We start from the raw sequence: 72,089 nt of genomic DNA on the forward strand, positions 1-72,089 counted from the left end.
GATGTCATTCTTGCTACTCTAGGGAGAACTGGTTCTCGACCATCCAGGATGTTGTTAATAGCTCAGCCATTTACTGAAGACCTACCCCCTGATTCGAAGAGGAGTAGAATGGAGGTCTGACCAGCTTTGAGCTTCTTCAATAAGGATAAAGTTGGAACCTTGTAGCCACATGATGATGCCATGGTGGTTACTTTCAAGATAGGAGGGTATGGTGTGAAGAGGGTGCTGGTAGATGAGGGGATTGGTGCAGAGATCATGTATCCTAACCTATTTAAGAGACTAAAGCTGAAGCCCAAGCATCTAACCTGCTAAGACTACCCTCTGATAGGGTTTGATGGGAAGATTGTCTTCCCGATGGGCCAAATTAGATTGCCTGTTCAGGTAGGGTCAGAAGTTGTGGAAGTGAATTTCATCGTAATAGATGACTACTCCTCTTATACTGCTATTGTGGCAAGACCTTGGCTTTACGTCATGGGAGCCGTGTCTTCCACCCTTCGCTTAAAGGTGAAGTACTTGTCCAGAGACCGGGTCAAGGAGCTAGTTAGGAGCCATCTATGGCTAGGTAGTGCTTGATCGCTGTAATTAGACATTACGCTAGAAGTGAACCCTCGATGTCTGTCGAGTAGGATTTATAGCAATCAAGGGTGTCGATGTTGTCTACAGGGGCAGTAGCAAAAGAGGCTAAGTGCGAGCAATTGGAAAAATTTGTTATTGCCGACGATGAGGAGAAGTTCTTTCAAGTCAGAGCTCGGCTATCTCCCTGAGAGAGGCAACAGCTGATGGATTTTCTTAGAAAAAATATTGATGTATTGGCATGGAGCGCCTATGACGCCCCTAGGGTAGATCCAAATTTCATTTGCCACCATTTAAACGTAAATCCATCTGCCATCCCCAAGAAGCAACCACCTCGGCGCTTATCTAGGGAACATTTCAATGCCGTCAAGGGGGAAGTACTCAAGCTCAAGTGGGCTGGGGCCATAAAGGAGGTTTTCTACCCCGAGTGGCTGGCCAACATAGTGGTGGTGAAGAAGAAAATTAGGAAGTGGTGAGTGTGTGTGGACTTTACAAATTTAAATAAAGCTTGCCTAAAAGACCCTTTCCCCTTGCCTCGAATAGATCAATTGGTGGACACAACTGTAGGCCATCCTCAAATGAGCTTTTTGGACACTTTTTAGGGTTAGCATCAGATACTGTTAGCTTTGGACGATCAGAAAAGACTGCTTTTCTTACACCCACTAGGAATTACCACTACAAACTAATGCTCTTCGAATTAAAAAATGCAGGGTCTACTTACTAGAGAATGATGACCAGGATATTTGAGCCTTAGTGGGGCAAAAATATTGAGATGTACATAGATGATATGGTGGTAAAGAGTAAAATAGAGTTCAAGCATATAGATGACCTTGGAAATATTTTCGAGATATTGAGGAAACACAAACTATGCCTTAATACTGTTAAATGTTCTTTTGGCGTAGGCTTTAGAAAATTTCTGAGTTATATGGTTACCCACCACGGAATCAAAGTTGACCCTGATTAGATTAGAGCCATTAATGACCTACAACCTCTTCAGAATCCCAAAGAGTTCCATAAGTTGACAGGAATGACCGCCGCTTTGAATTGATTCATTTCTCAGTCAGCGAACAAGTGTAGACCCTTTTTCCAATTGTTACATAAGTGGAAGGGATTTGAGTGGACAGAGGAGTGTTCCTCAGCCTTCTAGGAGTTAAAGGAATATCTTTCCCAGCCACCTATTATGTCCAAGCCCGAATGGGAGGAGGTTTTATTCGCTTACATCGTTGTAGCCTCACATGCGGTGAGTCTATTATTGGTGTGGGATGATGATGGGGTGTAGAGACTAGTTTATTATGTGAGCAAATCATTACATGAGGCGGAGATTTTCTATTTACCATTAGAGAGGGCCATCTTGGCAGTAGTGCATGCTACATGGAAGCTTCCACATTATTTCTAGGCTCACATTATTGTGGTTCTAACCCAACTCCCTCTCCAATCACTGCTTTGGAAAGTTGATTACATAGGGAGGGTTGCAAAATAGGCAACGATTCTAGAAGTCTTCTATATTAAATACATGCCTTGTATCTCTATAAAGGGCTAGGTCCTTACCGATTTAGTGGCTACGTTTGTTGAGCCTTCATTTGAAGAAAACAGTGAAAGGCCGAGCATGGATGGAAAATTAGTTGGGATGATCTCCTTGCAAGAACCTCTATCTCGGAAGGTGTATGTTGACGGTGTAACAAACCAAAGGGGATCAGGAGTGGGGCTAGTTGTAGCATTTCCAGAAAGGATCATCATTGAGAAATCCTTATGACTGGGCTTCTCAGCCACGAACAATGAGGTTGAGTACGAGGCTTTGTTGGTGGGAATAGCTATGGTTCAGAAAATGGGAGGAAAAACAATGGAGATGTTTTCAGATTCGAGGTTGGTTGTAGGCCAAGTAAAGGGAGAATTGGAAGCTAGAGATGTGAGAATGCAAGAGTACCTGAACTAGGCTAGGCTCTTGAAATTAGGATTTGACTCTTTTTCCTTACACCAAATACCTAGAAGTAGAAATATGCATGCTAATTCCCTTGCCACTCTTGCAACCTCTTCAGCGCAGAGTCTACCTCGAGTCATCCTAGTCGAGGATCTATGCAGCCCTATCGAGATGAAGAGGGGGAAGGTCTATATTCATTAACTTAGGGTGGGACCTAGTTGGATGGATCCTATTGTCCTATTCCTTAAGGATGACATCTTGCCCGAGGAGAAAAGGGAGGCTGACAAGTTGCGAAGAAAGGCTCCCTGATTTTGGCTGTCCAAGGACCAAAAGTTGTATAAGCGCTTCTTTTCTGGGCCATATTTGCTATGCATCCATTTTGAAGCAGTGAAGCCACTCCTAGAAGAGTTGCACGAAGGGATTTTTGGAAGCCATACAGGAGGCAGATCCTTGTCTCACCAGGCCCTTACTCGAGGATATTGGTGGTCCAATATGAAAAAGAAGCACAAGAATACGTGAAGAAGTGTGACCAATGTCAGAGATTCGCTCCTAACATTTATTAGCCAGGAGGTGTTCTTAATCCTCTATCTAGTCCCTAGCTTTTCGCTCAGTGGGGCATGGACATTGTGGGGCCCTTCTCCAAAGCAGTAGGAAATAGGAGATGGCTTTTGGTTGGAACTGATTACTTTACCAAGTGGGTTGAAGCTGAGCCACATTACTTTACCAAGTGGGTTGAAGCTGAGCCACTAGCAAACATTAGGGACGTGGATGCTAAAAGGTTTGTGTGGAAGAACATTGTCACTCGGTTTGGGATTCCTTATACCTTTATCTCAGACAACAAACTTCAGTTTGATAGCAAAGCTTTCAGAAGGTACTATTGTAAATTGGGTATCATGAATAGGTATTCCACTCAAACTTATCCCCAGGGGAATGGGCAAGCCATAGTGAATAGACTCAAGAAGAGGTTGGATGATGCAAAGGGCAAATGGGTGGATGAGCTTCCACATGTCTTCTGGACATATCGGACTACCCCTCATAGGTCGACGAGGGAGACACCCTTTCCAATGACTTATAGGGCCGAGGCTGTGATTCCTTTAGAGACTGGATTCCTAACGCTAAGGACTAGCTTGTTCACTCCAGAAAACAATGACCACCTATTAGAAAGGAGCCTAGATCTAGTCGAGGAGTAGAGAGAAAATGTCATGGTTCAATTAGCATACTATCACCAGAAGCTTAAACAGGGGTATGATTCAAATGTAAAGTTATGAGCATTGGCCCCTCGGGACTTGGTATTGAGAAAGGTTATAGGTACTGCACAAAACCTAGCATGGGGTAAGTTAGGGCCAAATTGGGAAGGGCCATACTGTATCACCTCGGTAGTAGGCATGGGTGCATACTTCCTAGAAGATCTAGACGAAAAAGTTGTACTGCGACCTTGGAATGTAAACAACCTACGAATGTACTATTATTAATGAAAGACAACTCTGTCATGTTTTCAGTTATGGCATTATGGGTCCGTTTGGATTGAACTTATTGTTACTGAAACTGAAAACTGAAAACTGAAAACACTATAGCAAAATAATTTTTAAATGTGTGAAAAGTACCGTGGGACCCATTTTTAATATTTTTAATGCGTGAACAGTGTTGCTACAGTATATGAACAGTACTACTACAGTGCATGAACAGTAATTTTTTTGTCTCTACACAGTAAATTTACTGTTCATGCGCTGTAAAAGAAAAAAAAAAAAAAAAAAAAAAAAAAAAAAAAAAAAAAAGGAAACGTGAAATGAAAACGTGAACGTTGGTTTCAGCTGAAACCAAACGCTCACTATGTGTTGCATTAATTACTTGTGTGGATATTAAGCAAAACCTTGGTCATGTCTGGTTCCTCAAACCACATACTTTGGGTAAATTAAAATTTTTGATTACTTGTGTGGATATTAAATAGAATCTTTGTCATGCTTGGCTCCTCGGATCACATGCCTTGGGTAAATTAATACTTCCCATTATTTCTCTAAGTATTAAACAGAACTTTGGTTATGCCTGGCTCCTCAGACCATATGCCTTGGGTAAACTAATACTTCCCATTATTTCTCTAAATATTAAACAGAACCTTAGTTATGAATGGCTTCTCGGATCACATGCCTTGGGTAAATTAATACTTCCCATTATTTCTCTAAGTATTAAACAGAACCTTAGTCATGCCTTGCTCCTCGGACCACATGCCTTGGTTAAACTAACACTTCCTATTATTTCTCTAAGTATTAAATAGAACCTTGATTATGACTGGCTCCTCAGACCACATGCCTTGGGTAAATTAATACTTCTCATTATTTCTCTAAGTATTAAACAGAACCTTGGTCATACCTAGCTCCTCAGACCACATGCCTTGGGTAAACTAATACTTCCCATTATTTCTCTAAGTATTATACAGAACCTTGGTTATGACTAGCTCCTCGGACCACATGCCTTAGGTAAATTAATACTTCCCATTATTTTTCTAAGTGTTAAACAGAACCTTGGTTATGACTGGCTCCTTGAACCACATGCCTTGGGTAAATTAATACTTCCCATTATTTCTCTAAGTATTAAATAGAACCTTGGTTATAACTGGCTCTTCGGACCACATGTTTTGGGTAAATTAACACTTATAATTATACAAGCCTACTTTGGAATGGGGTGTTAGGTGAAATTCAAAGAATGGTGGCCTTCTGGGATAGACATGAACTTCACTATCATTTAAGGTTAAGAAGAAAATCCAGAAGTGCACTTCATCCTTTCAGCTATTTACCTAAGGTACACAAAGTCTATTTTTTACGTTAAGTTACTAGGTGCCAAGTGCCACGGAGCAGGTAAAGTTATCCAACTACACTACTAACTACATAAAATGTAATAGTTGGACTATTAATTGCATGAGTAACTGTTAACTTTAGGGGTTAGAATATATCCTAATAAAGTTGATAGCCACTTTTCTCACTATTTACAAGGGAGTAATTCATTTGAATTAGCAACAATTCATTGTATTCGCTTTTGCTAAGGTATGGGTGTTCACCCTTAGAAGCATCATCAATCTAAAGTCTCAACAGGAGGGTAAAACAATAACTACAGCCAACTAGAGACAGATATTGCAAGAAAAACAAAGTCCCACAAAAGCAAAAGTCTATGTCTTTTCATTGATTAAGAAAATAGATACATCTTAAACATGGAAAATTCCATAACAAAGGAAAATTACATACAAAAATAAATAAATAACAATAAGTAAAAGGAAAAATCCTAAACTATACCTTGGCTGGAGGAGGATCATCTTTGTTGCCCAGCTGGGAGACAAGAGGATTGATGGCCTTGGGATCAACTTCCTTGGATTTGGGATCAGCCTCCTTTGCCTTGGGAGTAGCATCCTTAGCCTTAGGAGTGGCATCCTTGAGCTTAAGGGTAGCCTTTGGACCCTTGGCCTCTGGAAGGGGCTTGACCTCTTTGCCATTGCCTTTATCCCTTAGTCGAGAACCACCTTGGCCAGCCCACTTACCCTTAGCCCCCTCAACCCCCTGGCCTTGGTCACCAACCTTGCTAGGCCCTCTAGGGACCTCAACAGGAGGAAGAGAGGCCTAGGTGGTGGAGGGGCAGCAGGAAAAGGGAGTGTGGCTGGAACTTCACGGATGTTTGTAGGGTAGTAAATGTTCTCAGCCTTCTTCCACTCAGAAGCAATAGGGATTCCTGCTAGGTTAAGCGCCTCTGCCCACACTTCCTAGTAGTAGTCCCTGTGGACCTCCGTTAGCTCCTTTGCCAAATGAACCTCGATCTCCTGCACCCCAAGATCATAAGATTCCTGTTCCAAAGCCTTCGCCACTTCCTTAGCCATCTGAGCAGCCTCCTTGGCCTTTCAAAGCTCTGCCTTCAAGTTTGTGACCTACTGCTTGGCTGTGGCTAGCTCTATTTCAACATAGTAAAGCTTCTTGCATTGCTCCTCAGCCTGGTCTTGGGCGTTCTTGAGGCCGGCCTCAACGCTCCTTCTCTCCCTCTCCTCTACTATCAGCTTTGTAGATAGCTCCTGGTTCTTCTACTTTGCTAGACCCGGGGCCTTACTGGTCTCGACGTAAAGGTTAGCCTCGACCTTAACTTCGTTGCAAGTGTCTTTCACCCACTCCTCAGCCATGAATATCTTCTGGATAGCTTACGAAAAAACAACAAGGGAATTCTATGTTTAAAAAAAAGGGGGGAGGGGGAGGGGGGAAAGGACAACCTAGCATGACAAAAAGCTTACCAAGGCCAAGTCCCTCTTTAGGGAAAGAAAAAGGTCCTGCTGCCTTATGGTCTACAATGCAGCCATATCTTTGGGTAGTAGTAGGGACTACTCCAGGGCCTTAGCCAGGTAGTGGGTGTGCGATTTTTGGAACTCCCTGATGGAGGAGTTCTGTGGAATGATCGCCCCCTCCAACTCTAGCCAGGGATCCCACACTAGGCATGGAGGGCGTACCTCAGTCGCACTACAATCTTCCTTGCTTTGGACTAAGGAGGCCTTCCCTTAGCCCTTGGCTGTCTTTTGTTGCTTGGGCTCCTTTTAAGGGACCAGCTCCCTCTTCTTGGCCACCTCCTTCTCTTTTTTTTTTTCTTCTTTAGATTGGCAACAGCGAATGGATTGACTGTAGGAGGAGAAGAGAGAGGGGGGGGGGGAGAATAGAAGGAGGTTGTGACCTTGAGGTTTCCTTGGACACCAGCCCTTTAGCCCTGTTTGCAAGGAGCTCCTGCAAGCCTTTCTTCCTGTTCAGAGCCATCTCCTCTTCTTCTTGTCTATGCGCACAACGATGAAATCGGAGGTGTGAACACCTAAAAATCTATTAGGCTTGTCTTCTAAGCCCAAAACTTGAATCACGAGCTCTCCTTGTTCCTTTCCCTTTTCCTCGAGATGGAATTGGTCTATTTCTGCCTCGAGTGATAGGTGCGAAGAGACTGTCTCTTTTCTTAGAACCGCCGCTTCAAGGGAAAAGTGATGAACGGGTAGTTTAATTGGCACGGTGTCTTCTCGAGCTAGAAATCCAGGCTCTGAGACATCTATTTGAGTAAGCTGAGGATCACCAGCTCTGATCATGTGGCCCACGTCCTGAAACTTGTCGGATAAGGGCTGGAAGTCAAGGATGAGATGGACGGATCCTAGCTATTTGTTATTGCTTACAAACACCTCGGACCTCAACACCTTGTTGAGATCGTGGACGTTGACGAGGTTAAGGTTGGGTGCTATGTGCTTTTAATCTACAAAAATAGCCGAGAAGCAAAACCGTGGTCAGAACAATGAAGCCCTCCATCAGAAAGAAACGAAATACTAAAGGAAAGGAGAGAACGGAAAAACTAAGGAATTAGTGCCCATATTAAAGGACCTAAACCTAGGGTACCCCACCTGGCTCTCCCTCCTAGGTTAGGCAATAAAGACCGTCATACCATTCACCAGAGGTGATCAAGTAGTCATCCTTCATACCCTTGTTAGACTTAGGAAGACACGAGACGAGCCTAATCACTGAAGACCTAAACTTAAGGTAGTAGCTTGAGTTTGCCAGCAGATGGCACTCGTACATCCAAACGACGTCGTGCTAGGTAAGGTTCAACCCCATTTGCTTGTTGAGAGCATCTACACTACCCAGAATCCTAAATAGGTTGGGTGCGCATTGGTGGGGGCACAACCTATTGGCGATTAAATAGTCTCTAGTCACACTACCCATTGGAAGTATCAATCCCCCTTCTATGAAGGCGATAATGGGAATGACAACCTCCCCTTTATTCTTGTGGGTGAGCCACTCACTCGGAGAGTAGTATTGCAAGGAAACGCCCTGGGGAATGTTGAATAAGGCTCTAAACCCCTCCATAACAGCAGGGGAATCAACAAGGTGGGCGAGCCTACCCATTAGACCAGACTAGAAAAAAGTGAAGGAGATATTTGTGAAGAAGAAGTAAAAAGTAGAAGGCCAAAAAGATTGACCGAGGAGAAAATAGCCTAAGAACAAAGAAACTTACAAAAATAAGGACAATGGTCACTTCAGAAGCTTCTTGAAAGCTTGAAGATTTGGGAAGTCTTGAGAGTTTGGAGATTTAGGAAGTCTTGAGAGTTCGAAGATTGGTAAAGTGAGGGGAATGAATCCCCCAGGTGCCTTATATAGAAGGCGAAATTGGGTGGGAGCTATCCCGCCCAAAATTTGAGGAGAAATGCTAGCCATATGTTCTCCATCTCATCGTAGGATGTGGGGAACAAAGCACTGCTTGCTGCATTTAATGAGACATTACGGACTCCGAAGCACCAGAACAGTTGTGGGGCACGCAAAGTGACACTTTCACGTGGGAAAATTATTAGGTGCTCCCGGAGTAGCATAAATGCGTACTCCCTCCTTTCTCATAAATGGTGGGTCCCACCATGAATTTAATTCATGGGACCCATCATTCATGTGAGAGGAGGGAGTACGCATTTATGATACTCTGGGAGTACACAATAATTTCCCTTTCACGTGTGGAAGTCAAATAAATGTGTGGAATTAATTATCCAAGGTCAAAACCCCACTTTTCTCCTCGGATAAAAGAAAAAAAGCCGGAGTCTTGAGGGGCTATTATGGAGTACAAGAATTTAAATAAGGTATTTGCTCCATGTGTCACACCCATGGCAGAGGGGGCCATTATCATGCCGAGGAGGTCACATGCTCGGACAGTAAGGCCACGTTAGTGGCACGTTACTAGAGGAGATCATACTATAGAGAAAGAGCTCCAAGGAGGGACATGATTGAAGGGATAGTGGTTGCCACCACATTTAATGCATCCCACCAAACCTCCTGGTTGCATTTATGTGAAGAAGACCCCTGAACAGTGCTGCCTTGGTTACCCTAACTCACAAAAGGTTTGGGAAAGTGTCTAATGGGACAAGCACTCAAGTAGTGGCCTAGACGATCAACAAATAGAGGGCCAAGATCATCTAAAGGGGGCTATATAATGTAAGAGATCCTCCAAGGAGAGGGGATTGGAAAATCTGTAGGGAACACACTGTAGCAACAAGAACTAAAATTGTATCCAAGTCCAAAAGAACTATATTCAAGAATCATTCTCCTCAGACTTCGCCAAGGAAGGATTACCTTGCTTAGAACTTGTCTTTCTTTGCTTTCTTAATATCTTTAACCTACTCTGCATGTTGCCTGATACATTGAAACCTAGCTTTTAAGCCCACTCTCTACAAATTTATTGTGTTGGGTTCTTTGGGCTTGAATCCTTCTACCCTTTAAGCTCAAGAACCAAAACGCTGCCCTTACATATATATATATGTTAGTGTCATTTGATGTGAAAAGAGCCACTAGTCTGTTAGACCTAGAAAATATTTAAATGGAAAACTCAGAAGTTGTAAGTTGTAATTGTTCAACAAAAAAAAAAAAAAAAAAAAAAAAGGATTTCTTAGGGTATTTTACCAAATAAATTTCCTTAAATCTTAACTATTCTTTAATGATTTAATAATCTAAATTTTGCCATGTCAGCATTCCAATAACATTAGTTTTAATTGTTTTGTTTGCAACATTATTTTATTATTTTAAGAGTATTATTAGTAGAATGTTGACATGATAGAATCTAGACTCTTAAATTATAAAAGAATGGTTAGGATTTAAAGAAATTTATTGGTAAAGTACCCTAGGAAATATAGAGGATTTGAATCCCAAAAAAAAAAAAAAAAATGTTTTAGTTTAATTACCGAAAAGATCGGCTGAAACAAGACTGCCATAAAAATATGGGAAAAAAAAAGAAAAAATAAAAGAAGATGTTAATGACAAAATGATCTAGCACCATAGGACAATAACTAAGAGAATTGATCTTTTATATATATATATATATATATATATATATATATATCAGGCCAGCCAACTCCCACAAATTATTCAAGATGCTATTAAAGGATTTAACAGTTCTTTTGTTTCCATTAGATGCTGGAGTACGTTGCCAAAATGGGAAAGAGATAACTGGATGAATGTCCAGCCCTCAAAGCATCTCATTCTCATTAAATGTCACACTCACCAAGGGCCATGGTTTGAAGGAAATTCTCGATTGTCCTTTGATGATCCTTTTGCTCTTGCAGAATGTTGGAGAAATTATTTTAATAACCAAATTATTAATGTTGCTCAAAATTTATGGAAAAATTATCACTTCATGGGAAGTACAGACAGGATTTCTATCTTTGGTCCCAGACCATATTCTGATGGCGTTGCTCATTTACGAATTGCTGATCATTGGTTCCAAGAAGTTTTCTCATCCCAAGGAAAACTCCAATGTTTGAGCCAATTTTATATTGTGGATTCTTTAATCAATATGCTATTAACCATGAGCATGGATGTGATTCTCCACAAAGCCCTTTTGATCCTTTTGATGGTTATCCATCAGATGTTTCTTCCACTAATTAATGAGTTCATTCCTACTATTTCTACTGTTTGAGTCTGCTGCTACTTATTTGACTGGCTTGCACAAAAGCCAAAATACTTCAATGGCTTTGAAGAATATGTTGCTGAAAAATCAGAACTACTTCAAGATACTCCGGATTTAGTAGAAGATTTTGATTCTCTTATTTTTCTGGCCTGCACAATTTTGATTCTCTTATTTGTCTGTCCTGCACAATGGCCAAAAAACTTCAATGTTTACTACTGCTAAAAGCTTGTTTCCCACCAATATGATGCTTTTGAAGATTCCTAATAATTACTCTCAATTGGCACAAGATGACAAGGTTACTTTCTTTTGGTCTCTTGTGATTGGTCCTTTTGACCTAAAAGGTGGTCTAGAATCTAAGGACACCTATTATTTGGCCTAGGTCCTCAAATTTTCAGACATTCCAGCTCTACGGAGGATTCCCCAACATTTGAAAACAAAAAAGAAAATTTACTATTTAGTCACTATTCACCTGTCACTATTCATTTGTCACTATTCATCTGTTACTGTTCATGACACTGTTCACTCCGAATTTTTCCTATTTAAGGGGGGTTGTCCCTTATGTTTAGAACAAGTTTTACATCAAGTTTTAGTTCAGGATTTTCTTCCCTTAGAACTCCTTCTCTTAGGAAGCCTTCTTAGATAGAAAATTCCTTATTTCTACTACTACTACCACCTTGTTCACTACAAACTTTGTAACTCTACAAACCTTGTAACTAGGATTAGTTCAAGCTTTGTAACTGTCAACCTGTTCTGAGATCTTGTATTAACTACTACTACTACTGTAAGTGTTTTGTACTACTTTCAATAAAAAAGTATTTTCAGTTTTATGTTCATTATACTACTTGTTGTTACCGCCACCTTGGACGGGTTACCGCTATACCGGATGGTTCTAAATTGTTTTTATTGACTTTGAACTATTGCTTTCATTTACTTTGAATTATTTTGATATATACTGCTTGGTTGGTTCTACCACCTTATTATTGTTCTAACATATTACTTTACATTATACTGTGCTTATCATTGTTCTAACTTTACTTCCACTATATTATTTTGATATATACTGCTTGGCTAGTTGTACCGCCTTATTATTGTTCTAACATATTACTTTACATTATACTGTGTTTATTATTGTTCTAACTTTACTACTTTACATTACTTTCACTATATCATTACTGTGCTTTCGCCATCATCTGTGCGTCTTTCCCCCTTTATGGTATTAGAGCAACTCTTTTCTGGCCGGTGATAGTGTGGTTATGTCTTTGTTTCTTGTTCTTGTCTACCCAAAACTTTGATATTTCGTTGTTGTGTTCCCTTTTTACTGTCGTTGGCGCTACCCTAGTCGTAAAGTGAATTCCTAGAACCTAACTGTAAGGCCCGTTTGAGCCAAGAGAGGGCGTGTAGGGCATGAGAGGTATAAGGTTGGTTAGGGTATGTGTTATGAAATGCAACGGTTGTGAGAAAAACATGATAATTGAGTGTTGAACCTAGGATAATATGGATAGGTTGTGGAGATCCAACTCCTTTATTAGCTCCAGGACTAGTTGTCCTCTTGATATTGTAAATGAAGAAGATCACACTATTGATGATAATGAGTTGATCCCTGATTTTCATAATTGGAATATTCCTAAAGTTGATACTGACACTGTTTATAAAACTAGTTTTGTTGAAAGTACTTTTTATTCTGCTTACAAAGCCAGAACTGTTGAACAAATTTTCTCTATTTCAAAAGTTCATGAAAAATGTTGTTTGTTCACTAAATGAAATATTAATGAATTCCTTGCTGCTAAAAAATTCAGTTATTTGCATATTGGTATGGTTCAAGTTGCTATTAAACCACTTACCCGAAAGGGTATTAATGCTTCTGTTCTTATGTGTTTAAGAGATGCTAGATTTAAGATTTTTAAAGATAGCATTCTTGGTATGATTACTGTTTCTGTGCATGATAGTCCTGTTTATTTTAACTGTTATCCTGATCTTACTCTTGCTTTAGATGATCCTAATATTGTTAAAGCTTTGACATTGAATATTGCTTCATCTGGTTATCACATGGAAGAAGGCAGTAAGCCTTTTGCTTTGATCTATCGCATTTATTATAGACTGATGGGTACACAAATGAACCCATGTGCTAAAATTCCTAGAGAACCTTTTGGTAAAACCATGTTAATTCAATGTTCAACCCCTGATGCTAAAATTCAAGTTCCAAAAATGATTCAATGGCAAGATGTTAAACTTCCTAATGATTGGTTGCTGGAACAAGAATCCCCTCCTACTAAACCTGTTTTTGATGAACTTGATCTCACCCATATTCAACAATATCTTGATGGTACTGTTAAAATAAGTTTTCAAAACAATCCACCTTTGAGGATCAACAAAGGAAGACATTCCTTTGCTGGATCGGAAAGTATTTCAAAAAGAGATCAAGAGATCAATGATTTTTTGAAAAAGAATTTGGAAAAACCCTCTGTTGATTTTTTGAAAATGAATTTGGAAAAACCCTCTAATTTAAAGCTAAAAGGAGTTTCCAGTGGTAATTCACAAGTTAGCACTCCTTTTTATTCCACTAAAACTGAATCTTCCTCTCCTTATGGCAATGTTACTGTTGATGATGAAGAAGACTCTGTATCTGTTACTCCATCAGACTTTGATTCTCCCCCTATTGAAAATCCTCCTGTTTACCAAAATCAATTAAGAGTTTTGACTATTTTAAATGATGATTTTGAGATTGATTGGGATTCTTTGTACAATGAGTTTATGCTTTCAAAAAACATACCTAAAAGAAAATATTTCCAAAATAATTTTGCTCAGTCTGAAAAAGACTATGTTAAGAGAAAATGGTTGGAAAAGATGAATCAATTGAAAAGACATATTTTGTTTTTTGATTTTCTTGAAAACCATAATGTTTCAAAAGATGAAGTTTCAATACAACATTTAAATGTGATAAAAAAAAAATCAAATTTTGTTAAAATAGATAAAACCATTATTAGGTCTAGTCATCCTCTTCTTGAACCAATTTTGATAACTACTAAGAAGGATGAAGTGACAAAAGAGGAAGTGAAGGCCTCTCCTTTCAAAATTGCTGATGATCAAACTCCCATTGTTAGTCTTATTGAACAAAACAATTTTAATAATCAATCTTTGCATATTATTGGTCAACAACTTGACTGTATTGAAGAAAAAATTGTTGAAAAACCTGTTTCTGAAAAATCTGTTTCTGTTAAAACTGAGAAACCTTTGATTGATTTACCCAGTCAAAGAGAAAAAGTTATGTTTAAAACTTCTTAGTCCAAGACTCTTGAAATTGTTGAAAAAATGCTTTCTGATTTAAAAGTTAAAACTAAGGGCACTTCTACAAGTACTCTGGCTGCTCGAACCATTACGAGTACTCCTACTGCTCGAACTACTTCTAAAAAAGAAATTGTTTTTGAAGAAAATACAGATTCTGATATTGTTTCTTCTGTTTCTGCAAAAAGAATCTTTGATGATGATTTACCAGAAATTAAAAGATTTGTTGGAAACTCCAAACCCATGTCTTTTACTAAAAATTGGTATTCAAAACCCACTCCTCCTGATATGCAGTTCGAAGAGAGATCTTTTCAAACACAGTTTTCTGTCTTTGCTGATAAGCTTTATGAATGGAATATTGTTGGTTTGTCTGAGCAAGAAATCATTAATAAAATGAATCATATGTCTATGGTTGGTATTGCTTATCAAAATAACCATGATCTTGATCAACCTAAAATTGTTAATTTTGCTTGTTACTGGTTTTTCTGGTACTCTTCGTGGATGGTGGGATTCATACATCACTGAAGAATCCAAAAAGTCTATTAAACATGCTATTAAAAAGAATGATGAAGGTTTGCCTATTTTTGATGAAAGTATTGGTCGTGGTATTCCTGATGGTGTTAATACCTTGATCTATACTATTCTCAAACATTTTGTTGGTACTCCATCCAATATTTCATCTCGTATTTTTGACTATTTAAATAATTTGAGTTGTCCTACTATGTTTGATTACAGATGGTATCAAGATGTTTTTACTTCCAGAGTGATGCTCCGGAAAGATTGTCATAAAAACTTGGTATCAATATGTGTAATGATGAAAAATTGTTAAAACACCAATTAAAGAATAAAAAAAAAGCTAAATATGAAATAGGTAATTTCTGTGAACAATATGGTTTGCCTCCTATTGCTCCTTCCAGGAAAAAAAGTAAAAAGCATGATAAAAGCCATAAAAAATATAAAAAATACAGAAATAACTTTGTTAAACCTAATGATTTCTACGCTAAGAAGAAAAATGTTTCTAAAAAATATGTTAAACAAAGATCAAGAAAAGGTAAATGCTTTAACTGTGGTAAACCTGGACACTTCAGTAAAGATTGTAAGGAAAAACCTGGTAAGTTAAAAAACAAATTTAACATGTTAAATATTGATGATAAAGAGCAAGAAGAATTATTCAAAATCCTTGAATCAAACAACTTGTCTAATTCTTTGGAAGATGATTTTTCTTCTTCAACTGATTCTTGCTATCAATCTACTGATGATTCTTCTGATTCTCCTAATATTAAAATTAGTTGTAGAGATTCTTGTTGCAATGTTGTTAAAACTGTTAATGCTCTCACCAAGAGTGAGGAAGATGAAAAATTAATAATTCAACTAATAAATCAAATTCAAAATCCTGAATTACAAAAAGAATATTTGGATAAGTTTAAGAAAAATTTGATGAAAGAAGAAACTGGTAAAAAACTAAAATCAACTATAAGTTTTGAAGAAACTTTGGAAAGATTTAATAAAAAGAAATCCAAAGAATTAACTGTTAATGATCTCCAACATGAAATTAATATTGTTAAACAAGAGATAAATGAATTAAAACATGAATTTAAAAGCATGAAAAGTGATAAAAAAATCCCAAACAAGAATTGATAATGTTAAAAATTGATAAAAATGGTAATAAATATGGCAATGAACAAGATAAACACAACGATGGAGCTGAATCCAGTCAACAGGCTTTTCTTTCTGATAAAGGTATTGCTGATGCTTTCACTGATCCTCAACTTGCTCTTGTTACTAAAATACTTCCTCCAAAATGGTTTACAAAAGTTAAAATAGTTGTTTCTCCTGATTATCATTTCACTGTTATTGCTATGATTGATTTTGGTGCAGATATGAACTGTATCTAAGAAGGATTGATTCCTTCAAAATATTTTGAAAAATCAACTGAAAGATTGGTTTCTACTAATGGTTCCCAAATGAAGATCAAATATGAATTGAATAATGCTCATGTTTGTCATGATAATGTCCGTTTCAAGATTCCTTCTGTTCTTGTCAAAAACATGACTGATAAAGTAATTCTTGGTCTGCCATTTATAAATACTTTATATCCTTTCCTCGTTGAACTTGATAGAATTACTACTTATCCTTTCGGGCAGAAAGTAAAATTCAAATTTGCTTCAAATTTTGAAATTGACATTGATAACCTGTCCTATAAGAAAGACTCCCCCATGAATGAACTTATTCAAGAACTAGTGATGAGTTCTTGCCAAAATTTCACTGATGATTATAAAGGTAATATTCATAATACCAAAATGTTAAGTACTATCAACTATTCTAATATTATCAATGTTTCTTCGCAGGAATTGGAGAATGTCTCGTGGATAAATACCACTAATAAGTGGAATAATACTAATACATATACCACAAATAAGTGGATTATTATAGCTTCCTCAGTAGAGAGGAAGAACAAGGGAAAAGCACCAGCACAGGGCTATTCTCAAGACAATAGGCTCCCAGTGGGACAACCTTTTAAAATGCTTGAAGGCGCATCTTCTAGGGTAAAACCTAGTGGATCAACATCCCTTCAAGGAGATGTCCCGGTAGAGGTGACATACTCCAGTGGTGATATGGTAATTGCTTTACAAGAAGTTTTGTCTTGAAATTTATAATTCCACAATGGAATCTATTCAGAATTACCAGATTCTATTAAATTCATTCTTGATAACCTTCAATTTGCTTTTACTAGAAATCACTATAATGCTTTCCAAAAAACCCTCAGAGCCCTTGAAATCCACCTTGTTAACCTTACTGCTCAAAATGAAGCCCTTACTACCCAAAATGAGGATTATATTAGCCACCATGATCTTACTCCAGAAAACAATTTTGTTTCAGAAAATAACCTTGTTGCAGAAAATGGGGCTCTTCGAAGCCGCCTTAAAGCCTACATTAGTCAACTCTTTGGCAAAGAGGAAATTCATTCAATGGATAATAAGACTATAATGGGCACTGATTATGCTAGATTGAGTCTTAAGACCCAATCTCTGTTAAGAAGTACTGTTGCCAACTTGCCGACGGATATACAATTATGTATTCTGAGAAGCAAGGCTACGTTTAGGTCTGTTGACCTATGGTTCAAATATTTCAAAAAACTTGTTACTGGCACTATTCCTGATCCTGATGAATTAGACGAAGGTGATAATGTCTTTATTCAGCTTGATTGGGAAGAACACTTTGGGATTACTCTCAGAGTGTATGAAAAGAAACACCCATTTCCTGGCCTCTTGATAAATTATGATGATGGTTCATATGTTGCTGATGATTCAGATGATAATGATGATAGGGACCCTAACTGCCTTTCCCAAATGTTTGAATATGGCTTTATTAGGTTCATAAAATTAACAAGCCATTATCAGGCTAGCCAATTCCCACAAATTATTCAGGATGCTATTAAAGGATTTAACAGTCCTTTTGTTTCCATCAGATGCTAGAGTACGTTTCCAAAATGGGAAAAAGATAACTGGATGAATGTCCAGCCCTCAAAGCATCTCATTCTCATTAATCGTCACACTCACCAAGGGTCATGGTTTGAAGGAAATTCTCGATTGTCCTTTGATGATCCTTTTGCTCTTGCAGAATGTTGGAGAAATTATTTTAATAACCAAATTATTAATGTTACTCAGAATTTATGGAAAAATTATCACTTCATGGGAAGTACAGACAGGATTTCTATCTTTGGTCCCAGACCATATTCTGATGCCATTGCTCATTTACGAATTGCTGATCATTGTAATCCAAGAAGTTTTCTCATCCCAGGGAAAACTCTAATGTTTGAGTCAATTTTATACTGTGGATTCTATAGTCAATATGCTATTAACCATGAGCATGGATGTGATTCTCCACAAAGCCCTTTTGATCCTTTTGATGGTTATCCATCTGATGCTCCTTCCACTGATTAATGAGTTCATTCCTGCTTTTTCTACTGTTTGAGTCTACTGCTACTTATTTGACTGCCTTGCACAAAAGCCAAAATACTTCAATGGCTTTAAAGAATATGTTGCTGAAAAATCAGAACTACTTCAAGATACTCCGGATTTAGCGGAAGATTTTGATTCTCTTATTTGTCTGGCCTGCACAATTTTGATTCTCTTATTTGTTTGGCCAGTACAATGGCCAAAAAACTTCAATGTTTACTACTGCTAAAAGCTTGTTTCCCACCAATATGATGCTTTTGAAGATTCCTAATAATTACTCTCAATTGGCACAAGATGACAAGGTTTCTTTCTTTTGGTCTCTTGTGATTGGTCCTTTTGGCCTAAAAGGTGGTCTAGAGTCTAAGTACACCTATTATTTGGCCTAGGTCCTCAAATTTTCAGACATTCCAACTCTACAGAGGATTCCCCAACATTTGAAGACAAAAAAGAAAATTTACTATTCAGTCACTATTCATCTGTCACTATTCATCCGTTACTGTTCATGACACTGTTCACTCCTAATTTTTCCTATTTAAGGGGGGTTGTCCCTTATGTTTAGAACAAGTTTTACATCAAGTTTTAGTTTAGGATTTTCTTCCCTTAGAACTCCTTCTCTTAGGAAACCTTCTTAGAGAGAAAATTCCTAGTTTATACTACTACTAGTACCTTGTTCACTACAAACTTTGTAACTCTACAAACCTTGTAACTAGGATTAGTTCAAGCTTTGTAACTGTCAACTTGTATTGAGATCTTGTATTAACTACTACTTGTAAGTGTTTTGTACTACTTTCAATAAACAAGTATTTTCAGTTTTATGTTCATTATACTACTTGTTACTACCGCCACCTTGGACTAATTACTGCCATACCAGACGGTTGTAAATTGCTTTCATTTACTTTTAACTATTGCTTTCATTTACTTTGAATTATTTTGATATATACTGTTTGGCTGGTTCTACCGCCTTATTATTGTTCTAACATATTACTTTACATTATATTGTGCTTATCATTGTTCTAACTTTACTTCCACTATATTATTTTGAGATATACTGCTTGGCTGGTTCTACCACCTTATTATTGTTCCAACATATTGCTTTACATTATACTGTGCTTATTATTGTTCTAACTTTACTACTTTACATTACTTTCACTATATCATTACTGTGCTTCCGCCATCATCTGTGCGTCCTTCCCCCTTTATGATATATATATATATATATGTATGTATGTATATAATTCTACAAGCAAGTTAAAAGTGTACATATATGTGTACACGCACATATACACTCATAACTTGCTTATAGAATTTTTACGATCAAGCATGAACTTCAATTTTCAAACCTCAACAGCAAGAGCATGCCTTGTTGATAATTAAGAATGACATCTTACAAGGGACTTGAATTTGGAACTATTGCACCTATTACACTACGTAATTACCCTTTAATATAAGAGATATAAAGTGGTTTAAAAGGTTGTGGATTTTTTTTTTTTTGTACTTGTAACCTTTATTTCTTGCTAGTCGATTTTTTAGGAATGGTGACCTGAAATTCATTTGGTGGGGTTTTACCTTTGAAGATTTTCTATTGTGATCAAATTGCTGTGTCAAACTTATTTTCTATTGCACTCTATTTAGTTTGGTGATTTGATTATGCTTTAATCTGATTTAAATGTAATTTGATCTAATTAATCAACTTAAACAATTGGCTAATTAACTGGGGTAAATCTATAACCTAATAATATAGCACAACATACACCTAACAACAAACTATCAAAAACACAAAAACAACAACAACAACAACAACAACAACAACCAAAAAAAAAAAAAAAAAATGTTACCATGATATTGCGGAAGAGTAAGCTTCATCGTAGTAGTCATAAAAAGCATCAAAAAGACTATTGAACAAATAATTTCCACAATAGTCATAATCCTCTTCCCATTTTTCTAACAATTTTATTAGGCCATAATTTTTATTCTCTAGTTATGCTTCTGTGCTTTTCTTTTTGTATTTGAACTTCTTCCACCAAAAATGTAGGAAACATTTAAAAGAGATATAAAAGGTCTTTTGCCTCAACCTCTTGTAATTTTTATTTCATGAGGCAGAAAGGATGATTGAGGTCACTGGTTTTAGTGGTGGCATTAGGTGTGCAGGTCTCAACCTCTTGTAATTCGTCTAAAAATATTAGAGAATAGTGTTGGGTTAAAATATTGACCTTACTTAATTAACCAATTACTCAAGATGATAAACTAGATCAAATTACATGCAAATGAAATAAGGGCACAAACAAATCACCAATCTTAGAGTGTAGTGGAAATTAAATTTGACATAGTGATTTGTTTTCGAACAAAGAAAACTTTTGCAGGCAAAAACCCCACCGATTAAATTTTAAGTCACCACTCCCCAATAATCCACTAATCAAGAAACAAGCAGTTACAAGTATAATGAATCTTACCTTCTAACTTATCCCAAAATACCAACCTATAGTTGAATCTACTGACCTATACCAGTATTAGCTTCAATACCGAATTAGACTTGTTTTTGTAGAGACTTCTCTTTTACACGGATTCTCGTATGTGACCAATTCATTATGAATCCTAGTTCGTGACTAATTCCATAGCAGGCCTTTTGATTGTTGTAGTTGATTTGCAGTAGCTTTACATAGAACTCCAATGAAATCTTTAATTGTTGGTACCAAAAATTTTGCTTGGTACAAAACTCAAAGGTGCATAGGAGTCGTAACAAGGTCTCTTTCTTTTGTTCTCTGAACTCACTAGTTCAAAAAGTGGAGACTAGGGTTACAATATGAAAAACTTTATAAAGCATTAGGAAATGCTTTAGGGATTTTTGTCCCTACTACCTTATTAATGGGCTCTTTAATAGGCTCTCCTATTAGGTTACAAAAACTCACAAAAATAGCCTCTTAGAATAAAATGTTGCAGGCTATATTTTGAAATCCTGTAGCTAGATAGATTGAGAGACATTGAGTTTCATTAAATCTCGATAGAGCGACATGTATTGAGGAGGTATCGGGACCTATAGATTCAGCTTTTCTTAAGTAGTTTATTGAGAATTCTTCATGTCTTCAATAATACCATTTATAAAAGTACTTCATGATGTTCTTGAAATCACTTAGAACTACACAAAAAATTATTTAAAATAACTACAAACTTTCTCTTAAATAGTTACTAGTAGATGGGTGACCAAAAGGACACACGAACCAAATCCTTCTCTTAAGTTGATAGAATTACTTAACATAGTACTTTCATTTTACAAGTTTCATTAAATTTTTCAATAAAAACATATGCTGGGAGGTAATAAGGCTCGTATTCCCCCATTATATGACAAACCCAGCCTCTTGTCAATGTTGTCATACACCTAAGTGTTGAAGTGGGCCCGTGTGTGTCGCCTGAATTGCCACAAGCACAAGTCAATTACCAAATATTAGGAGTCCAAGGCAGCCGACCTAACATATATCCCTATATATATGTTATTAGTTACGGCTATAGAGTGATTCCTAATAACCTAGCAAGTGCAACCGTGTGAGACAATTCCTAAAATCCTAGCAGCAGTCGCATAAGAAGAAGAATAGTGTTTTCTTGTCTTGTGGGTGAGAGAGAGTTAGGTGTATTAGGATTTGGGTTTCTAGAGAGTGCTACTGTGCATTATTGTATCTTCCTATTTTTAATAGTGAAATTTCTCTGTCGTTGCTATGGAGGTAGGCAGTTTGCTGAACCACGTAAATTCTTGTGTTCTTTATGTGTGCTTGTTATTTAATTTTCGCTTGTTTACTGTTATTGATTTGAGTCCTGGGGTGCTATCCACACAACACTAAGAAATTTAAAGAAACTTGTAAGATGATAGTACTCAGTGAAGTAATTATATTTATATCCCGAGTAGAAAAATGTGACAAAAGCAGGGGCTATATATAGAAGAAAGTTTGACAAAAAGACTGTATCTGAGTGATAAAAAAAAGGTTTTAATAGGTGTGATATTTGTTAGTTATAAGCCTTAAGCCACATATTAAGTAAACCATAACAATTTAACAACTCTAGTTGAAAACCACACTAACTAATAAATGATTATAAACTCAATATTCTTATTGAAATGACATATATTAGTTTGGAAATGTTTTTACAATTTTCTGTTTTAAAAAATAGCTTTGTAAAAAATATATTTTACACTTATTCAGATGTTTGTATAGCATAAATTTACATTATTTATGACATTGTGCTTCTATTTTCTTAACTTGAGCAGGTTTTGTTGCAAGCCTTGGAGGGTTATCTCTACTTGTAGCATATGGTGGTTATACAAAGTGATAAAGAGAAGAAGTGAAATCCAGCTCAAGAAAAAGTTCTTCAAGAGAAATGGTGGCTTATTATTACAACAACAATTATCTTCAAGCAAACACAATGTTCAGAATACAAAATTGTTCAATTCGAAGGAGTTGGATATAGCAACTGACCAGTTCAATGAAAGTAGAATACTTGGCAAAGGAGGGCAGGGTACAGTCTACAAAGGAATGTTAACTGATGGAAGAATTGTTGCAATTAAAAAGTGCAACAAGTGGATGAGGGGAATCTTGAACAATTCATCAATGAAATCATCATTCTTTCTCAAATCAACCATAGAAATGTAGTTAAGCTACTTAAATGTTGTTTAGAGACAAAAGTTCCTTTGTTAGTTTATGAATTCATCCCAAATGGAACACTTTCCCAGTATCTCTATGAAGAAATCAAAGAGTTTCCATTAACATGGGATATGCGCTTAAGGATTGCCATAGAAGTTGCCGGAGCTCTTTCTTACCTACACTTAGTAGCTTCATTACCTATTTACCATCGAGATATAAAATCTACAAACATACTCCTTGATGATAAGTACAGAGCAAAAGTAGTAGATTTTGGAACTTCAAGAACAGTGGCCATTGACCAAACTCATCTAACGACATTAGTATATGGAACTTTTGGATATTTAGATCCAGAATATTTCCAAACAAGTCAATTTACAGAAAAAAAGTGATGTTTATAGTTTTGGTGTAGTTCTTGTTGAACTCTTAACAGGAGAAAAACCAGTTTCTTTAGTGAGAACACAAGAACGTAGGAGCCTTGCAACATATTTCATCCTTTCAATGGAAGAGGGCTTTCTAATTCTATTTGATATTCTCAATGCTAGAGTAAAGAATGAAGGTGATATACAAGAGATAATGGTTGTTCCTAACCTTGCAAAAAGATGCCTAGAATTGAATGGGAAGAGACGTCCTTCAATGAGGGAGGTCACAAAAGAGTTAGAGGGAGTTCAAAAAACTTTTAATGGTCAAGAAAATTGTGAAACAATTTGATACTTTTTGAGTGGAAGAAACAAATTAATCCTTGTGATGATGTTTCTACATCAACACAATCAATTTTACTAAGTGCAACTGCTACATTTGACGCCCTACCACTTTTATCTTTGACATCAGCGTGATTAATAAAATTGTTTTATTTAGGTAATAATTTGCTTTCAATTTCATATTTTGAACTTCTTTAAGGTCATATTAATGTACTACACTTAGACCCTATATTATTGAAAACATGGCATACTTCTTTGCCGCCTATAATATAAACATTTGAATCTATTTTAATGGTTTACAGATACCTTATATATATTTTTTTAATTTAAAATTCATGACTGCACATGCTCTTAAGTCTTAACCTTAGTTAGTACGGTAATAATATTAATTTATGATTGGTTTTAAACTTAGAATCTCGCAATCACGGAATATATATACTTTTTGGCGGTTGCTAATTTCTCTACTGGAAATTTCAATCCATGTTCCAAGTCAATTGGATCCACTTATCTTAATATCAAGCTAAATATTATCCAGTCTATTTTTTTTGTTAATTTACTGTAGTGTTTTATTGGGTATCGCGGGCTTAACATGATATAGTTTCGTAGCAATTCATATGAAGCCAAGTCTCTCACACAACATTTTACAAGGTAGTTCACTCAATGACCTCGACCCAATTTTTCAATCCCTTATTTAAGTGAGGATCCAAGGAAAACAAATTGAGTTTCTTGAGAATTTCCATTCATGGCATGTATGATGTATCATGACAATGTGGCACGTGCATGTGCCTAAGGTGAAAGTTACATACACATGTGACCTAAAATGTGTATTTAGAGAGCATTTCTAGCAGTATTTCTAAATTTTTACACTAAATGGAGAGTAAACAATGACTTTTACCTATTGTTTATTTACTTTTTCAAATACACATTCTAACAGACTCTATTATTTATTTATCCTCATTTAAATGTTATTTCTTCACTTATTTTTATTACTATTATCTTTCTCAAAATCCAATACATTTTAATATTTTATCAACCAGTGAACACCAACCAAAACTCTATTGCATTTTTATTAACCATACCCTCAAAACTCTAATTTTCTCGTCAATAACACCCATAAAACCTAGATTTTTATCATCAACAACACCCACCTTTCATAATTTATTACTCAATCATTTTAATTATTTCACACATTTCATTCACATGAGAGAGAGAGAGAGAGAGAGAGAGAGAGATGCTGTAAAGGAAAAAGTAAGCGGAGATCCACCATTGTTTAGATCGGCATCTTCTTTGTTCATTTTGGCCACGATGGTTTGTCTTCCTTGTTATCCATAACTCCATCGCATTTGTCCTCCACTACTTTGTCCCTCTGCTAAAGAGAGAGGGAGAAAGAGAGGGCTTGAGAATTGGGATGAGAGAGAGAGAGAGATTAAATTTAAAAAATGGATGGATTGAATAAGTATCTTTAACCTCACATGTAGAGCAAAAGAGTGATTTCACTTGGAGATAAGTATCTTAATTCTCACCATTGTCTTATTAGTTTTATATCATCAAAGTCACCTTGATGTTGTAACGATCAAAGTAGTCATAAGTCTCAATTAGACCACATGATTGAAAGTTATCATCAAATCAAGTTTTAATTGTCAAGATGCACTCTTAGAAATTCAGTTCGACTACATGTGATTATGATCAATTAATACTATAACCAATCAAAATTAATGATGTGTAATGATTTGATTGGCTAAAACTGCAACTTATGGTATAAGGTTGTGCATACCTGATTATTTAGAAGGTCAAACATTAATTATTCATGAGTAATTGGTGTAATCATTTTTTCTAATTGGGATAATTAGGTCAAGATTTGGTGCTAATTAATTTTGAAATTGAAGTAACTAGGGCCAACTAATGTTAATTGTGATTAATTTTTCAAAATCTAGACATTTGGGGCTTCAAATTATGCACATGAACGAGGCAATTCTGATTAGAAATGAGTAACATATGATTTTTTGAAGTTGGCTCAGAAGGCTATGATAAGCACTCTGGGGAAAAAAAAAAAAAACCAAAGTTTTAGCCACTTTGCTTGCTCACAACTCCCACCAACCTCCATAATTAATGCACTAGTATTCCCTAAACTCTGAAATTGGGTTTGGGTTCATGATTTTCTTTTATCCTTTGTCAACCCTCATTAAATGCTATTCCATTCATATTTTTCCCACTACTATTATATAAAACCCTTTCCTCCTTTGTTCCAAAGCATACATAAATGTCCTCTCTTCTCCCCCTCTTGAGTTCTAGTGAAGTAGAATTAGTCTTGTCATATATTGGTCTTCTGAAGCCTCAAGATATTGAGCAAGCCTCACTCTCACTCTACATCTCCTAATTCTTCTTTTCTACTCCACATTTAGGACCTCAACCAAAAGCCTCCTACTCCATCACATGGATCTTGCATGCACGTATAATCCTATAATGTTAATTTATGATTAAATCATGTTAGTTGATTATTTAAATTCCTTGAATGTTCTTGATATTCTTAAATGTTGTTATATGTGTTCTTCGCACTAGCTTTGATATAAAGCTCATATCCAAAATATGAAAAACATCTTAATTTCATAATTCTCCCAAATCCTTAAATTTAGGATATCACCATTCATGCACATTCACTAAAATTTATTTTTCAATCCAAATGTGACAATGAATAAATGGAATTATGGTTTAACACATGCACACACATTTAAATTCAAGCAAGTACCACGCCAATTTAAATTAAAGCATTGAACATTTAATATGTTGATTAATTGGATAATGTGACATGAATGTTGGCCATCATAGTCTAGAGAATAGTTTTCATCAGGCAAGGTGGGTGCCTAACACCTTCCTATCTTGTAACAAAGCCTCCGAGCTTAGATCAAGGGTTAGTAGACCAATTACTTATCTATGTAATTTTCAATCTCTAGATCATAAGTAGAAAATAAAGCCATATACTTTATCTTAGATTGTATCTAGGACCAAAGCCGTGTTATTTCCTATGATTAATGTACATTCATTCTCAAATCAATAGAAATATGAATTTTTTTTTTCTTAAAATTAAATAAGTGGGGACTCCATTATAAACCCTTAATCTAATGGGAAAATATAATCAATCAAATCACCATTTTGAGAGACACCAACATGAACCCACCCATTCACATGAATTTGTCGTAAATCAATCAATTCCAAATGGGCTAGGGGTGCGATCTCTCACAAGGAGCTACAATACTCCCCACACTAAAAGAGTCACTGTAGCTTCTCAAAATATTGTAGGTAGGAAAGGCTATTGGAGCTTGATTTTGGGTCTTTAATCTCTAAAATAAAAAGAAAAAGGTGTTTTGAGAGACTATTGGAGGTGCTTCACTAGTGTGATCGTTCCTATCCATATTAGCCAAGGATCATGGTCTCGTTGTGCATATGGCATGCACCATGTGGGAAGCTATAACACTCCCATGCACTATATGTAGAACACTATTGGTGCATGTATAGACACCTCATTTTGTACCCCTTACGACTTGAGCCCCTGTTTTCCTAATGACGATAGCACTAGAAGGTCTAGGACTAGTTTAGGGCATGGCTATGTAAATTTTTTAGTTGAAGGATTTTTTTGGAAGAAAGAAAACCTTAATCAAAATATGGAAATTAAATAAACATTAACAATTAACCTAAATAGAGTCAAACATAATCAAATACCATATGAAAAATAATTAATTAAATAAATAAAAGATTTTGCCCTAATCTGGGTTCAGGGTGCGTACGTATACTTAGCCATGCATACGCATGTTCGAAAACATGCATACGCATGTTCGAAAACACGCATGTACATACTCGAGTATGCAAACGTATCCTTAGCACAGAAAATGTAAAAATCACATTTTTATTGAATTAATTGCATACTTGAGTTTAAATCAAAGAGAAAAATAATACCATACATGACAAAAATACTAAAATAAACATGGAAAATAAATAAACATTAACAACTAACCTAAACAGAGTCAAACATAATCAAATAACATGTGAAAAATAATTAATTAAATAAAAATAAGATTTTACCCTAATCTGGGTTTGGGTTGTGTACGCATGTTCAAAAACATGCATGTGCATACTTGAGTATGCATATGCATCCTTAGCACGGAAACTATAAAAATCACATTTTTGTTGAATCAATTGCATACTTGAGTTTAAATCAAAGATAAAAATAAGATAACACTAAAATAAACAAATAACTACATCATGGTCATATTAATATCACAAAACAAATATCATAATCTTCAAGCAAAGCATATGTGAATACTTCCATTTGTTAGAACATATTAATTTGAAATCTAAAGACATGAATAAAAGAAAATACTAAACACAAAGCAAATTAATCACAAGGTTAGATTCAACAACATCAATAAAATATCATAATCATTAAACTAAACAAGAACAAACTCACAAATAAATTAAAACAAGATATTCTTGTGGTTCTTAGTTAGCAAATTGAGAAATTATGGAAAGAAGACTCGCCTTACTTTTAAGATCACAAATTTATAGCTTGTTTAACTAACCCCTTAATGCCTACAACACAAAGAGTAGGTTGAGAGGACAAGAATAATCAATGAACACAATAGAACTTAGTAATCATAACTCGAGAATAAAAAGGTTTTGAAAAGGGTTTTGAGAACAATGTTAGAAGCCAGTTTATGCCTTAGTTTCAATGCTAGAAAGAGGTGAAAAGAGAGAATAGGGTTTAGAAAGCGCACAGAAGCACTCTTTCTAGCTCACCTTTTGATTGGAGATAAAAGGTGAGTATTTATATGTGAAAATTAGGGTTTTTAGGGATTTTTAGAGGTCTTTGGACGTTCCCAAGGGTTTAGGAGCTAGCCCACATCAAAAAATAATATTTTGAGAAACAAGGCTGTGTATGCACTGTTGCCCCATGTGTACGCATGCATCTCAAATCCTAATTCCTAACAGCTCTGGTGGCTCAACTTCAAACAGTCATAACTCACTCAATACAAATCCAAATTAGGAAATATTTATGTTCAAATTGAAGCCCAGGATATCTATTTTCCAATGAAATAAACCTCACTCAAAACTTCTTTTTGGTTAAAAAGTTGTGGTCAAAACATTGAGAAATTTTCATATTTTAGCATCATTTTCAAAGAGATTTGAGCATTTTTGAGTTGTGATTACTTTCAAAATATTGTGATCTTTCTAATTACTCTTGGTTGATATATGTCAAGCTCTTCATTAGGGCTGGTGACCAAAATTTATTAACAGGTACAAAATAAGGCATCTACGCTAAGCTTAATTCTTGTGAACTTAAAGTAGATAAAAATGTGTTTGTAACCAAAATATAGTTCCAGGTTTTAATTATATGTAGAGGAGGTGATAGGTGTCAATAACCAAATTTTTTACGGCTTTCATTTATGTGCAAAAATTCCAGTTCAAGCCTTAAAAGTTTATTTGGTTAAAATGAAATGGAATTTGGTGATTGGGTGAATTTTAGGATAATTTGACCGTTGAGCAACTTGGTGAAAGTGATGTAATTTTGAGATTTCGGGTTTCTAACCCATCAGATTAATTCATTCAATATTCAATTGGGAAAAATTAATTAATTTATTGTAATCCCTAAAATACTTTTTTTTTTTTTTTGGAATTTTAAAAACGGAAAATGAAAATTTTGCACTTAAATCGACAGCGGAAAAAAAAAAATTTTAATTGCAAATTAGATTTCATTTTTTCTTTAATTTGAATCACACTTGGCCCAAGGTAAAGCAAAAAACATTTCTTAAAAAATGATAAATTTTCATACCTTTTTGTGAAATTTTGGGTTTCTATATGAATTAATATTAGTTTGGACCATTTAGTTAAAATTAATTCATCGAGTTATGTATCAAATACATCTTCTTCTGTGCAGGTTATGGCTATTATGTTAAGTGATTCTATCGTTAAGTAATGTTGTAATAGTGCATTTAATAAGTTATATTCTATTGATTATATTGTAAAAAAAAATTATTTTATTTTTGTTATTTTATAGTTTTATATTATCGCTAGTGTTTATTATATTCGTAAATATATTGCGTAGTGTCTACTAGGAAAAAAATCAGTTTGGGTTTTAAAAAAAGTTATAAAATCTCAAAATAGGATTTCTTGATATGTTTGTTATTAGAAATTTAAAAAAAAAAAAATAGCCATCACAAATGAATAAAACAATTGTCAAAAACAGTTAGAACTTAGAAGATAATGAAATACTAGAACAAAAGGTTAAAAATGAAAATAATTGTAATGACTTTCAAATATATAATATAACAATCATTGATAATATAGAAAAGATAAGTTTTTGTTTAATGCATTTGGTGATCACAAATTTTTTATATGAACAATTGTTATAGCCTTTTACAATTTAAAAAAGATTTTTTTTTTCAAAATTAAAATTGTTAAAATTTTGCTATAGATTACTTTGATAAGACATATTATCAAATGAAAATGAGGTGTCAATAAAATCTAAATACAAAAATTTTATTAGTAATTTTGTATTTTAAAAAACCGAAAGTAATTCAAATACAATATGATTAATTACATATATGAAAAAAAAATCAATTTTTAAGTTATCATCTAACTTATTGAGCCACACTAATTAGAGGTTTTTTTTTTTTTTTTTTTTTTTTTTTTGAGCCGCCCTAAAATGTGAAATTGTAAAAAAAAAAAAAAAAAAAAAAAAAAAAACTAATTGTTTGACAAAGCTAGTTCATGTTGTTGGACAAAGATGTACCAATTAGCAGGTTGGCTTCATAAAAAAAAAAATAAAAAAAATAGCCAACTTAGTAGCCAACCATAAATGTGAATAGACATTGACTTTCCATCAAAGTCGTTATAAGGTCCGTTTGGATTGAGTTTATTTTTGCTGAAATTGAAAACTAAAACTAAAAACACTGTAACAAAATAATTTTTAAATGTGTGAATAGTATCGTGGGACCTATTTTTAATGAAAAAGTTACTAAAAAGTGAAATTTGTGGGTCCGTAAACAATGCACGAATACACTGTTTATAGTTGACTTGGTCAAATAGTACGGTTGGGAGGAAAAAAAAAAAAATCAGAAAATGCTGCCCAGGATTCAACGTGCTGAATCCAAACTGGCACATAATGTCGACATTCTTTCAACACTTTTTGGCGTTTACTCTTGAGAATTCCAATTTCATTTTACTGACGAGATCATTAAATCTTATTTCCATAATTATAGTATTTTGTTACTTCAAATACGGATTCTTCGGAAATTACAAATCTGCTCCCTAATTGAATTGGATGACCTCATAATTTCTTCATTATTAGCAATGTTAATAGTAAAATTAGGATCCGTTTGGATACAGCTAAAAACTGAAAACTGAAAACATTGTATTAAAATAATTTTTAAATATATAAATAGTATCATGAGGTCTATTTTTAATAAAAAAGTTGATAAAAAATGATATTTATAGGTTCATAAACAGTATACAAGTACAATATTCAGGCGCTGAAAGTCAACAAAATCCACTTTAAAAAATAATAATAATAATAAAAAAGGATTGAAACGCAGACGCACTGTATTTCAACCCAATCCAAACGTCACCTAACACACTATATTCTACCAACCCCATGAAAGTACGAATTTACCAATTTAACCCTGAAATTCTCATCAACACCCTCACCCGCAACGCCAAAAAAGTGAAACAGGTGCACCCATTTTCGTAATTTAGCATCTAAACATTCCTTTCTGAGTTTTCTTTTCCCAGTGGCTACAGAAGTCAACACAAACTAAACAAATGCTAATTTTCTTTTCATGGTACTCTTTTTCATACTTTCTTTTCAATCACAAACTCTCTTTTACTCATTGACACGCACACAAACACTACATATTAAATCCCCATTCCCTTTTCATGTTCTTCTATAATTCCTTCACACAATGGCCAAACTTCAACCACTTCTCCTCACACTCTTTTGCGTTCTCCTCCTACTCCCTTCCTTAGCTTTTGGAGATTGCACATGTGACACCGAGGATGAAGGACGTGACAAAACCCAAGCTCTCAAATATAAACTAGCTGCTATTGCTTCCATTCTTGTAGCGGGTGCAATTGGGGTTTGTATTCCAATCCTAGGAAAGACCATATCGGCTTTGCGTCCCGAGAAGGACATCTTCTTCTTCATCAAGGCCTTTGCTGCCGGCGTGATATTGTCGACCGGGTTCATCCATGTTCTTCCCGATGCTTTCGAGAGCTTGACGTCGCCGTGTCTGAGTGAGAGTCCATGGCAGGATTTTCCATTCACGGGGTTTGTGGCGATGGTGTCTGCCATCGGAACTTTGATGGTTGATTCCTTTGCCACTTCGTATTATAAAAAATCTCACTTCAACCAGGATCAAAATGGGGTTGGAGATGTGGAGAAGGAAGGAGAACATGAGGGTCACTTACATGTTCATACACATGCAACTCATGGTCATGCTCATGGTTCCGCTTCTTTGGTTGACAACAATTCGGCTTCATCTGACCTTGTTCGTCATCGTGTTATATCACAGGTAATTTGAATCTTTTAAGTTCTTAATCAATTTATTTAATCTCACATGGTATTTTCAGCCTTTTAAGTTGTTTGGATAAAATCAAAATTTAATCAAACAGTTTGCATATAAGAGAAAGCTTTGGAATTTTCCAGTTCTTTTTATAAGTTGATTTTTGTGTTTCTTTTGAATATATGCGTTTGTATGTTTCTGGTACGGTTCTTGGATGTGTTGTGATTATTTTATTTTATTTTATTTTTCACAAAAGTGTAAATCCTGTTTTCATCAATTTGCATCGGAAATTGTATTATCGGAAATTATCTTAGTGACACATTTAGTCATGTTTATTATTTTACTATGGTAATTGTGAATTATTGATTTTGATTATGAACTAAATGAAGAGTTAGTACTGTTTAATTATGCTTCTGATTACATTTAGGTTTTGGAGTTGGGGATTGTGGTACATTCAGTCATAATAGGAATTTCACTGGGTGCTTCTGAGAGTCCCAAAACAATAAGGCCTCTTGTTGCTGCACTCACCTTCCATCAGTTTTTCGAAGGCATGGGACTTGGTGGATGCATCTCTCAGGTAATATCACCGCACATGTCATTTATTCTTTTCGCAAATATAAAATCTGTACTAATTATTCGTTTTGAAGAGACGCGTTTTAAGTTAGGTTTTTGATTTTTTGGTTGACTTTCATCCAACTTTTGAATAACATTGAATTAATTTTTTTGTCTAATTTTTCTGCTCATATTTGCCAAGAGTATTTTTCATGTGTTTTGCAAAATTCCTTACTTTAATTTCACGACTCTTATTTCTGATAGATGTTGGACTTTTATTTAAAAACAAAAAATTACTGTGCACCCTTAGCTCCACAAGTACAAAGTTTTTTTAGACAAGGGTAAGAGTCGGGATTTAAATTTTCAGGAAAGAGTTTCATACACATATACATTTACCTTAACTTAGAGTAAAATTTCTATCATGTATATGGTAAGAGTCAGGGTTTAAATCTTCGGAATGAAGTTTTATACACATATACACTTACCTTAACTTAGAGTAAAATTTCTATCATATGTAAAAAAAAAAAAAAAAAAAAAAAAAAAAAAAAAAAAAAAAAAAAAAAAAAAAAAAAAAAAAAAAAAACGTTTTCACCCAACTCTGGTACCTGTCTAAATCATTTTTGTTAGTATTGAATTAAAAAATAATGATAGGAATGTGTTTTACTAATATTAGGATTGCATATATTAATTTGGATTATGATGAATTATAATTAGTTTTGATTGATAAATTATAGGAAGTTAATATTTAACTTTAATCAAATTTGAAGTCTATCTTTTATACATTCAATTTCTTTTTTCTTTTCTTTTCTTTTTTAATTGAGAAACATTTAAATTCAAATGTTGATAATGTATAATAAAGACCAATCATGATTTCCTAACTTCCAAAATATTAATATCTACTTAACGAGAAATTATTAGGGAGGACCGTTGATGTGGTCGTCCTTGACCTCTCAATTAATAAAATGCTCCCCCTCAAAAAAAAAAAAATGCTTTTATTTATGCAAATGTGACATCACCTGATAATTTTTATTTTTATTTTTTGTGCTGATTAGGAAGTTCACTCACAAATTTGCATAAATAACATTATCTTATTGGTTGGGAGAACCATATCAGCAGTCCTCCTAACAGACCTAATAATTTCTTCTACTTAACCTACAATGAAAAAACTCTATCCATAATAAATTTTGCATGTGTCCAGTGAATATGTTCGAAGAATAGTATGTGACCACTAGAATATGCTCCAAGAATTGTATGTATATATACTAGAGTAGCTTCCTATCCCAAATACATTAGTTTGATTGTTAGTTTGTTTATCACTCTGTTTATGACTACAGTAGTGGAATCCTTAGTGGAAAAAAAAAGTAGAAACACTATTGGAAAAATTAATCCGTATAACATGTTCTTGTACTTGTGTGCATTTTATAGGCAAAATTCAAGAATAGAGCTGTTGCAATTATGGTGACATTCTTCTCTCTTACAACCCCCGTTGGAATTGCAATTGGAATAGGAATATCTAGTGTTTACAATGAGAACAGCCCCAATGCTCTAATTTTTGAAGGGATTTTTAATGCGGCATCAGCTGGGATCTTAATCTATATGGCGCTTGTGGATCTTCTTGCAGCTGATTTTATGAACCCAAGAGTGCAAAGCAATGGAAGGCTTCAAATAGGAACAAACATTTCACTTCTTCTTGGGGCTGGTCTTATGTCTCTCTTAGCCAAATGGGCTTGACCTTGTCGTAATGTTTTCTGGAATATTTCTCTTTCTTTTCAAGGCCTTTTTGTTTTTTTGGTGGTACAATAAAAATGGCCCAAACATATGCAAGATTTCGAACCCGGAATTTTAATTCTTTGTTGAAAATTTGAATTTATCCAAACAAAATTAAAATGGATGGAAATACTGTGAATTATCTTTTTGAAATTTCAGTTACTAAAATTAAACTTATACCAAATTTCAGGGAAAAAAAAAGTGCAGTTTACCCGAAATAAAAAGATCGAGAACTCCAAAGATTAAATTACTTGCAATATGACCCGATGTAGATGAATTGTTAACCAAAGAAGCAGAACCATTAGCATGACGATAAGTTGCATGTGTATGAATGACTTTCTATCCTTCTCCATATCTCCAATCCCATGTTGAGCCTTGTCGAGGTGAGATTTTTTGCAATACGAAGTTGCAAAGGCACCAATCAACGAGTTCTAAATTCTAATCATGGACAACATCGACAAAAACTCAGAAAAAATTTTCCCTCGGGTTCTCACTAAGACACAGTGATGTCAAGCTCTTGAAAGCGTGTGAAAGTACATGGATGAATGAACCTGGTCGTTAAAATCAAACCAACAACAAAGGCTTTGATTGTAATGAGGATGTCCTTCACGGTAGGGTGGTCTTTCCAAGTATTGGAATACAAACATCAATTGCACCCGGTACGCGTAATAGAAGCCATAGCAAAAAGTTTATATTTGAGAGCTTGGTCCTCAAGTGCACTATGTAAAAATTTAGGGTGTATCTAAACTTTGTAATTTGCTATTTACCCAAAAAGAGAGAAGTATAGATGAGAAGTGTTATTATATTCATACATTTTTACAATACTTTTACAATAAATCTTAGATGAAAAGTTGTTATTGACTTTAATCTGAACTCATCACTAAAATTACTTTTTTGCTCACTAATAATAACAAGTAATAATCTTTCAACTAAGATTGTTGTGAAAATGTTATACAAATATTGTAGATATTATTTCTCTAAGACCTCATTTGGGAAGAAGAAAATGAATTAAAAAAATAATTTTAGAATATTCTTTCATTCCCTTGTTTGGGAATAAAATTGATAGGAGAAAATACTCACTCTTCTCTTAATCTGAACTCACACTAAAATTACTTTCTTGCTTACTAATGATAACAAGTAATAACCTTCCACCTAAGATTGTTGTGAAAATGTTATACAAATATTGGAGATATTATTTCTCTAAGCTCTCATTTGGGAAGAAGAAAATGAATTAAAAAATAATAATTTTAGAATATTCTTCTATTCCTTTGTTTGGGAATAAAATGGATAGGAGAAAATACTCACTCTTCTCTGTTAACTCAAAACCTCAACTTATCATTTTCCCAAGATTGGGAAGAATTAAAAGGAGTGAAATTCAGTGGCAATGCCACCCTAACCTGAATATATATATATATATATATATATATATATATAAAGACCATCCTGATTGAGAAAAACCTTTAGATGAATATTTGGTTGGCTTCTTCTTCAATCCTTTATCATCGTCTTCTTGCTCAGTTAATGTGTTTTGTATTCTTCAGTTCTTTCTTCTCCGTTTTATTTTCCTCTCTTGCTATTGTTCGTCACCCCCCCCCCCCCCCCCCCCCAATGTGAATGGAGCTATTAGAGTTTGACATTTCATAGATGGTAGACTACTAGATAGTAGAATACTATTAGGAAATAAGGTGACGAAACAAGTTACTAACTTCACTCTCTCTGTGGAATCTTGGGCCTCATGTAAAAGGCTTTAAAGCCTAAATTTTAAATTATATGATATATTACTTACTGAATTATAGTGATATTCACCTGAACTTATACAAAAGTTTTAGTCTACTTTAGCATAAGGGTTGATGGGACTGACGAACTCAACTTCCTTGGACGATCTCATCAAATGTACTCGTCCACCTTGGCACGACACAGACGAACACAGGAGAGCCATTAATAAAAGCATTCAATATCTTGGACAGTTGGCAGACCGTTGGAGCCTCATCAAAACCCATATTCATAAGCTCTGAGGAGTTACAAAAAGGGCACTAAAGCCACAATTAAGGCCCCTGGTGTGCTGTCGCAGGAAACCAAAAATAAAACCTATACTCCTAAAAATATATGTAGTAGTGCGAGTAAGGATCGTTCCCACAGAGAGTATCTAACCTAATTTTATGCTACGTGAGCAAGGAGGGGGGGGGGGTTTGAGTATAATGAAAACAATTTTAAGAAAAACAATTAAGGAACAATTCATATTAAAATATCCAAATTAATCAAGAGAACAAACCTTGGTCCAAGTCAACATCCACCATCAGAATTTTACAACTTATCATCGATGCAAATATATATTAATTCACACTTTCAATATTCACCGTTGGAACTATTTTCCTATCTCTCCTTAATCGTAGTTAATTGGAAAACAAGCAATCTAATAAACCCTAACTACTAAACAATCTAAGACAAGCGTTAAAGGTTTAATCTAGTAGCAGCCTTAAGAATTAGAGAGATCGATGAAACTAAACAACACAAACACAAGTGGTTGCATTTAATTTAGTCGAGCATTCTTCCTAAGATCTAATAATTTCTGACGCAGCAAATCATTAAATCTTGGTTGCTTCACAAGTTAGAGAGATCAAATAATTACGGATTTAATATCTAACCTAGCAGTAGATTACAACGAATAATAAACTAGTAGTCTTCCTAGTAATTAAACGAGACAATCATGAAAATAAGCACAGAAGAACATCCAATATTCAAAGCATGAATTGAACAATAAAAACAAATTAGATCTCACAGTTTTATTGATTCCGAGGCTTCAGTTTCCTTCGACCAAGTATAAAAGTTTAGCCACGCAAGGCCATGATGAAAACTCAAAGGAAAAAAAATCAGAGAAGAGGGGAGAGAGAGGCGTTTGTCTAATTCTGATTTCTCCTCCCCCTTTTACATGTTAATTCCCCCTTTCCCAAGCCTACAAAATCTCCTAAAAATATTCTCAATAATAATATCCAAATCTAACTAATTAAGGAAAAATATTAAAAATAAAACAAAGTCCTAATACAACTAGGAAAGTGGTGTTTTTCAGCTGGAAATTTCGTGCATCAGATCTGGAGGCTTCTAAAAATAAACCACATCAGATACGCGTATTAGAATTTCAGGCAAAGGAACATTCCAGAACGTCAGCAGTGCAGGTGCAGCAACTTCAAGCCCGATTTCGACCTTGATGCAGCCCGTATCTCTCAAAACTCAAAACATGAAAGTTGTAGAGCTTTGTCTTGGTGTTCCATAGAATCTGAATCATCTCAATCAGAGCTTGGATGAGAGAGTTATGCCCAGATTACAAAGCGATATCAAAGCTGTCCAGAATCGCCCAATTAGCTACGTTTTGCACTTAATGTCTCCATTTGCATCCTAAATCAAAATATAAGAATAATGAGTACATTTAGGCACCAAATAAATATAAAAGACTAAACATTAAAGGAGAAAAATATGACAATTTGCATTCTTATCAGCCCCAACGGCTAGGAACCTTGAAGTTGTATATATACACACTATGATCAGAGACAAACTAGGTACATAGACTCACCCAAAAGTATTCATTACTCTCTGGTTATTCTCTAAAAACTCCTATATACTGACTTTGGCATCAGAGCTGTTGTGGCAAGCACCACATCGGTGACCACCTTGAGGGAGTCATTATTCTAAATCGGTAGAGATAGTTACAAGGACCCAGCTCCATCTGGACGAACCTACAAGACTGACAATTTGCACTTCATTAGTTTGGCGCCGTCTGTGGGAACAAAATTTTTGCACTCAGGTTCGAAACTGTAGTTTCCAATCAATTCCTAAATTCAAATGGAGTCTAACTAGGATCCTGCAGCATTAGCCCTACAAATCCAGGCACTTGCAGCTAGCGTTGAAGAGCTCACTAGATAGAATCAAGAGATGAGGCTCCGACTTCTGTAAGAGGAGAACCAGTCTAAGGCCAATCAAGAAGATGAGGGAGATAGCCATAGAAGGAGCGACCGTCAAGGAATAACTACTTCAAATGAACCAAACTCGAATCTTCCCCAGGAGATGAGAAAGGAGATGGACGAGCTAAGGAATGCCATTAAAGGGGAGAAAGATCTAAGCCTGGATAGAATGGTCAGGACAATAGATTCGCCTTTTACAACGATAGCCTTGGAATGCCCAATGCCGTCGGAATTTTTCCTACCATAGCCTGAGTCGTTTGACGAACTTAAAGACCCCCTAGACCACCTCAACACCTTCAAGGCGACACTAGGCCTTCAACAGCCTCTTGACGAAATATTGTGTCCTTCCTTCCCCACCACTCTCAAAGGAGCTACAAGGGAGTGGTTCATGAAGTTATTGACATTGTCCATCGACAACTTTGAGCAGCTGGGCAATGCCTTTTTACGCCACTTCGTCAGAGGACAATGTCCAAAGAGGCCAACAAACCATTTACTCACTATTAGACAAGGGGAGAAAGAGACTCTAAGGTTGTACGTGAAATGCTTTACTCGGGAAACTCTAGAGGTAGACGAAGCTGATGACAAGGTGCAGTTAACGACCTTTAAAGTTGAATTGAAGTCCAGAGAGTTTGTGGTTTCACTCACAAAGAATCCCCCTAAGACGATGGCAGAGATGCTCCTGAAGGCACAGAAGTACATGAACGCTGAAGATGCCTTAGCCGCGATAAAAGACGTAGAAAAGACCAGGGAAAAGGGAAGGAAGGAAGATGATCACAGAGGACAAAAAAAAGGAGCGCCCAAATCATCAAGCTAATGACGGGAGTAAAAGGAAAGATGAAAAAACTCCTCAAACGGTAAAATTCACTCCTTTAGTTATGTTTGTTGACAAAATTTTGGCACAGATTAAGAATGAGCACTACCTCAAATGGCCAAGGCCATTACATTCGTTGCCCAACGTGTGATGCCCCAATTTGATTGATTGTGTGATGTGTGTGGGTGTGTGATGAATCCCACATCGAATATTTACTGGGTTGAACTGGGCTTTATTAACAACTACAAGGAGCTTCAATTGTGACTAGTCCTTTTGAGGTATAGCGCAGATGTGGCTAGCGTTTTTCCTTGGGTCGTTCCATATGGTATAAGAGCCGGTCCGGTAACCCCATGTGGGCTCGGAGACACTACTCCACAAAGTGGACTCTAACGAGGACGTTAGGGATTTAAGTGGGGGAGATTGTGATGCCCTAATATTACTCAAGAATTGTAATATATTTATATAAACTCCTCAGTTTCTTTTTGTTCCCCAAGAGAGTCAAGCATCTTTTGATTTATGTTCTATTCGATATTGTGATCTTTGATATGCCTTTGTATTTGAAAGGAAATTGTTAATACTAAGAAAATTATTATGTTTTGTATAAATTTTGCCTTGTGATATGTGACTCAAAATAAGTGTTTTAGAATTGATCAGATATATGTGTAAATCTGCTCACAGGATTGTATGTGAGAATATATGTTGATCCCTCACCAACAGGGGTTAGATGTTGGTATCCTTTCACAGGATTGTATGTGAGAATATGTGATGTGTATATGTGAAACTGTGCTCTGATCAATTTTATGAATGTGATTTCAAATGATTTTAAGATGTGATTACATATGTATTAAGTGATTCATTATATGCTCTGTGGAATAATTATTTTTGATATCATTAAATGAGTTTGCAAAAAAAAAGTCAAATACTCGTGCTTTGCTTGACTCTATTCCGTTGTGTATTCTGTATAATTACTTACTGGATGTGTGGCTCACCCCATCAACTACAATTTTTCAGATTAAAGTTTAGTTGGGGAACAGAACCTTTGGATTGCTTCGTAAGATGCAAGGTAGAGCGTAGGAGTTTTAGGCGAAGTCAATAATACTTGAAGTCTTAAAAGATTATTAGCTATTTTTTTTTATTATTCCGCTTTAGAGTTCATTGTATTTTGAAGATTATTCTAAATTTGTGGATTTTAGTTATTGTAAGAGATTTATCAATAGCATTGTTTATTTGGAGTTTTGAATTATGTTTAAATTAATCATGTTTATTGAGTGTTATAAGTTCAACAAGTTAGTCATGCATTTAAATTCATGTTCCATGGATTTGGGTCGTGATAGTGTTGGTATCAGAGCCAGGTTTATTACTTACAGCACTTGAATCACTCTGAAAGTCCAGCTGAAACACCCTCCAAATAGTCTCAAAATACTCTTAGATGGGACCTAAAATCAATCATGGAAATTACTTAATATCCTCCATAAAATATAAATCTTACTAACCTATACAAACTGACTCACGAGTAAAATACTTTGCTGAACTAAATGATAGCACTAATGCCAAGCATCTCTACCCAAAAATGTGTTTCCTTGAATTTATCAGAACCCATAGGCAGCAGCTAATACTATAAGATTTAAATATACAACCCCAAAGAAAACTGTAGGCCAAATCTATTATGACTTTGCTCAAGGACTTAATTTCATTGACCCTAATGGATTTAATACCACAATATTTTGGGATGAAATTACAATTCGGATAAAAGAAACAAATTTGTCATTAACCTTTTAAAGAATAGTAGACGTGTTGGACCTTAAGTATCATTCTGATTGGAATTAGTCAACACCTAGGCAATATAGCATTAAAGCTACAATAAGAAGAATAGGACCCTGAGAAAAATGAGAGATAACTAGTGACATAAGGGTGGGGTCAGGTGCAAAATTTCCAGCAAGTTAGAATTGAAGTTACGGTTCATATGGCCCTACAAAAGTGACGCTAGCCTTATACATGGATTTAACAATTTCGGCTTTTGCTCAAGGATCCGAACAGTGACAATCAAGATTTTTGAATAATTGAAAACACGTAAAACCATAATCTAAGAAATTATCAATTCAACAATCTACACATCACTAAAGTTTCTTTTATAATAAAATTCTATCTCCTTAATTCTTGTTTCTAACAGTGAGAAATCATACCTTGAACAATCTAATTGCCCTTTCACTTGTATGTGCTATAAACTCCAAAGAAAAACCTCTTAGCCTCTTTGATAAAACCCTTTCTATGAAAACCCTGACTGTCTCTTCTTCTACCCTGTAGTTTGTATTAAAGATGTGGGCTTAGTGGGGTAGCGGGCTGCAGTTATTAATAAAAAGAATACCTATGGCCCATCAATTATATTTAAAAGAAAACTTAAGATTGTGATAACCCTTTTTTCCTTTTAAGGAGATGGTACTTGACTTAGTTTCCTCATCACTTTGCCCAATAATAGCAAACACCTGTCCTTGGATTTTTGGCCTTTGATTCACATCATTAGGCTTAACCATCGGCTCACTCTTCAAAGCTGGGCAATCTTTGATACGATGACCCATTTTTCCACACTTAAAACATGCCCCACTTTCACGATAGCAAACACCGTTATGCTTTTTACCACACTTTGAACAATTCTCTATTACTTATTGCACCACCTTAGGCTCTAGTTCTATTGTCGTCTTCTTTTTCAATGGTTTGTCATTTTCATTTTCTTTTTGAGATTCTTCAGGCTTGGATCTCTTTTTATTTTGATCTCAAATTCTCTAATAGTCTTCACATTCCTTTTCAACAACTTTTGCAGTTTCTACTACCTCAAAATAAGCCTTCAATCGTAAGGCTGCCATCCTGGTTCTTATACTTGGTCGTAGACCCCTTTGAAATTTCTTAGCCTTCCTAACATCATCAGACACAATATGTGGAGCAAATCGAGCTAACTTAGTAAATTTAGCCTCATACTGTAACACTATTTTATTCCCTTGAATGAGCTCCATAGACTCCACTTCTTTCTCATCTCGTATACTTTCTGGAAAATATTTCTCATAAAAAGCATCAAGGAAAATAGTCCAAGTCAATATCTCATCTTTCTCAAGTGGCAAAGTCTTTTTAGTGGATCTCCACCAATGCTCTGCTTCCCCTTTCAGCATAAATGAAGCAAAAGAGACTTTTTGCACTTCAGTACAACCAACCACGTCAAATATTTTCTCCATTTGCATTATCCAAGTCTCTGCTTCTGTAGGATCAGGGTTTCCCAAAAATGAAGGAGGACCCATTTTCCTAAATTGCACAATGGTACATCCTTCATTCTCAGCATCTTTGGGCTTAGCTGTTCCGCTAGTACTAACATGTTTTTCCACCACCTCAGCAAGTCTTCTAATAGCATTAAAAACACCCTCAAGGTTTTCAGGATTAGGCTCAGAACTAGAAGGGGCAGAATTGCGGGGTGGCATTTTCCTATAACCAAACAAACAACACTTTAGAGTTGGATAAACCTCAAAGAAAAATTATAGTATACAAGAGACACTAAAGCTTTTACTATTCTTATGACTCTACGCATATAGGCACACAACTTCTAACAATTATCAAACCCATAAAATACCCATTGATTATCCAATGATTCAAGCCTATCTTTCCACGTCCTATACAAAAACATCAGAAGTCCTATTTGTCTACAGAATCATAACCTAGAGCTCTGATACCAACACTGTCACGACCCAAATCCATGGAACATGAATTTAGATGCATGACTAACTTGTTGAACTTATAACACTCAATAAACATGATTAATTTAAACATAATTCAAAACTCCAAATAAACAATGCTATTGATAAATCTCTTACAATAACTAAAATCCACAAATTTAGAATAATCTCCAAAATACAGTGAACTCTAAAGCGGAATAATAATAAAAAATAACCAATAATCTTTTAAGACTTCAAGTATTATTGACTTCGCCTAAAACTCCCACGCTCTACCTTGCACCTTACGAAGCAATCTAAAGGTTCTGTTCCCCAACTAAACTTTAATTTGAAAAATTGTAGTTGATGGGGTGAGCCACACATCCAGTAAGTAATTATACAAAATACACAACGGAATAGAGTCAAGCGAAGCACGAGTATTTGACTTTTTTTTTTGCAAACTCATTTAATGATATCAAAAATAATTATTCCATAAAGCATATAATGAATCACTTAATACATATGTAATCACATCTTAAAATCATTTGAAATCACATTCATAAAATTGATCAGAACACAGTTTCACATATACATATCACATATTCTCACATACAATCCTGTGAGTGGATACCAACATCTAACCCCTGTTGGTGATGGATCAACACATATTCTCACATACAATCCAGTGAGCGGATTTACACATATATCTGATATATTTGATCAATTCTAAAACACTTATTTTGAGTCACATATCACAAGGCAAAATTTATACAAAACATAATAATTTTCTTAGTATTAACAATTTCCTTTCAAATACAGAGGCATATCAAAGATCACAATATCGAATAGAACATAAATCAAAAGATGCTTGACTCTCTTGGGGAACGAATAGAAACTGAGGAGTTTATATAAATATATTACAATTCTTGAGTAAATCTGAAAATTCAATTTGCTAAAAGAAACATTTCAAATACCATTTGGAGAATAGGAATATGACTAAGATCACTTGGTTTTAACAAATTTAAAGAACAAGAACCTTTTTAGAAAACTTACTTTGAAACTTAATTATTTTCAGAAAATAGTTTAGTTTAGAAATCATCTTTTAAATGAGATTGGGACATTCAAAACGTCATTTAAAAATCGAAGTTTCTCTTTAAAACATTGTCTAAAAGTTGAAGTTTCTCTTTCAATGATATAAAAATAATGCTTTCGATAAACTTTAGAAAATGTAAGCTTTAGAAACATAACTTTTGAAAACTTTTGACTTCTAAGAACCTAAAGAATAAAACTTGTGCATATTATGCATAATTACTTACAGAACTTGAATCACTCCAACAATCCAGCTGAAACACTCTCCAAAAAGCCTCAAAACACTCTTAAATAGGACCTATCATCAATCATAAAAATTACTTAATATCCTCCATAAAATATAAAGCTTATCAAACTATACGAATGAACTCACTAGGATTACACTTTGCTAAACTAATAACACTTTTAACACTAAATTAACGTTTCTCTACTCAAGAATATGTTTCCTTGAATTTATCACAACTTCGGGGCAGCAGCTAATACTTTAGGATTTAAGTTAATATACATAACCCCAAAAACGTTAAAGCCACCTAATATATATATAACCACAATAGAAAAGGTGAAAACCTCATGACTGAAGATTTGATCCGTGACTTGTTCATGGATATGCACGGTGGCCAACTCTAGAATTATAATATATATATATATATATATATATATATAAACCAATGAAGACGTAAAGCTATATAAATGGATTGAGTCTCGTAATCTGTGGCTTGTAGGGAATTTAATCAAAATCCCAACCTGTGAGAAACAAAACAAATAGAAAAAACACACGCCAAGGAAAACAATCACACGCACAAGACAATATTTACGTGGTTCGGCAATTTGCCTACATCCACGGAGTTGCAAGGATTTCACTATTATCAAGGAAAATACAATAGTGCACAAGAACACTCTCAAGAAACCCAAATCCCAATTACACCCTAGCACTCTCTCACAGAAAAAAATAAGAATAGAAGCTGGCTGCCTCTCTTTTCTCTATTTTCTCTCATGCGGCTGCTCACTAGGTTAATTGAAATTTTTTCTCAAATCACACGGCTGTACTAGAAATATATATATATATATATATATATTAAAGTTGGCTGAATAAGGTTTCCTATTACAAATAGGATTTGGTTAATAAGGTGACTTAGACTTGACTTGGGCTTGTGGCAATTCAAGCCACACACGGGCCCAATTCAACAAATCTCCACCTTGGCTTGAATTGATCAAGCTACACTAGCAAACTCCTCCATCAGCTCCACCTTAGCCCTTAAGGGCTCACAAGTTGCAAACATCAACCACAATCCTCCATAACACAATCCCTCATCCCTGCAACTCATCCTCCTGTCCTCAAGCTAGAAGACCAATTGAACCTGCACATAGCTTCAACTTCTCAATAGTGACACTCTTAGTCAACATGTCTGCCGGGTTCTTAGATCCACAAATCTTCTTAAGCATTACCAGCTTATCTCCAACAAGGTAACGGATAAAGTGGTATTTTGTCTGTATGTGCTTCGACTTTGAATGAAAAGCCGAATTTTTGGCAAGAAAAATTGCACTCTGACTGTCACTGTGTAGAATGCCCATCTCCTGCTTCTTACCCAATTCATCTAAGAAACCATGTAGCCAAATCATCTCCTTTCCAGCTTCAGTTACTACAACATACTCAGCTTCTGTAGTAGACAAAGTGACAATCTTTTGCAGATTTGAAGCCCATGATATAGCTGTACCACCCAGAGTAAAAACAAACCCAGTAGTACTCTTTCTACTATCAATATCACCAGCAAAATCAGCATCTACATAACCCTGTAGTTTCAAACTTGCACCTGTGAAGCAAAGACATGTATTTGATGAATCCTTCAGATATCTCAGAATCCACTTAACTGCCTCCTAATGCTGCTTTCCAGGCCCACTCATGAATCTGCTCACAACTCCCACTGCATGTGCAATGTCTGGCCTTGTACACACCATAGCATACATCAAGCTACCAATAGCTGAGGCATAGGACACCTTGCTCATATGGTCCATTTCTTCCTTTTTCTTCGGTGACTGTTCTTTGCTTAGTTTGAAATGACTACCCAAGGGTGTGCTCACCAGTTTAGCTTCATTCATGTTGAACCTACTGAGAACTTTCTTCACATACTCTGGCTGTGAAAGGTTCAATGTACCATTAGCCTTGTCTCTAATGATTCTCATACCAAGGATTTGCTTTGTAGCTCCCAAATCCTTCATTGCAAACTGTTTGGACAATTGTTTCTTCAGATTATTAATCTCCTCAATGCTAGACCCTGCAATAAGCATATCATCCACATACAACAGTAATATGATGTAAGAATTGTCAAAAGATTTAACATAGCAACAGTGATCAGCTTCACATCTCTTGAACCCAATTCTATGCATAAAACTGTCAAATTTCTTGTACCACTGTCTAGGAGCTTGTTTTAGGCCATACAAGCTCTTTTTCAGTTTGCAGACTAGATTCTCTTGTCCTTGAGCAATAAACCCTTCTGCCTGAATCATGTAAAGGTCTTCCTCCAAGTCACCATGAAGGAATGCTGTTTTCACATCTAATTGCTCAAGATGTAAGTTTTCTGCAGCCATCATTCCCAGTACCAGTCTGATTGTTGACATCTTCACAACTGGAGAAAATATCTCTGTGTAGTCAATGCCTTCCTTCTGCTGGAATCGTTTAACAACTAATCTGGCCTTGTAACGTTTACTACCATCATGCTCATTCTTTATTCTGTATACCCACTTGTTGTGCAAAGCCTTCTTTCTTACTGGCAATTCAGTCAGTTCCCATGTCTGATTCCCCAACAAGGAATCCATCTCATCCTTCATGGCTAACTCCCACTTGCTTGAATTCTCATCTTACAAGGCTTCATCATAACACTCTGGCTCACCACCATTAGTCAACAGGAGATAATTTAGAGTGGGTGAATAACACTGTGGAGGTCTAATGTTCCTGGAAGATCTGCGGACTTCAGCTACATGTGTACTCAGATCTACTTGTGAATTTACATTCTCCTTATCTTCTTCACCCCTTTTCTGGACAATTCCTTCAGTCAATTCATCTAAGTTGACAAACTCAGATTACTTTTGATCTATCTCTGTCACATCTGACACTACAGTTGACCTGTCCTTATACATAACCTGTTCATTAAATATCACATTTCTACTCCTGATGATTTTCCTGTTTTATTCATCCCAAAACCTATAGCCAAATTTCTCATCACCATAGCCAATGAAAAAACATATTTTAGACTTTGCATCAAATTTACTACGAGCATCAGAATCAATATAAACATAAGAAATACAACCAAAAACTTTTAAGTGTGAAAACTTTACCTCTTTACCGCTCCAAACCTCCTCATGAAGTCTGAACTTCATGGGAACTGAAGGTCCTCGGTTTATCAAGTAAGCTGCAGTGCTAACAGCATCAGCCCAAAAAGTTTTTGGTGGTCCAGCATGCAACCTCATACTCCTAGCACGCTTATTGAGAGTTCTGTTCATGCACTCAGCCACACCATTCTACTGTGGTGTCACAGGAATGGTCTTTTCCATCCTAATTCCATGTGCAGTACAATACTTATTGAACCCTCCATCTATGTACTCTCCTCCATTATCTGACCTCAAACATTTTACTTTTAAACCTGTTTCTGTCTCAACCATGGCCTTCCACTTCTTAAAAGTTTCAAATACATCGGATTTATTTTTCAGAAAATAAACCCATACCTTTCTGCTTGAGTCATCAATGAAAGTGATGTAGTACCTTGAACCTCCAAGGGATGCAACCGGAGAAGGCCCCCACAAATCAGTGTGTACTAACTCCAATTTTTCAGCCTTCGGTGTCCTGCCAGTTTTTAAGAAGCTCACCTTTTTCTGCTTTCCTAAGATGCAACTTTCACACATGTCAAAATCAATGGACTTCAATTCTGGTAGTTTTCCTTTTGACAGCAGCATCTTCATCCCTTTCTCACTCATGTGACCAAGTCTATGGTGCCATAGGCTTGTATCAGTACTTGCATCAGCAACTGCAATTGTGTCTCTTGGACTTGAGGTCATGTACAAAGTACCAGTTTTCTTTCCACGAGCCAATACCCTAGCTCCCTTTGTAACCTTCCAAGTACCACCAACAAATAGTATTGCATACCCTTCATCATCAAGTTGTCCAACAGAAATCAAATTCCTCCTTAGGTCAGGAATATGTCGAACCTTTTCCAATAACCAAACAGATCCATTGGGCAACAATATCCGGACGTCTCCCATACCTACAACATCTAAGGCTGAACCATCAGCCAAATACACCTTACCAAAATCACCTACAATATAATTCTGTACGATTTCTCGGTGTGGAGTGGTATGAAACGAAACTCCTGAATCCAAAACTCAATCATCAAGTGGATTGTTTACTGCAAGAAGTAATGCATCCTGTACCTCTTCTGTTACAACATTAGCAGAATCATCTCCATTCTTCTTCTTAGGACTTTTGCATTGATTCCTAAAGTGACCTATTTTCCCACAGTTCTAGCATTGTATTTGTTGGTCTGATCTAGATTTACTTCTGTTCCGATTAGAATTTTTGGATTTTGATCTGCCCCAGTTTGAATATCTGTCATTACCTCTGCCTCTTGTCTCAAGGTTTAGGGCAGAACCAGATCCTGAGGTTTCGCCTGCATCTCTTCGGCGAATCTCCTCAGCCAAAATTAAATCTCGTATATCATTGTACTTGAGCTTTTCTTTTCCTGTAGAATTGCTTACTGCCATCCTCATTACCTCCCAACTGTTTGGCAAAGAAGTCAAGACGATCAGAGCACGAATCTCATCATCAAAATCAATTTCTACAGACAACAATTGATTTATGATAGTATTAAATTCATTCAGATGTTGTGCTACTGATGCATTCTCAGCCATCTTCAGATTAAACAGTTTCTTCATCAAGTGCACCTTATTGTTTGCTGACGGCTTTTCATACATACCAGACAAAGCCTTCATCAGATCTACTGTGGTCTTCTCCTTTACAACATTGTGTGCAATAGACCTAAACAGAGTTAACCTGATAACTCCTAGTACCTGTTTGTCAAGAAGAGCCCATTCCTCAGCCTTCATAGCCTCAGGTTTTATCCCCAAAAGAGGCAGATGCAATTTCCTCCCATAGAGATAATCTTCAATCTGCATCCTCCAATATGCAAAGTCTGTGCCATCAAACTTTTCTATTCCAGACTCCTTTCCTGCTTCCTCCACCATTGCTCCCACTCAAACCTAACCCTAGGCTCTGATACCAGTTGTAGGGAATTTAATCAAAATCCCAACCTGTGAGAAATAAAACAAATAGAGAAAACACACGCCAAAGAAAACAATTACACGCACAAGACAATATTTACGTGGTTCGGCAATTTGCCTACGTCCACGGAGTTGCAAGGATTTCACTATTATCAACACTCTTAAGAAACTCAAATCCCAATTACACCCTAGCACTCTCTCACAGAAAAAAAATAAGAATAGAAGCTGGCTTCCTCTCTTTTCTCTATTTTCTCTCATACGGCTGCTCACTAGGTTAATTGGAATTTTTTTCTCAAATCACACGGCTGCACTAGAAATATATATATATATATATATATATATTAAATTCGGCTGAATAAGGTTTCCTATTACAAATAAGATTTGGTCAATAAGGTGACTTAAACTTGACTTGGGCTTGTGGCAATTCAAGCCACACACGGGCCCAATTCAACATGGCTTTGTTCTAAAAAAGAAAAAACTCACAGTGGCTACCTATGATTTAGTATACTTATAACCAAAAGAAGATGTAAAGCCATAAACAAAACCTTTCTCAATTCACGGCTTGTACTAGAATGCACACAGTGGGCAACTTGGGGTTTAATACATATTAACCCTAATGAAAACGTGAAAGTCCTATTCATATATTAAGATTGTAATCCATGATAAATTCTAAACCTTTGATTCTTTGATTCTAATGGTGAGAAGTCATACCTTGAAAAAAATATGATTGCCTCTTCACTGGTATGCGCTCTAGACTCCAAGGAAAACACCTCTTAGCCTCTTTGATAAAACCCTAGCCTCCTTAGTGATGAAACCCTTCTTATCCCCAAAACCCTAATTATCTTTTCGTCCAACTTATATTTTAACACAAAAGAGATGTGGGCTTGGTAGGGTAGTGGGCTGGATTTTAAAACCCACTTGAACCTATCTCTTTATTTTGCAAGGAGCCCATAAAACATCTTCCTCTTTTCCTTTTTATTTATTTATTTTAATTGCCTCACTAAATCGTATATACTAAAACTTTAATTTTCTCATCTATTTGTAGCACCACAAAATTGTCTACTCCCATCTTATTGTGCACACACATATGATACCTCAACTCTATATTAAAATTGACAAGGTACAGTGATAATCATAAAAATCAAAATTTGGGGTATTACACAACGTGCATGACAAAAAGAAGTATTGCCGATTTCACAAGGATCACAACAACTACACAGAGGATTGCAGGACCTAAAGGAGCAGATAAAGGAACTTATATGGAAAGGGAAACTACAGAAGTTTGTGAAGAAGGGGGAACCTAGTAGGTCTTGAGACGACAACAAAAACTAGCGCGAATCCTCGCCCTGGGACGAGGATCACACGTTCTAGCATCCGCCAAGTATGATCGGGGAGATAAAAATGATCAAAGGTGGGCCGTCTACAGGTGGGTCATTTAGATCCTTCAGGAAAGCATGTCAAAGGCAAGTGAATAGCATCCATAGAATACCCCCATTTAAGCAAAGACAAACAGATCGAGACATGTTTTTCTCGGAAGAAGATGCTAAGGGAGTGAAGTAGCCTCATAACGACCCCTTGGTCATAATGCTCACAATAGAAGGGTTCAATAGCAGGAGAATCCTCGTGGACAATGGCAGCTTTGCGGACATCATCTACCTCTCCGCTTTTCAGTAGTTGAAGCTAGATTCCAGAAGGCTGTGCCCATTTGACTCCCCCCTCGTTAGCTTCAGTGGAGACAGGGTGTATCCTAAAGGCGAAGTGACACTGACAGTCACAGTGGGGACTCACTCGAAGTAGTTGACTCATCAATTGGACTTCTTGGTGGTAGACTGTCCCTTATCATACAATGTGATCATCGGGAGGCCCACACTTAACCTTTGGAAAGCAGTCATGTCCACCTATTGCTTGAAGATAAAGTTCTCGACAGAAAATAGTGTGGGCGAGGTAAAAGGAGATCAAGTACTAGCCAAGGAATGCTACCAAGCTGTGTTAGCTGCAAAAGAAAACCATACATGGATGATCGAGGAGAAGGAAGAAGATAAAGTGGAAGCCCTGGAGACAATGGAGTTGGTCGAAGGAGAAACAACAAGGATGACTAAAATAGGGACAGCATTGAGTCCTGAGATAAGGACGAGACTCGTCTAGTTCCTTAAAGAGAACTTGGATGACTTTTTCATTCTAATCTTAATAATTGAGGAATCTGCAATCAACTGGCTTGATCTTGACGAAAGGGGTGTCTGCGGCCAACAGACATGATCTTGACAAAAAGAGGCATCTGCGACCAATAAGCATGATTCTTGACAAAAAGAGGCGTCTACAACCAACAGGCATGATCTTGATGAAAGAGAGGCGTTTGTGACCAACAGGCATGATCTTGACAAAAAGAGGCGTCTACAATTAACGGGCATGATCTTGACAAAAAGGGCGTCTACGACCAACAGGCATGGTCTTGACAAAAGGGGCATCTGCGACCAACAGGCATGATCTTGACAAGAGGGGCGTTAGCGACCAATAGGCATGGTCTTGACCAAAGGATGCGTCTGCGACCAACAAGCAAGATCTTGACAAAAAGGGGTGTCTATGACCAACAGGCATGGTCTTGACAAAAGGGTGCGTCTACGACCAACAGGCATGGTCTTGACAAAAGGGTGCGTCTGCGACCAACAGGCATGATCTTGAAAAAAGGGGTGTGTGCGTCCAACATGCATGGTCTTGACAAAAAGGGGCGTCTGCAACCAATAGGCATGGTCTTGACAAAAGGGGCGTCTACAACCAATAGGCATGATCTTGACAGAAGGGGCGTTTGCGACCAACAGGCATGGTCTTGATGAGAGGGGGGTTTGCGACCAACATGCATGATCTTGATGAAAGGGGTGTCTGCGACCAATAGGTATGATCTTGACAAGAGGGGACATCTAGGGCTTCTCATCCTTGAAACCAAGTTGTTGCCTGGAAAAATCAAAATTTGGAATCAGTTTCTAATTGATAAGGCCTTTGCGTTCCCACTGCTTTTTGAGATGTGTGATTTTCATTTACCCCTTGATTTGAACTTTATCAAGAAAAGTTTAATTGACAAAAGATTCTATTTTTGAGAAAGTTTTGATCTTTGATACTTGAATTTTTTTAAAATTAATTTTGAGACTTTGAAACTTTGAGATTCTGATTTGAAATTTGGGAATTAAAATCTGAAATTTTGAGATTTAGAATTTTGGAAAATTAAGACTTGAAATTTTGATCAAGAAACTTGGGATTTGAATTTTTTCTTTGAAAACTGGAGGTTTGAATTTAAAACTTAGGCATTAAGAATATGAACATGAAAATTTGGGAATAAAAATTTTTGAGTTGAAAATTTGGGATTTGGGATATTTTGAAAACTTTGAAAAAGAAAGTTTTTTTTTTTTAGGGTTGACTTAGTCAACTCAGTTTGACTGAGTTAACTCAGTTTCGGCTGAGTCTTAAGTGTAGGGGCTGAAATTTTGGCCCCTCACTTTCCTTGTTGCTCTCTTTTTGCCCTTTAGCTTCATCTTTCTTTACTTCTCCTCCTCCATTGTCACTACTCATCTTTGTCTTCCCCTTGATTTTTCTTCTTCATCTCACCATTTCTTCTCACAAAAAGCACTTTTCTAAGCTTCTCAACTCTCCCTCATCCATCTCTATCAATATTTATTTAGATCTTCATGTTTTGAGCATTTTCTCCCAAACCCATTTTTAGTAAAACCCATTTTCTTTGCATTAAAATGGCTTCTTCCTCCAAGGGAATTTTTTTTTTCTAGCTTCTCATGGTAAGAAATATGATCCATCATTTGAGTGGCTTGATGAGGATGGCCTTCTTCAAGACCCTAGGGCCCGTACTCCATATTGTCATGCATAGGCGACGCCACGTTGGACTCAAGGTGTTCCCAAGATCACCCTGACTTGAAAAAAAAAATGTAATATAGGCAACGACACGTTGCTTGTTGCTCGGCTTGCTCCATTGCTCGTTGCCCGACTTGCTCTAGTGCTCACTTAACCTCAACCTCAAGGTATTTCATAACTTCTCTTTCTTTTTCTCTCAGTCTCTCTCTCTTTATCTGAAAAATGAAAGTGAAATCTAAAATTAGACTGAAATGAAATGAATGACTCTCTCTCTCTCTCTCTCTCTCTCTCTCTTTATTCTTTTAAGACTTTAACAGTTTAACTTTAATAATTTATCTAATTCTTTTGAACAACTATGATTGGCTCAGCTTAGCTTTAACTTTATTAATATTTTGGCCCTATTCTTGACTTTTTCTTTTTGGCTTTATCTGTTGGTGTTGGTGAGACTTGGTGAGATACAATTAATTGTGTTATTGTGATTTGTGATTGTGAAATTTTCTGATTGGCAGCTGGCTCTTATGATTGGGGGGCTTGTCTCATTGTCTATTGAGTGGGGTGGGGGTGGATGGGCACATGGCACATGGCACATGGGGCCGGGTGAGGAATTTGAATTGGGGGAAGTAAATGCACATGGAATGTGTGCTAGTGCAACTAATAAACAATAATTTAATTAACTAATAATTAATTAAGAGAAGCAACTAATAAACAATAATTAATAATTTAATTAACCAATATATTATAAAAGATAAACAAATTAAATTATGTTAGGCTAAATAACAATTAATAATTTTATAATTAATGAAACAACAATATAACAAATTATAGTTTATAAAAGACAAACAAATTAATGAAACAACTAAATAACAATAATTAATAATTTTATTAATATTTCAAATGAACTTATAGTTTATTTTTTATTCTTTTGCTTGAATTATGGACAAATATTTGATAAAAAAACCATGTACCCAAGATTCATCTTCATCTTCTTGATGATGGCTTTGGATCTTTCAACTAAAAAAAAAAAAAATTAAGAACACCTTGGGAAAAATTCCTGGAGTCGCCACTATTGTCATGTGGACACCAAGGTGAGTTTTTCTTTGGTTTCTTTACTTGGAAAAATGTTGTTGCATGTTTCATTGAAAGTTTCGTGGTGAGATATTGTCATTTTTGAAATGTTGGGGGTATTGTGTGATTAATCATGTTTGGAATGTTGGCTTTGGAGCATTCTTGAAGTGTGTTTTTTTTTTTATGGTGCAATCTGGACAATGTTGGTGGCTTTGAATTTTGACAATATAGGTAATTTGTGATGTTGTTGGATGAATTTTGGTTTGAATTTTGGGAGTATTGGCATTGTGAAAACTTTGTGTTTGATTTATATGAATGTGTTCATGATGTATGTGGGAAAACTTGTTGGCATGTGTAAACTTTGTTTCATGGACATGGCAAAATTTTGTGGGTATGTGGATGGATATATTTGTGGGTATTGGAAAATTTTGTGGTTATGAAATTTTGACTTTTGAAAACTTTTGTTGGGTATGTAATGTTGATTCTTGGAAAATTTGTATGGTCCTAGTTTTGGCTATATGAGAACTTATTTGTGCATGAGCTTGTAGATTTTTTTTATTTTTATTTTTTGTATTGGTCATGTAGGAATTTTTTTTCTTTTTGCATGGCTATGGCAAAATTTGGTGTTTGTATGGATATGCGAAAAAAAATTGGTAGTGGTGACATTTTGGTGGGGCATTGATTTTTTTGTTGTGGGACATTGACTTTTTTGGGTTCATGGGAAATTTTGGGACATGTGGCTTTTGGTTATGGAATTTTTTTTTTTTTTTTTTGGACATGTGATTTTGGTCATGGGAATTTTTTTTTTTTTTTTTTTTTTTGGGCACGTGATTTTGGGCATGGGATTTTGGTCATGGGAACTTTTTAGACATGTTTTGGGTTATGGAAATTGATGAGCTGAATTTTTATGTTGCAAAGCCTCAAGAGTCGAGGGAGTCTCCAAATGTTGAAAAGTCCATGGGCAGCACTATCTCCTAGCATCAAAAATGTCATCAATGAAGCGAGATTTGGCACCTTCTTCGAAGCTTCGTCGAATCATGAGACACATGAGTACAAGGATCTTCAATTACTTCTTGTCTTAGCAGAGCGCTTCTGGGACACTACTTGTTCCTTCCGTTTTCCAAACATTGGGGAGGTAATGTTGACACCTTATGACTTTTTTGTCATCACTGGTCTGAGGTTGAGTGGTAAAAGAATTCTTGTTAATGATTCCCTTACTTCAACTGAGCTCAAAAAACTTCTAGGTGTAGTGCCTTCTAGAATGAGGAGTAATAATATCCCCTTGTCTTGGTTATGTGAGAGTATTCCCCAATGTGAGACTATGGCAAAGGGTACTCGTATGTTCATACTTCTTTTCGTTGGGACTTTCTTGTGTTCGGATTTAGGCAGTACTGTGAATCTACGCTACTTGAGGAGCTTGAGAAAAATTGATCAAATCCAGAATTATGACTGGGGCGGCATGCCCTATGCTACTCTAATGCCTTTCATGACCTAACTCTCTAGGCGGAGCCTAAAGAGTTTGGTATTTATTTGTAGGTGAGGTTTGGTATTTATTGTGGCTATGTGTAGGTTGTGAAAGTTATTTTGGCTATGTGATAATGGTTGTTGTGAATTTTTCAGGTTTGGATGTATAAGTATTTTGGAGTTGGTCCTAAAATTCAGGAAGAAGTTGCTGGCATTTTTCCTAGATTTCTCCGTTTGTTGCCCAAACATTGCTTATCTCCACCCTCTAGGCATTCTTTGGAGATTTGGCGCTTGGTGATTGACAATTTGAAAATTGATGATGTGAGTTCTTTATTTCTCCTTTTTAAATCTTTGGTACTTGGTTATGATCCAATCTCTTCTCTTTTTGAGTTTCTCTATGACTTTTCAGATGAAATTAAATCCTTGGGATGGATGTGAAGGGTATACTGAGTGTGAGCGGACTTTAGAACTAAATAGCCGCCAAGTATTGTTTGAATGTGGGCATGGAAAGTATTGATATTTTGGTGATCGGGTGCGCCCCAAGTTGAACATGTGTATCCTCCTGCCACAATTCCAGCTCATCCTTGTCACACTATTCAATTGGCGGACTTTTTGGTTGATGAAGAGATTGCTCAAGCCCCTGATGGCTATATTGTTATAGGAGTAGAAGGAAATTATTCTGAATTTATCCGGGATCATCTGTAAGGTTGCCTAGTTGGCAGAACGGTATTTTCCTTCCCTTCTAAGATCAAACTTTTGCTTTGCAAATTCCTTTTCCATATTTCTACTTGGTAACAATATTTGTATGTTGGATTTTCAACCTCCACCTTCTAAAGGAGAGGAAGAGATTCCCTATAACGACCCAAGGAAAAGCGCTAGCCACATCTGCGCTATACCTCAAAAGGACTAGTCACAATTGAGGCTCCTTGTAAGTTGTTAATAAAGCCCAGTTCAACCCAGTAAATACCCGATATGGGATTCATCACACACCCACACACATCACACAATCAATCAAATTGGGGCATCACAATCTCCCCCACTTAAATCGCTAACATTCTCGTTAGGGCCCACTTTGTTGGTTAGTGTCTTTGAGCCCACACGGGCTTACCGAGCCGGCTCTGATACCATATATATAGCGACCCAAGGAAAAGCACTAGCCATATCTACGCTATACCTTAAAAGGACTAGTCACAATTGAGACTCCTTGCAGTTGTTAATAAAGCTCAGTTCAACCTAGTAAATACCCGATGTGGGACTCATCACACACCCACAAACATCACACTATCAATCAAATTAGGGCATCACATTCCCTCTCCTCACCATGCTAGCGGTTCTTCTAGTTCTTTCACAGAGACTTATCCTCATTTTCCGGCATTGCAGTACGATGTGATGAATCTTGATGGAATGTATAGTTCCATACCTTTGACTAGGCCAGAGCATGTACCAAATATTCCTTGGCCTGATCCAATATGTTTTTGAATGTTCAATCCCTTGTCCTTATTTTTTGAATGGATTCTAACTCGGTAGAGTTGTGCTTCAGGTTGATGTGGATCTCTTGGAAGAAAGCATGCGGATGATTGGAGGCATGCAATCATTGACTCGTACCTAATCCTCCCAAAATGTGATCAATGATTTGAATTGGGTATGCCATGTTGTTTTCCGAGTATCTTTGGCTTGAGCTTTGCTTGATAGTGTCTTTAACACTTGATTTTGCTGACTTTTCAAGCACATCAAATGGAAACTGCTAACAATATCAGAAGAACTTTAGAGGAAAGAATTAGGAACCTCGAACTTGAAAATCGTCAGTACAATCCCTGCTTTTTCTCAAGTCAAGAAGGAAATACTAAAGGTGGCTCCTCTAGGGGTGGATGAAGGAGATCCTCACGTAAGTGGACTCGGAGTCCTAATGATGTATGAATTGTATTTTTATTTTCCTGATGATGTCTTGTAATGCTAATCTAAACTTATCTTGCTTAGATCGATTGGAATCTACACTTGCTTGAATGAGGTGGAGCCGAATGCCCCTAGTTTAGAAATGAATGCATGATTTTTTTTTTTTTTTTTGGAAATCTTGAAATCTTGGTTTTTTTATGAAAAGATGATGATGGTGGTCCCTTTTTTTTTTTTTTTTTTGAAAAAATGAATGAGGCATGACCGAATGCCCCTAGTTTGCAAATGGATGCATGACTTTTGAAAACATTGACATTTAAGGAAAAGATGATTCTTTTTTTTTTTTCCAAAATGGATGAAGCATGGCTAAATGCCCCTAGATTAGAAATGGATGCATGATTTTTTGGAAATTTTGATTTTTTATGAAAAGATAATGATGATGATGATTTTTTTTTTTTTTTTTTTTTTTTTTTTGAAATGGATGAGGCATGGTTGAATGCCCCTAGTTCAGAAATCAATGTGAATTTTGAAAAATCTTATTGTGTAGGGGCCTCCATAGAGCAAAATTTGAGTAAAGCAAGATCAAAATCACAAAACTAGGCAAAACAAGGATTGCTAGCATGATGGGCCAATGGGCTCTATCAAAGTGCCGATTGGCACATCTAAACTGAAGATTGATGGTGATTGTTGAGTAGATGAAAGATCCATGTCCAATTCCTACAAAAGATTCTTCTCATGAACTTGTTAGTACTCAACTATTATAAAAATTTTCTAGGCCAATGCCCATAGTTTAGACATGATTGTACAGAAAATTGATGACATGCTTAATGTAAAACAAATGCTCCTATCCTAAATTCACAAAAAGAAATGTTTTGATTTTGAGCCTTAGAGAAACTTTTTTTTTTTTGAATGACTGTGACTAGGCCTTTGAAAAGGTTGCCTACGTACCTCTCTCATAGAGGATTAGGTCTAGACGTAGTTTGAAACAAAGTTTTGAAAAATGAAGTTTTGAAAAATATTTTCTTTGAAATGAGTTTCTTTTTTCCTCTTTTTTTTTTTGAAAAGAAAGCAATTTAATTAGAATGAGATTTTTTTTTTTTTTTTTGAAATTTTATCTTTTTCAAATGAGCAAAAGGTGATCCTTTGGACAACCTCTTTAACCAATCATAATGTTCAATTGTTACCTCAATCTCATTGGCTGTAAAAGATCTGAAATCATTAAAAACATGTAATCAAATTTGCTTCTTCATTTTGAAAAATTTTAGACTAAGTCTTCAAAGACAATCAAAGAAATGAAATGCTTGAGAATCACACATATTGGGAGTAAGCAATAAAGGGAAAAATCCTAAGTTTGAAGATTTGAAAATTTTGTTATCTTAAGAGTCACCTTTTGGTTGGAAGCAAATAGAGTGAGTGTTTGGGGCTTAGAAAAATATTTTGGTCACTTGAGAATTTGTGAAATTTGTCTTTTAAGATATCAGCTAGAGGGGCTTGATAATCTTGAGCAATTTTCCTTCTTAACCCAAGAGAAAATATCATCAGAGCTAAATGTATGCTTTCAATCAGCAGGATTTCAAGGAGGGCTTTATTCAAAGGTTGTAATGTAGGCCGGGTTCAGGTTATTGAAAGGAAGGATATAAAAGGCTCAAAAACCCTTATGATGTTTCCCCAAGTATGCAATACTTTAAATTCAAGCATTGGAAGATTTTTCCACTTCTTTCATCATTGACTCTTGTGCTAAAATCTTTGTCATGTTCATCATCTTCTCATCGGTCTTCATTGATTCCTTTCATCTGGTCTTGATCTTTTCAACTTGATGACTTCCTCTTTTTGGTCTTCTTAGCATCCTATCTTGTGATCAGATCACTCACTCTCAATTTTTGTGAAATTTTTTTTTTTGATTTTTTTTTGTTTTGTTTTTGCCCTAATTTTGCCTAGATTTCCCTTTCGGGTTTTTAGCCTAGTAAGCTCTTTTTTTTTTTTCTTTTTTTTCTTTTTTTTGTTGTAATTTGACAAACTTTCATCTTTCTTGGATGATTTTGCATTTCTCCTTGATACCCTCTTACACTTTTATTTTTCTTGACTTGACTGAACACATCTTTCTTTTATGAAATGTGACTTATTTTTTTCTTATCTTCCTCAATTTGATTAGATTTGCTCATCCCTCTCAACTTGAATGATCTTTCATGGAATCTCATATCTCTCGTGTCTTTTGATGAATTAGTATTCTCTCATAACTTGATGAAAAATCTTGCATGCACATCTCTCTTTCTCTCTTTCTCTCTCTTTTTTTTTTTTAGTTGAAGTCTTTTCTAACTTGATGGCCTTCTCTTTTTTCTCACAGTTTGGTACTTTCTCAAAATCTTATCTCTCCTTGATGAATTTCCTTTCTACCTAGTTTTGATGAATTCTCTTTTCTGAACTTGATGAATCTTCCTCTTTTGAACTTGTCATATTGTCTTCATTGTGGACCTTACCAAGTGGTGCTGGATACATAAGGTCAACACTTCCTTTTGAGATTTAAGCATGCATACTTAATTTCCCCACCCAAGGTTTAAGTTTTTAATGGATTCATTGAAAAATAGGCTAATTGTTTAAAGGCTTAAGTTGGCTAGCAATGGATAATTATTGTAATAGGTGTCAGGGAATAATGTGGGTTATCGAAGGTGGCCTCCTATCCCTAGTGATGCTTTCTTGTTAGCACATTGTCTTAAGCTCTTTTAATAAATTATTCTTGGCATAAGAGTTCAAATGCTCCAATGATATGACAAAATCTTGAGAGATTGGGATTGAGTGTGTGTGGTTTGAGAAATTTGGATGAACGGATGTATTTCTTTGATTGCCTTTTAGGACCTTTTCTTATCATATTTTGAATGTTTAGCACAAGTCCTTACATGGATTAAATGAAGTTAAATCCCTTTTTGGAACAAATTGATTGGTAGAGCAATTAATCATCATGATTTGGAAAAAGTTTTATCAAATGGATCTTCTTATATTCTCTTGAAAAGAAGGGTTTTGAAAAATTTTTGGAGTCTTTGAAGGAACAAAAAAAGGGTTTTTAGAAAAAAGGTTACTAAGAAGGCCCAATGCCCCTAGTGCAAATATTTTTTTTTTTTTTGTAAATTAACTGAAATGACTTGAGGGCCTAATGGCCCTATTCCAAAAGGTTTTTTTTTTTTGAATTTTTCATGTACATATGAACAACATGATGAATCAAATGCATCAAACTCAACATGGACTTTTCTAAGCAAATAACCAACTAGAAAGCAAATCCTAAATAAACAATAAAATCAAAGAGTTAATCTAAAAAAAAAAAAAAAAAACTTGTAAAGTAAAATTCAAACAAATTCAGAATTACTGGTTGATGAAGGCGGAGTGATGACTTGTTGATCAATCAGATCTTGAATGGCATGCCTTAAGTTATAACATCCATTAGTTGTATGGCCTTTCCCTTGATGATATCTACAATGAGCATTAAGATTTGTATCTTTTAGGCACGGGATGTGGTATTGGCTTGGGATCCAATGCCTTCAGCAATCCCTTAGCTTGTAGTTTCTCCAAGGCTTCACCCAAACTCATGTGTAGTTTTGAAAATTTTCTTCAACGCCTACAATTGCCAGTTGATGGTTTGATTGCACCATTACTGATGTGATAAGGCACTACCTCCTTTGGGATTGAGTCCATAAACATGTTCTTGTTGATTGGAGAGGATAGTTGGAAAGACAACCTGTTGAAATCCCTAACTCTTTTCTTCAGAAATTGGAAGTGTGGAATCTCTTCGGGTTCTGGTGAATTATCCTTGCACAAGGTAGAGAGCATGGATTGATTGGCTAAGCTAACTTGTAGTGCAAAGTTGGCTATCCAGGAGATTTGGGCTAGCTTTTCATTTATCCTCTCTTGACCTTCCAGTATGGAGTTGAGAACATCTTTAATTCTTTCTTGGCTCATTAGGATTGAACCTTCTTTGGGCTTGATGGGCTTGAACTTATGATCCAAAAGTTTGAAATCTCAATGGACTTTGGCTTTGGGTTGTCTGTCTCCAGATGTGGGGGTTTGAAGTGTCTCCCCTCATTTGTAGGTATTGGGTTGCTTGATTGGGGTTTGAAGTGTCTCTCTCCATATGTTGGTGCTTGGTAATTTAATTGGGTTTTGAAGTGTCTCCCCCCACATGCAGGTATCGGGTTGTTTGGTTAAGGTTTGCAGTATCTCCTAAGTTAGACATGGGATTGTGATGTTGTAGCAATGGAGTGTCCTCTATGCTCACGGGCTTCAATACCGTGATGGGAGTGATGGGCTTGGAACTAGAGCTACTGGCTTGAGTGTCAGCCTCAGGTTCTCTTTGCAGCCTTCCTTCGAATCTTGGCCAAGTTCTCCCCTTTTTCTCTCTCTTTATCTCCCTTTCTCTCTCTCTCTAGAACAAGCTCTCTTGGGTCAATTAAAGCTAGGTCACCATCTGCATCAAACAACCAAGCAAAACAAACACACACAATTTGCAATGCAATTTTAACTGGGACTGACCTAAGGGTAGGTTCTAAGTCATTACGTTGTAGGGTAGGTTTGTTGTTTCATTGTTTCCCATAGCTAGGATGTTACACCTCCCAACTTGTAATGTAATGAACATTAAGTTGGTCCAAACATCATGGTTTATCCACTATAGTCAGCAAGAAATGATCCAATGACTTTGGGCTATGAGTTGGTGAGTTCGCCACTCGATATCCGAATCTAATGAAGACCGGTGATCCATGGTTACTACCACCACAAAATTGTTGAAGAGGGGTGCATACATATTGTTTGGATGACACACACAATGACAATTAGGGAAAGATTTTAACAAACAATACAAGCAACAAAATATCATACAATATCTCATCAAACATAAATAAACAAACAAACAACAATATCATGCAAGACCATGCAAAAAACAAGGGTACACATTTGGTCACTTAAGTCTAATACGAAGTTTAGCCCTTGACATCCCCAGCGGAGTCGCCACTATGAGAGACGTGTCCCTTAAAAAAGAGATTTGGGTACCTTTTGGAACACCTCTCTTTTTGGGTAAGTGGTATGGAGTCGCCACTTATTTTTCTTTATACAAAAAAAAAAAAAAAATACTAATTACAAAATACATGACTGAATAGTTCCATTCATTGATTGAATAAAAATTACATATCTGGAAAATTGAAAAGTTACATAACTTCGGGCCCTAGTTACAATCTACCAAATATTTACATGGCTTGTGGTCCTAGTTACATTCTACCCAAAACAAATGAAGACAAGGCTAGATCTACTAAAGCAAAAACTTAAATCCGGAACCTAGGTTACAGAATGGGAAGGTATTAGGTACCCATTCCACCCAGACAAAGTCTGGTCTTCTAGACTCTTGTGACCAATGTACTATGCTATGCATGTCATGCACAATATGTTGGACATGTGAATGAAAAATTAAATCACAGAAATTTATGTATGGATGAAATCTCTTCTTTTGTAAAAAAAATAAAAAAAAATAAGATCTGTTTTTATTGTTAAAAAAAATGATTTTGATTTGTCAAAATATCATATCTACTTTGTGGGATGTACAAAAAAGGTTTTATGATGACAAAAATTCAGATTTGTTTTGTTATATATATATATATATATATATATATATATATATAAAGTGATCTTTTGATGACAAAAATTCAGATATGTTTTATTATATATTTAAAAAAAATATTTTCTAAATCTAAATTTATACAATCATGAATTAAAAATATACACAAACACAGCAATACATAATCTCTTTCTTTATTTCAACAATTTGCATGTATTAAAAAAATCAGATTTGAAAAAAACTTAGATCTGCATCTCATAAAGATGCAAATCTCCTTTTTTGTTTGAGAAAAATTCAGATCTACATCTTAAGAAAGATGCAAATTAGTTTTTGTATTGAGAAAAAAAATTAGATCTATATCTTATAAAGATGTAGATTTGTTTTGTTTTAAGAAAAATTTAGATCTACATCTTATAAAAATGCAGATCTGTTTTATTTTAAGAAAAATTATTGTTCACATGAAAATTTATTGACATTCAAGAAAAAGATTATAACAATCATATAGAAAATATCATGCTTTAAACAAAAGGACAATTAACAATTCATAGATATTTGAAAAAGAAAGAGATATATATTGCATCATCACATCACAAGAGAAGGGTGAAGGAAATAACCTCTTGCATGAGCACACTTTGTTCTTGAGAGGATGTTTTAGGGTTCAAAGAAGTTTGTTCAATTCTCTTTGAAACCTAAAAACCCTAATTTTGCAACAACACTCAGAGAGAGGATCACAAAATATGTGTGGTTTGAGACTAAAAACTGTATGCCTCTCAAAGGCATAAAAAAAAAGGTGTTGAATTATGAGGTTTAGTCTCTATTTATAAAGGCCAGAAGACTCTAAAAAATAGGTACGAACAATTAGGTTTGAATCTGGTCACACCCTTTTGCGAAAAGATCGAAAAGGGTATGCATTATCATCACCCGAAGGCCGTCGGGCCAAAGCCCACATGATGGCAATTCGGCAATTTTGGAGTGCTGTTCCGAATTGTCTCTTGGAGGCCGAATGCGCTTTGGTGTTCAGGTGCCATTTGGTCTCTCCTTCTTGGGTTTTTTGGCCAGTCCTTTTACCTAGACATGTTTTCAACCTCTGTTTATGATTTTTTTTTCTCTCTCTTCTCTTGATAATTCAAGCTTTTTTAAAAACAATTATCTTGAACAATTATCTTGTGGATAAATCCCTTAAAATAAATCTTGATAAAGTTCAGATTATCCACAATTTTATTGTTATCCAATCATCCATTTTATTCCTATGCATGCATCCCTATTTTAAACACTTATTGTTAACCAATCACAAAATTATTTAATCAATTTTAATTGTTAATCCAATCAGAATTAATTTAAATTAATTATGTGTGGTCAACTCTACCTAGACACAATGCATATGGACCGGGCAAACTTGATCATTTTGATCCAATGGTGCGATTTAGAAACCAGAAACACCATTGCAAACATTAGAATCTCAAGATCATTTTTATGATATGTAATGAATGAATTAATGCATACAATGCAGGAACAAATTGATGCATGTGATGCAAGAACAAAATAATGCATGTGATGCAAGAATGATTTTTTTTTTTTTTCGTACATGGATGGTCACTCCAGTCATCTTCCTTAATTAAATCATGGGTGCAAAATCGAGTGTTTACAAACGTTGTTTATATTTTTTAAAAATACATATGAGTGAAAAAATATATAAAAACATATGTAATATTATTTAAATACTAAAAACTGTTATTTAAACAACGACAACAAATAACTCTTAATTTTTTTTTATGCCCTTTATTGCGTTAACTATGATAAAAATTACAAATTACTATGTTTGTGTCAAGATTTGCTGTGCTTGGTGTCAAGTTTCTGCACATGACTTTCTTTAAGAAATAGTACCGAAGTGATGGGATAGGGGGGGTTGGAAATACAAAAAAGTCTATTTGCTAGTCTGGGTTTGAAGTCTAACAAGTCATCAATTAAAAAATATATATAGAAAAAAGAGTGGTGTATATCAGTATATGTAAGACCATTCGCATTAGTTCGGCTATAATTTTTCGTCTATTTTATACTAAAAACCTACATTTTCTATTTTACATACTCACTTTTCAAAATACTCCATATCAGTCCATCTATTCTACCATCTATTTTATTTAAATAATCAATTTTCTCAATTTTTTTTATTATTTCTCTCAACTACCCCCTTTACATACGCACTCTCTCTCTCTACCCATTTTTTTTCTGATTTGTTGCTCTCTTTCTCTATACCCATCTCTCTACCCATCTCTATTCCCATTTTTGAACATAGATCAACTCTCCCTCTCCATGTAATCCACACCCTCTCGGTCAGATCTCCCTAGCTCTGATCAGGCAAGACCCATCTCGGTCAAATCTCCCTAGCTCCAATCAGGCAAGACCCACGAGCTCTGATCAAGCAGTACCCACGAACTCCGATCAAACTCGGTCAAGTACCGATCAAGTAAGACCCATGAGCTCTGATCAAACTCGGTCAAGCACCGATCAAGCAAGACCCACAAGCACCTATCAAACAAGACCCACAAGTACTAATCGTTCCAGTCAAGCATCGATTGTTCTAAACAAGAACCGATCTGTCTCTTTGTTGGTTTGTCCGTGTGGGTGTGTTTGTGTGTGTGTGTGTTTGTGTATTTTTGTATTGATTTGTCAGTGTGTATGTATTTGTGTGTGAGTGTGTTTGTGTGCATCTGAGGAAAAAGAAGACGAGGAGAGAAGAAGTTACTGAGTTCGTTGTACATGGAAAAGAGAGAAAAAAAAATGTGTGAACGTGAAATTAATAAAATAATAAATTGACAAACTATAGTAATCATGTAAATATACACGATTACTGTAACAAGTGTATAAATATACACATCTTTACACACTTTATATATAAAAATTGTGTCTTTTTCTATTATACAAGATTTTGCATCACTAACGTTTATGCTCTTAAGTGTGAGGTGCTTTGATTTTTTTTCCAATGCAGTGCTTGTTTGTCCTCGTCTCGAGAGAACTAATGGTGGCAGGGAAAAAAGGAAAAACAAAAAAAAGGGACCACACGTATAGTGGAAGAAAGATGGATCCAGCTGGTTGTACTTTACGAATTGACTTTTGACCCTATATGTATTATGTACTCTATAGATTTCTGGGGAACTATTCGCGGCAGAAAGTAAAAATAATAATAATAATATTCTGACTACGTGGATTTTTGGTGTGAGAAGCAGTGGACTATTTGTTAGGCTCGGAGAGGAGATAGAATTTATATATATAAATGAAGATGGTTCTTAAATATGCGATAAGTCTCATGTGATGCAAACTTTGTCATTTACGAAGAGAATTAATAATAAGAAATTATTGGATGTTTTTAGCAGTTTCTTTTCTGGCTAAATACCCATATAAGTTTTTTTTTTTTTTAATTATTTAATTATTGAGTAAATAATACCTGAAAATTTTTTTTAGGTGATATCAAAGAATTTTAGAAGAAGTGTTAGGGAGAGGTTCTTTTGCGATAAGCTAGTTAAGGTAAATAACTTTATCCTAATTGGTTTTATTTTGCTTATAGTACTTTATTTTAGCTACTAAATATTGTCTTACCATTGTTACAATTTTATTTAATTGTTTTAGCTACATTGATTTAAAGTAAAGCATAAAGAATTGTCATTGATATATTTGATATTTGAATATATGATTTTATATATGTATTTGAATGATATATATTTTTGTTTGAACTATGATTTTGAACAATCTGAATATGTTTTGACTCTGATACCCCAATCAATGGAGGTTATTTCATTGGTACCAAAACTAGTTCTATCTGGGGTATCACGAGCCTATAGTGTTTTTGGACCCAACTAATGGGAGATATATGTTAGCTCGGAACTAGTTTCATATGAATCTGACGCCTAGTTACGTAGATATAGTGTGACCATAGTCATAAAAGATTATTAAGAATATGAATTATATTTGAGTATTTGAACTGTTTTGAGTCCTTGAAACTGCTTATATGTTTTTGGAATTTATTGTAAATTATAACTTTTGATATATGGAAAACTGATTATTTTCTAATTCATCTATGATATATTTGTCAAATTAAAATATTTGATTTATGTATAACTTATTATTTTACAGATCTATTTGCTTGATAGAACTTATTAGGACTTTGATTGCCTACTGAGTTGTCAACTCACCCCCTCCCCCCCTCTTCCCCTCTAGTTTCAGATTATGAAGAATAGCAAGTTTTGGGACTTTTGGTGAAGGTTTACGCTTGAAAGAAGATTATGAATTTTTGAAATAAGATAATCTTGTAATAATTATTATATCTTTTGTTTAACAATCTTGAGGTTTAGATTGTTGTTGCTATTGGTACTTTTGGAGATCTTTTGACAATTGCATTATTGAGGATGATTGTGGATTTATTGACAAAATTTTCTGAGGATAATTTTGATTTGCTTAGAAGGACTTGCATATTTGTAGAGTGAAAATTTTATAAGAATGCAGCCGTTGTCACATGTCTATCTGTATTGTTGGGTTTGGAGCATGATAAAAAACCTCAGAAAATTTCCACATGGGTTCTCACTAAGACAAAGCGACGTCAAGCTCTTGAGGAATGAACCCGGTTGATGATATCACACCAACAACAAAAGGCATTGATTATAATTAATATGTCCTTCTTGGGATGGAAAGTCGGTATAGTCTGAGAGATTGGTCTCAATTCACCAGGTTACTGGTCCAACTGACCGGACAGATTGATGGAGCATGCGGAGGGCATAATGTTTAATTGTCTTTTTCCCCTCTAACAGTCTAATTTTGTGGTGCTACTGCTTGTTGACGTTCTGAACACTTATTTTATGAATCCAAAGATGAAAGATGCAAAGTACGTCAATACATTGGACCAGTGTTACTTTTCATAGGCTAGTTGTTGGTCAATCTTGTTCAATTGCTCTGCTGTCAACATTGCTTTCCAGGACCATCCTATTAGTTTCCCTTTCTCTTTTTCTCGCAAGTTTTTTTTTTTTTTTTTTTTAACCCTCTTTCTACTCTTTGGCGTACGGAATGGAACTTTTGCACATGGCTAGTTCACGACACGAAATAACATGTAGACCCTAAAATACTTTTTTTTTTGATAAACTAGACCCTAAAATACTTCTACGATGGTATTAGTCTCTTGTGTACTATAAATACTTTTAAGATTGGTGATTGCCCCGGGCCCTTTGTGAAATTTTTTGTTAACTAGATACTCTGTTATAGGAACGGATTGAGATCCTGTTGATGCAATATCATTCAAAAAATTTAGATTAAAAGTCAGCCATTGAATTAGAAAAGGTCCAGGTGCATGGAAAAGTAAACATCTACTTTATGCTGAATTCCAGTGAAGGGAAACTGTAAGAGTACATTAAACTAGGAGGGTACCTAAATGTTATTAACAACACTTTAAAACTTAAAGGCGAAAGTTTTGTCAAAATAAATTTAACACTCAAAAGAAAAATATTTTGCCGAATATTTTGCGATAAATCTCATCATACCCAAATAGAATAAACAAAGGAGCTATCAATAAAATAGAAATTTTTATTGGTACTTGATACATTATACGCACTTTGCTACACACATCACTCACTATTTCTCTCTTACTATTTCTCTTACACTTGTTGAATACTACTCTTTGTAAAAATAACACTTATTGGACTATCACACACTTCTTGAATGGCTTATATGCATAACCGTAGGAGTTATATATAGCAATGTTATGAATTCCATTTCAGTGATCATTCTAGTTTGCTTATTGGAATGGAATATTTTGGTACCAAACATTTCCACTGTATTGTAGCGCGACGTCTCTCTCTCTCTCTCTCTCTCTCTCTCTCTCTCTCTCTCTATATATATATATATATATATATATATTTGTGTGTTTTATATGTTATATCTCTGAAAGAGCCCATAAAACTGATACACTCGCATAGCCCAAACTCACAAGATCAGACGTCACACAATAAATGCCCATAAGTAGAGCCCAAGAAGATATTTTATTCTTCATTTGTTTTTTAATTTCTTTATACTTAAATCTTCATTCTTTTTCTCTCTATCTGGCCCCACTCCCTACTTCCCAAACTTTTTTTTTTCTCATTCTTTTATGAATAAAGTTTAGCAATAAAATTGGTTATAACATCAAACTACAACCTTACTCAAAAAATAAACATTATTACATATTTTGAAAATCTAACCGTTGAATTATATGTTCTTTATGCTCTTAATACACAATTCAAATTTTGTGTCAATCGGATATTTTTTACTATATGATTTATAAATTTATATTTTATACATAATTTTAAATTACAAAAACTTGCAATTTAAACAATTTATTAATGACATAACTATTAATCTTCAATTTTCTAGAAATTTTACAAGCATAGAGAATATAAGAAGAATACGTCATCCAATGGTGCATTTGTCAAAATTCACCTCCAACCAATTTTGTAACTAAATTTTGTCCTTCTTTTATCACTCTTACGTCTTCACCTTTTTCCCTTTTTTATTTTTATTTTATTTATTCTCTCAAAACATATCAATTACCAAATCTCAATATTCTCATTTCCCACATATCCAAAATCGCATCCCAACTGTTAATTCAAAATTATCTTTCTTTCTATTTTCTTTCTTCCTAAATAGTCACACTCCACTCCTCTCTCTCTCTCTCTCTCTCTCTCTCTCTCTCTCTCTTCATTTGGGTCAGCTCCAAGAGTGCCTGCAAATTTTTCTTCAAAAATGCATGATTTAATTTTTATTCAATAAACTCTCATGCCATTGTCACCTCTAGCTCTTCGACAACTTTTGATGTCATACCGGCCAGATTTTGGATTTTGGATGAAATTCACCGAAATACCTTGGAACGCCTAAAACATAATGGAATGGGCTGAAATTTTTTTGTTTAAAGTAGAACATGGGATTAACCTTTTCGATTTACATTCCATACCGGTACGAAATTTTACAATTGTTCCAGCTTAAACAGAATGAAATCAATAACATTGATATATAAAACTTACAAAGGAGACAAGAAAACAAAGCATTAAGTGCTTTCACTTAAAAGCTATTCTACAAAGTTGCAATTGTTAAAATCATGGAGAAGAAAAGTCAAAGAAATAAGATCTTTCCTTATTAGAACTTAGCCTTCCACGTTATTGGCATTCTTCACAGTTTCTCCACACCTTGCTTGTAGTCACGCATGCAAAACATTTGAAAAATTTTACTGCCGACCTAACGGTCTAGAGTCGGTGATGACATAAGTATAGTTGAAGATTCTTTGGAAATGGCTACAGACTTGGAATCAGCGTAATTTTCATATAAATGGCAAAGTTAAATCTGGCAGTTCATTGTTCAATCAAGAGGGGTCTTAACAACGGGTGGCATGGGTTTGGTAATGAATCGTCATTACATGATCAATTTGTGAGTGTGATGAAGAAGGATGCTTTGAATTTGAATTTGAATTTTGTAATGTTGTCTTCAACTTAATGAAGGTCGCCTCGCCTTTTCCCAAAAAAAAAAAAAAAAAAAGTTGAAAATATTAAAAGTTCAAAAATTCGAAACATTCTTGATTTATTTTAGATTTATTCTTTGAATGGTTAACTAATTTAAAATGCTGACTTTTTAACTTTTAATCTTAACTTTTGAATGGTATTATAAGTTAAGAGCTGTTGAATGTATAGTATAACTCTTTGAATGGTTAACTAATCTGTGCAATGCATGGGAAAATTTTGAATGTATTGTTTTACTAATTCTTCCCAATGCAATTATTGAAATAAAGTTGCAGCATTTTCACAGTGATCAAACATCTTTTCTATTTCAGCACTTTTGTTGTATCCGAATAGAGAATAACACTAAAAAATAATTAAACCCATCCCAAAGCCTATAATTCTCAAAGTTAAAAGAGAGTCCTAAATTTCGTTTAATTCCAGCACATTGGTATAAATAAAAAAAATGAATGGCATCCGCGTCTATTTAATTATCAACCATATATTTGTTATAGCAATTAAGGTGATTTATAAATTTCAATCGGTTTGTTTTGTAACACCTTTTTTTTTTTTTTTTTTTTTTTTGAGATAACAGATTGAATGACTTTTATTCAGAAGTAAAAAACCATATACAAAGGTCTCAAATGATGGCAACTATAAAACAACATTCTTCTCAATGAGTTTATAATCAGATATATCTATCGTAGAAACAAGCATATATAATGTCTTGGAAATAAAATTGATAACCTTCTTCATGGAAATACAAGGCCCCAGATATTTGGGTTTTACATGTTGCCAAAAAAATGAACATTCTTAAGGAAGATTACAAAGACAAATCATTATGATCTTTTGCAATTCAAAATCACTTGGAAGTGATTTTTTTTTTCCCAATAAATTTAAAAATCATAAAATTATACATAGACAGATTGGATATTGTACTTCCATGTGGATATCTAACAATTTCACTAATACAAATCTGCAAAAAAAAAAAAAAAAAAAAAAAAAAAAAAAAAACAGCAGGACAAAGTGTTATCATACAACCACAATTGAATTGAAGGATAGTCAAATTAGCAAGTTGTGTCTCAAGAGTCAAGATATCACATAATCATTTGGTATTTAAGAATTGTATAAATATTAGATTAATAGATGCATTCGTATCAATCTTTGTCCAAAAAATATAAAGTATTTGGAATATGCAGTAGAAAAATGTAGTTATAATCCATTTGAATTCAACAACAATTATCATTTGAATAATAGCACTAACTTTATAGTTTTTATTTATTTATGATGGTGTTATAAAATACGCCTCCCAATCTCGTCCATATGGCTCGTCCTAAGAAGATCAAGGAAGGCATGCAGGTTATTCGTCCAGAGTAATCTCGTCTATCCAGAAAATTGGTTGGACGAGATTACGACGTCTTAAACATACTTGGACTATTTTCATTTTCCTGTCAAGGCTAGAAATTCCTCACTCAATGAACGGTTTTCGAGGACAAACCCCAAAAGGTATGACTTCCTTGTTAGTTATGGAAGTTATATGCGAATCCT

The 72,089-nt window shown here is 35.3% G+C and overlaps 3 protein-coding genes and 1 pseudogene across 3 annotated transcripts; 3 read left to right on the plus strand and 1 right to left on the minus strand.

The window, feature by feature from the left end:
- Positions 1-15,846: 15,846 nt before the first annotated feature.
- LOC115985560 lies at positions 15,847-23,543 on the plus strand (annotated as a pseudogene).
- Positions 23,544-31,372: 7,829 nt separating this feature from the next.
- LOC115983601 (zinc transporter 8-like) lies at positions 31,373-34,489 on the plus strand. Its single transcript, XM_031106320.1, has 3 exons — positions 31,373-32,049; positions 32,468-32,617; positions 34,018-34,489. Exons 1-3 carry the CDS (start codon positions 31,441-31,443, stop codon positions 34,321-34,323), a joined length of 1,065 nt encoding a protein of 354 aa, XP_030962180.1. The 5' UTR covers positions 31,373-31,440; the 3' UTR covers positions 34,324-34,489.
- Positions 34,490-41,906: 7,417 nt separating this feature from the next.
- LOC115985561 lies at positions 41,907-42,590 on the minus strand. Its single transcript, XM_031108498.1, has one exon. It carries the CDS (start codon positions 42,588-42,590, stop codon positions 41,907-41,909), a length of 684 nt encoding a protein of 227 aa, XP_030964358.1.
- Positions 42,591-55,038: 12,448 nt separating this feature from the next.
- LOC115985562 lies at positions 55,039-56,076 on the plus strand. Its single transcript, XM_031108499.1, has 3 exons — positions 55,039-55,230; positions 55,716-55,880; positions 55,969-56,076. Exons 1-3 carry the CDS (start codon positions 55,039-55,041, stop codon positions 56,074-56,076), a joined length of 465 nt encoding a protein of 154 aa, XP_030964359.1.
- The last annotated feature ends 16,013 nt before the right edge of the window (positions 56,077-72,089 follow it).

The sequence above is a fragment of the Quercus lobata genome, chromosome 4 (genome assembly GCF_001633185.2).
Source record: "Quercus lobata isolate SW786 chromosome 4, ValleyOak3.0 Primary Assembly, whole genome shotgun sequence".
NCBI lineage: Eukaryota > Viridiplantae > Streptophyta > Magnoliopsida > Fagales > Fagaceae > Quercus > Quercus lobata.

Bases quoted from the DNA above. Each gene is read 5' to 3' on its own strand.
- LOC115983601 (XM_031106320.1), top strand. From the start codon at position 31,441: ATGGCCAAACTTCAACCACTTCTCCTCACACTCTTTTGCGTTCTCCTC. The intron at 32,050-32,467 runs GTAATTTGAATC...GATTACATTTAG, and splicing joins GTCATCGTGTTATATCACAG to GTTTTGGAGTTGGGGATTGT. The intron at 32,618-34,017 runs GTAATATCACCG...TGCATTTTATAG, and splicing joins TTGGTGGATGCATCTCTCAG to GCAAAATTCAAGAATAGAGC.
- LOC115985561 (XM_031108498.1), bottom strand. From the start codon at position 42,590: ATGCCACCCCGCAATTCTGCCCCTTCTAGTTCTGAGCCTAATCCTGAA.
- LOC115985562 (XM_031108499.1), top strand. From the start codon at position 55,039: ATGTTGAAAAGTCCATGGGCAGCACTATCTCCTAGCATCAAAAATGTC. The intron at 55,231-55,715 runs GTAATGTTGACA...TGAATTTTTCAG, and splicing joins GTTTTCCAAACATTGGGGAG to GTTTGGATGTATAAGTATTT. The intron at 55,881-55,968 runs GTGAGTTCTTTA...ATGACTTTTCAG, and splicing joins ACAATTTGAAAATTGATGAT to ATGAAATTAAATCCTTGGGA.